This window comes from Mya arenaria, chromosome 8, assembly GCF_026914265.1.
Source record: "Mya arenaria isolate MELC-2E11 chromosome 8, ASM2691426v1".
Taxonomy (NCBI): domain Eukaryota; kingdom Metazoa; phylum Mollusca; class Bivalvia; order Myida; family Myidae; genus Mya; species Mya arenaria.
The window spans coordinates 72002814-72074902 of NC_069129.1; the positions used below are offsets into that span (position 1 = coordinate 72002814).

A 72089-nucleotide genomic window follows, 5' to 3' on the forward strand; every position below is an offset into this window, starting at 1 on the left:
ATTCCTGCAATTGACCTCGAAAGTGTTTCTTCATAACATATGTATCTAGCACTTTACAATTTTGGATATATTAGCGGAATAAACTGTGATATAAACCAATAAAACGGAGTTTACAATATGAAAGCGTTGGTACCTGAGAAACAAAACAATTGATGGCTTTATATTAACTAAAAAACTTGAGCGTCCCCTAAATGGAAAAATTGGTCCCAGCCTGGTCAGGTGTAGGGACGTTTTGTGTACGAAATGTCTCGAATCTGCGCATACTTTGACGCCCTTGAAACGGTGACCAAATATCATCCCGCACACCCCGAACTTCAAATATCATCCCGCACACCCCGAACTTCAAATATCATCCCGCACACCCCGAACTTCAAATATCATCCCGCACACCCCGAACTTATTTAATGACATTTGGAACTCCTGGGCCATTGTCCACAGAAATCAACCTAAGCTGTATGCAGGTTTCAAAACAAACCTACCCTCTAGATATTCCCTAAGGACGGCTCTTGGCGGAAAGGAGGGTATGGGACACCGGAAGTGGTCATCAAACGTGTAGTCTGGAAACTCGAGACACTCCTTTGGGCCGTTGGACCACAGGTGCTTGTATTGACCCCCGTGACACGGCTCACCGTACTCGTCTGTCCCTGGAATGTGACACAACTTGCTGAATTCTAGCATTCAAACCGTTATAAACCGTTTAAAGCGTGTATATATGAAACTTGTCGATTTTGAGTTTTTTTTTCTGTTAAATTTATGGGAAGGCATGGGGGTTATCATGAAATAAAGAACTTTGCACAATTTAATGTAAATCGTGTGTTTTGTGCGTGTGTGTGTGGGGGGGGGGAGGTAACCTCAGCCATTAAATGGCCAAATTCTGTTAAGACTCACAACTATATAAATGTGATTTCAAGTGCCAATATGTAAAAAATAACATATTTTAATTTTCGCAAAAACACGATTTAAATTCTGGGGCAGGCTTTTTTCAGAACACTTAAATTTTCAGTCCTTGCAATAGAGCTTCCAATCAACATTGCTTGGGTTTACACATGTGAATGATAAAGTGTTATAACACGAAAAAATAAAGGATTGTCTTGAAGGGCAAATTACACCAATTCGGAAGATACTTATCATTGTTTTAAGCATTTTTTTCTTCATTTTATGAACAAATGACAATCAATCAAAGCGTGGTTAAACAATATGTTAAGGCTATGAAGCTGAATGGTTTGTGATTTAAATAGGCTGAACATGCTTAATCTACTTGGTCTACATTTTAATGTTTACATTTGCATCACACTGTTTGTACTCCTACGCATAATTGTGAAATTGTATCAAATACACAGTGGTTATCACGGCGGGGAATCCACGTGACCAAATGGTAGGTTTCAGTGCAAGATGGCGTCACCAAAACGCTCGACTCGAGCCGAAAATCAAGGTAATACATATAATTATAATAGTTTCTTTAATTTTTAACATAGCCTATCATATGCCCACCTACCTAGTGTGTATAAGCATATCCATGTTTTCCTTGAAACTTTAACCGTTCTCGAGAACACTACGGCAATGTTTCCAAAATGTACGAAATCCGACTGGTAGGTTACAGATCCATTTATCATTTTGGCTCGGATTTAGCGGAAAATGAGGTTATAATTTGGGAAAATCGCATAAAACACTTAAGTTTTGTTTAAACATAACAGGCACATGCATTTGGGAACGAATATTTTAATGATTTTAAAAGATATGAGAACGAAAAGAAAATGATAGGTTGCAGCTCCCATTATTGAAGAGATAGGTTGCAGTTCCATATTTAGGTTGCCGTCTGGACTGCAGATGCTTTGACTTAGTTTTAGTGTTCAAGCCAAACGTATAGGTTCCCATAAAACTCAACTGATATTTTTCTATACCATTGTTCTTTTTACATAGTTATAACATCATCTAAAATTATAAAATCACATCGAGGCTGCTGTTTTTATACTTTTGATTTTTCTGCTTACAAATTTATAAGGTTACCATCATTAATGATTTGTTTTCTGTGACAAATTGATGGATTACACGTTTAGAGTTGAATTGTTAAACCATTATCTGTGATAAAATCTGCACACCAGTATACTTTTATTGTATGACGTGTCAATTGATGTTTTGCAATTTTCGATATATCATATGGAATGCCCTTCATCAACCTAAACGAAATGAATGCAGGATATCTAAACAGCCAACAAAAACAAATGGCAGCGATACGACAAAACAAAAGAAGTGTTCAGTGAGCATTCGTTTGATCACAAGGTGAGGTCAAGACTGGCCTCACGCAGAAAGAAAGCGACAGCACCCACAGACAGAAATGCAATACAAATGGAAACTTAAGGTGTACGTTGGGAAAAGGCTAGATGAAATTTTTCGAAACAGCTTCCAACAAAGATCATCGGAAAAGACTCATGTGCCATTCTCATAACAAAAAAAAAACACGACAAATATATCCATTTTCACTGTAAACATCATAATAAAAAGTTCATGTTATGCTGATGCCGTTCTTACATTTGATATTTTAGCTTTAATATATATGTGTTTGTGTGTGTTATAATATTAATCAATCAACATTTTGTGTTAATTGTTGTAGAATGCCGATTGGTGCATGCCAAAAGCAACTTCCTATATGAGCTTGTATATTTATTACCCATTTACGTTTGAACTTTTAAATCGCTCCTTACATATTACATGTAATACATATTTGGTCACCAGTTCATGTAAGCAGAACTCTTGAAAGGCAGTGTTTGTCATTTAAGTTAAGTATAACGTTTAACTTTGTTACTTGCGTTTGAACAAGATCAACGAATTAAACTCGACTGGTTTTCAATGTCAATATGCATTTTATATGTAAAAATAATGTTTAATCGCAGGATGATGTGGTTTAAACCTAGCTTATTCCTCCATTGTTTAATTATAAAACTACATTCGTCGCTGTTATAATCCTTCCGTGTCATGAACATGCATTACCTGACTTAATATCAGTACTAGAAAAAATATGATGTAAGATATTGAAGAGTTAGCTTTCGATTAATGCGCCGTGTTGAACAACTTCGGACCAATTGAGACCACCTTTGTTTAAATGAACAAATACCAAACAAGTGATTGGTATTTTTTATTTATTAAACCTTGTGTTAACCTAAAGGTAACTACAACTAAAGAAATCTTTAACACTTGATCAGGATAAAGATTATAAGTTTCTTCCATGGCCGAGAGTGTAAGATAGGTTCATTCCGACCCGCGCATAGGGTGTTTTGCGGAAACGAGGTTTACCCTTTCTTACGCGAGCGGCTATGGTAGATTATAAGTATCTTCCATGGCCGAGAGTGTAAGATAGGTTCATTCCGACCCGAGCGTAGGGTGTTTTGCGGAAACGAGGTTTACCGAGTTTCCGCAAAACACCCTGCGCGAAGGTCGGGATGAACCTATCTTACACGAGCGGCTATGGTAGATGCTTTTTCTCCCACCTCAGTTAAACAAAATTAAGTAAAAATGTATTTTTTGCTGGAACTCTTTTGTGTTTATTGAAAATAATTGCGTATGGATATGCGATAGCACGTGGTTGTCATGGATATGCGCGCAATGATCCAGTAAATGTTAATAGTCAAATCGGTCTTTTTAAATAGTTCTAAGGAGAATGAAGCATTATTTCTTGAATGGTGCTTGAAAACTGTTTTATGGTGACATTTGAAGCGAGAAATAATTAATTAGCGTTCTAAATATTACCATAAGACAAGATTTCCTTGATGCTACTGACGACAGTCTTCAACAAGGGAGGTAATTACAATGGTGTGACCATTAAAAAAGGAGTTCCATACGGGCATTTAATCTTCGCCTGTGGGCAAGATAAGTATATCTAGCATGGTTAAATTATTGGATCTACTTATCTGAGGTGGGAGAAGCTTTTTCTCCCACCTCAGTTAAAAATAATTAAGTAAAAATGAGTTTTTTTTGCTGGAACTCTTTTGTGCATAGTGAAAATAATTGCGTATGGATATGAGATAATTCGTGGTTGTCATGGATATGCGCGCAGTGATTCCGATTAAATCAATAGTAAAATCGGTCTTTAAATAGTCCTAAGGAGAGTGAACCATTATTTCTTGAATGGAGCGTGAAAACTGTTTTATGGTGACATTCGAAGCGAGAAATAATTAACTAGCATTCTAAATATTGCCACAAGACAAGGTTTCCATGATGCTACAGACGACAGTCTTCAACAAGGGAGGTAATTACAATGTGGTGACCATTAAAAAGGAGTTCCATACGGGCATTTTATCTTTGCCCGTGGGCAAGATAAGAATATCTAGCATGGTTAAATTATTGGATGTACTTATCTGAGGTGGGAGAAAAGTTGTATCCATAATACTTCACATAATAATATATCGGCAGTAAATAAATAAAAATGTTAAACATCCTGATATTATATACACGACGTGTATATAATATCAGGATGTTTAACATTTGTATTTATTTATATATTAAACGTGATATTATTCAATAATCCTATATATATATATATATATATATATATATATATATATATATATATATATATATATATATATATATATATATCTTTAATTCATAAAAATGAAAACAGTTTGTCATATTTCAATTCCTCCATGCTTGTATACAATATCAGTGATACAATCACATTACATAATTTGCAGTCCAGACGACAACCTTAATATGGAACTGCAACCTATCTCTTCAAAAATCGGAGCTGCAACCTATCATTTTCTTTTCGTTCTCATATATTCGTTGCCAAATGCATATGCCTGTTATGTTTAAACAAAACGTAAGTGTTTTTTGCGTTTTCCCAAATTATAACCTCATTTTCCGCTAAATCCGAGCCAAAATGATAAATGGATCTGTAACCTACCAGTCGGATTTCGTACATTTTGGAAACATTGCCGTAGTGTTCTCGAGAACGGTTAAAGTTTCAAGGAAAACATGGATATGCTTATACACACTAGGTAGGTGGGCATATGATAGGCTATGTTAAAAATTAAAGAAACTATTATAATTATATGTATTACCTTGATTTTCGGCTCGAGTCGAGCGTTTTGGTGACGCCATCTTGCACTGAAACCTACCATTTGGTCACGTGGATTCCCCGCCGTGGGTTATGTTCAACCAATTTTATTTTTCTTATAAGAACCTTATATGTTCTAACGTTGTGTAATGTTTAGTACACAAGTGGAACTTTCTCCCAATAAATTGTGTTGATGGGTCGTGAAGTACTAGAAATCAGTCTTATTCCGTGTTCAAATTGGTCTATTGTCTATGAAATATATAGGAAATGGATTAAGTAGTTTGTGACCTATAATACAATATACTTCTTCAGTCAAAGGAATGGCGGAAACAATGACACATGCAAAAGTAAACGATTGCGACTAATCACGCTTCTGCTTTCACATAACACGCATTCTGAGTGGACTGGATATAACATTACTTGACAAATACACGAAAAAACACAAAACAGTAAACGACTAAAATTATACCCTGTGATATTCTCCCCTGTTTCTTAAATGTATATTCATGAAAACATGTTGTTTATGTTCCCAAAATAAAAGATTTGCAGGGGAGGTCGCATATTGACAAATCAAAGGGATAGCAGTTATGCGGCTTAATGCTTTGAATCGGCTATATGGCCGATGTTTATTTATTATTGACAATTTCTGACCTTTTTTTATAGACCTTTAACATTATTGCAAACTTATGGTTTTAACACAAATGTAATATTGTATATTTTAATGTTATTCCCTACCCGTGAGCCACGTGAAGTTCCAGAGGCCACCCCAGGTATTCTGCTTCTCGTAACATACCACTTCCGGTCGAACGTCGAGCGCCGACTGAGAGAAGTTGCGAAGTGCCGCCATGCCGCACGGACCGGCGCCGATAATACATACGCGCTTCCTATCCGACATGTTTAGTGCAGAGTTAGTTTTTCAGCCAGTTTTAATTACGCCAATTAAGTGATGGAGTTTGTATCAAAGTTGTATGAAAGTCCGACAAGAACGAGATACACAGCAAATGTGCAGTATCAAAGTCATAAACTTTGGTTAAGTAAGATAAGGTCATTACCCGGGCTTAAGGTCGTAAAGGTTATAAAGAGTAGCTGTATTAAAGGGACGATCTCAAGTAGGCATACAAAGTTTAATTTCTTTTGTAATATGAACAAATAGTTTGTCGTCATGATGATGATGACGTTATACATGTTCAGCAGATGTTAAGAACTATTATATAGTTTGATTTTTATGGTTAGTTTTAACTTTGCATAAAAGCCCAAACTAGTCAAACAAGTAGTTGCTTACACAGCAGGCTTTCCTTTCAAACTGTTTATTAAATAACAAATTAGATAATAAAACGATAGATTTCCTGAGTTTTGTAAACTAGACAGTAAGGTGTACTTTTATTCCATGCGTTTTAATCGCAGTATTATACAATTCATTCCCCAGACCTTGATTAGATTGCATTGAAGTTCACAAAAAGATGCATTGTAACCTCATTTCCCTCTCAGATACATTTAATAATAACTTCATATTGTGTTCCGAATTGTTTGAAAACTTAAGTATTGAAGATAAAATTTCCAAAAATGTACGCCTTTACATCCTCAAATTGAGTCTTACATAGTTCAGAGAAGGCTATTGCAACTTTGTTTAGATGTTTTATAAATCAAAGTTCGAGGTAGTGCCGTTACCTTGGTGCCATCGTCGTCAAAGTACGGATGTATTTACCTTGCTAAAACTCAGAGACCGTTCAAGATATTCACATGCCACAAACTTGGTACACATGTTACCAGGGACGATACGCACATGGCACAAACTTGGTACACATGTTACCAGGGACGATACGCACATGGCACAAACTTGGTACACATGTTACCAGGGACGATACGCACATGGCACAAACTTGGTACACATGTTACCAGGGACGATACGCACATGGCACAAACTTGGTACACATGTTACCAGGGACGATACGCACATGGCACAAACTTGGTACACATGTTACCAGGGACGATACGCACATGCCACAAACTTGGTACACATGTTACCAGGGACGATACGCACATGGCACAAACTTGGTACACATGTTACCAGGGACGATACGCACATGCCACAAACTTGGTACACATGTTACCAGGGACGATACGCACATGCCACAAACTTGGTACACATGTTACCAGGGACGATACGCACATGCCACAAACTTGGTACACATGTTACCAGGGACGATACGCACATGTATGGCAGGGTCCTTTAATTATACCTTCTTTCGTCGGGAGTGGGGATACTAACTATTACTTAAGCATGATTACAAATGCATTCATATTGTCATGTACACACTTGGAGTGGTCATTAGAATATAACCCACCAGTGAAATTGCAGATAGGCAATCATTAAGTACTAGGCTTAAACATTTAGAATTTCAACTTTCGCTAAGGGTCCACTAGCATTCGCCGCCCATTCTGAAGTATTAAGATTTTTCTTCGTGTCATCTTATTATATGAAATAAAGCCTGTATCAGCTGTAACATTCCCGCTTTAAAACTAGATAGTCAGGTACTTTTAAAGTAATGTATCTTCTAGATAAGTCTCTTCACTGTTGAGTAAGCTATGAGGTGATATTTACGGTATGCCATAAACAAGCATGAGGTCAAGGTGGATTTCTGTTTTGTTCTACATTGTAATGGAGGTTAAATGACAAGTGCTTTGTCCTTTATCTGGTAGTAAAGAGGTCAATCCTATCTAATTTGACGTTTTCGCGTGATTATTTTTTTAAATGGAAGTTATCATCGTTGCTTTTAGCGCTGTTGTTTAAAGTGTTATTCAAGTCCAGAGTTAAGCTATCAAACTAAAAAACAGCAAAAACAAAACAACTATTAATTATGTGTATTAAATGACGTTAAATGGTCCTGTCACATATTCTCCATAGTTCTGTTCCCGCTGCACATGCACGAAGTAATACTGATTTACAGCTAAGGGTTCCATTGTCACTAACTTTTTTATATTTCTACTTCAGCAAAAGGTTGTTGTTAACCTTGACTAAACTACGTGCATATTTGTTCTAAACTGCCTTAATTGTACAAAAGCATTGTAGTGCCCCTTTGTTCGAGATCATATATTTCACAGAAGTGAAGGATCTCTGTTCTCACACAACACAGCCATATATTTAACATGTGTAATCGATGCATGACATCTAATCGAATTGTTCACATTTCAATACCAATATTTAGCTAACCAAAAAGGACAGCGGCACTTTTATATCCGGGAGCCTTTTTTATAGATCTTAGTCGAGTTAGTTTTAGTAAGTATGAAAGCATGGCTTCTGCCATTTAGGTCAGTTTTGTAATATACTTTCTAGACTCGAGTTCCATTGAGCTATTATTTCACTGACGTTCCATTGCGATAATCCCATCATTTAACGAAGAAGCAATTTTGATGAGAGTATGGTTTGTTTGAGATGTTGTATTTGTGCATGTGGTGTTAGATTGTCTTTGGTGTTTGTATTTGTGCATGTTGTGTAAGATTGTTTGTGGTGTTTGTATTTGTGCATGTGGTGTAAGATTGTTTTTGGTGTTTGTATTTGTGCATGTGGTGTAAGATTGTTTCTGGTGTTTGTATTTGTGCATGTGGTGTAAGATTGTTTTGGTGTTTGTATTTGTGTCTATAGTTCATTGTCGTTTGGGCCTTGCTTAATGTCCCTAAACAATGTTTATTTTTTAATGTTCGACTACTGGGCTTGTCTCTGTAATTTGCATTGCATTTATTGTAGGTCTGCAAGCGATTGCGATCGAGTGTCTACTGTGCGATTTTCAAACTTACACATGTACATGATTCGATTTTCTAAATGACATCTTCAAATTGTAAAACGCTCGAATTGTCAGTGAGCTTATGCAATGTAAATATGGCAGATATACATTAGGAGAACGATAATGACAAATTAAAATAAATACGTTAAAACTAAAAGGTACAAATAGCGAGTCGACTTTGACCAATGTGAGAGATGTTTAGTACGATCACGAAACAGATTGTGAAAATTAACACATGACTTTTGGCAACAAATAGCCTCCATAGAGAGCAAAACCCGAATCCGAATATGATTTCCTGTGCCCCGAATATCCGATATTGGGTCATCTACTAGCCCCGTAACGTATCACATCGACAAGCTGTTTACATTGATCAAGACGCTAACAATTTCTGAATAATACAAGCCCAGAAGTCGAAAATAATAAACCAGTAGGACAAAATATTCATGTGCTCAATACGGAAGACATAATACATTTGCCGTTCTCACATCCCATAAAATAGTTCATTGTTCGTATCGTCGCCCTATATTTGTACGTCCTGCCGGTGTGTTATAGGGTACCATCATGTCATATACCCTATACTTGTACATCCTGCCGGTGTGTACAGGGTACCATCATGTCATATACGTTGTTAACTTTAACAAAGTTCTTAACAATCAGCTCATTTACTTTTTACAGTTGCAAGACAGTCAATTAAAATAAGGGGGTCAATACGACATTTTCGTATGCGCCAGTTGGTGTTCTTATTAGGTCGATATTGATATTAATGAAAGTGTTGATAACTTTTTAACGTTAATTATATTATGGTGTGTTCATATATTTAAAATGAGCAAATACAGCTAAAACAGTTGTCTCATATCTAGTTGGAAATACTGCAGAGCACCTGTGTATCCATTTATCCTCTAGAGCAGTAAGATTTAAAGTTAACAACGATGAGGATTACAATGTTGTTATCTTTAACAAAGTTCTGAACAATCGGCCAAATTATCAACTGAATGATAATTTCCATGTATATTTTAGAGTTCATCTTAGTGTTCTACAGTAGAGACAATGAAAGAAAACGCAGAGCGATTAAGGGTGGCCTTGGATAACTATTCCGACCCGTTACACTAGCGGACTGAGAGGTTCGGGGTGCATCCGGTGCGTATATCTTTCAAAATTTGCGCTAGTGAAAGTTATGTGTCAATAACTGAGAAAAAAATGAAAATAATACACCAGAAAGCGCATTTCAGAATTAAAGTTGCCAAAAAATGCTTAGATGTAAGACCACTCTGCCGCTCCTCGACACGTTTGAACCATTCCATTTCGGTTCAGTGGGAGAGAGCGTACGGAACTCTCGGAACCGCATTTCAATAGCCGTTTTGACTTAAAGAGATTTCGTCCTAAGCGATTCGTAAAAATCCTGTCTGCTGAGGCTAGCATTTATTTCGCGGAAGATTTGAAGAACATTGGAAATGGGACCCAAAAGGAAAGGTGCTACATGTTAGTAATGATTGACAGCGTATGGAAGATATACTGCGTACTCCCTTTATTTTAAATTACTTGTTTCTTACATTCTTTTAACATTTTAATAAAAAAACATTGATATTTGTTTACCTTGTTCAGTTGGCAGTTGTTGAGCGTTACCTTCATGACCTTTGACAATGGCTTTGTTCAATTTAAGACTGTTTCTTACCTGATCTTCTCGCAAAAATTAACATGGGACGTGTTAGCAGGATTCAATTAAGTTGTACATGACTGTAGAAATGTAAATATTTGTTTGATAGTGAAGTTATCTATATTATTTGGAAATACATTATGTAGTTTCTAACAGTATAAGCTTTTAACAAGTGGAGGGCAAAAGTCATATGAGAGAAGAGTTGATATTTGTCTGTATCAATTTGCTTTATTGTTCGCCTTCTTTAACAAGAGAGCGTTACTCTGAAGCCATCAAATCCTGATGACATCTATTCCAAATAATTGTACATTGACAGGGTTTTTTTTACGATTTTTGATATGGCAAATCCTTCACATACAAATTGTTTTGTACCAAAAGTGGGTAGTTACTCCAATTGGGATTCTGGGTTAAGGCATATTGCTACAATAAAATATCATAAAAACAAGAAATATTACCAGATAATGTTATTTTATATTAGTTCCGTACACAAAAAATAAATATCCAACGATTAATTATCAGTTTGATGTGTTTTTCGTTTCATACTGTCAAAAAATAACGATATATATACATGAAGGGCACCTGCAAGGCTGCAGTTCACAGTTTTACAACAATCAGTACACCTCGGAGATGGCCGAGTTGTAATTTACGAGGTCTATGTCGAAGTTTGTCGGAGATCGAGTTGTTATGATTGGCATAATTGTTGTCTGTGAGAGTCAAGTTTCGTTTTATTAGAAAGGTACATCCTGTGATTTAATGCATTTAAAGCTTGTTTTGTGCAAAATATCTGTGAACTTACATATAGTAAAATATGAATGTATAAGCCTTTATTATCTATTTCAAACATAAAATACTTCTCTTATTCGAGTCTTAATACTATTTCAATATTTTTCAAAACCCATTTAGACGATTTGATGAATCCAGTATAACATGTCTATTATTTTAGACTAGATGACATCACTATCTCAGCAACTGGTGATCAATACTCGCCATAGATTGAGATCAAGTCTAATCGGCCACTAACCAAATAAGCCATCCACCCAATCGGTCCCTGAGACATTTTGACCCTGTTATTTTGGCCAAGCCCCTTAAAAATATTGGCACCTTCCTGATATTTAAAAGAAACTTTTTTGGCCCCTTATTTTATTTTTTATTTAAATATAATAAACACAGCAGAAATAGAAGTTGTAATGAAATTCAACAAGAACATATATGCATGAAAATATTGATGAAATATCTGAAGAAAAAAGTTCTGCATTGAATTTCTTTAGCTTAAAAACAAATATACATTACTATAATGAAAATACATATTTCAAGACAAGTAATTACCAGTAAAAAATTCTACATGTAGAAAATAAAGACACTTATTCACAGTGATGATAAAATTCCGGAATAATCCCGAATTCCGGATTTAAGGCCTCACGGATCGATTTTGAGATTAATGTAAATCTGTTGAGTTTTTTTTCTAGGGGGAGGGGTACAGGGAGCGAATCGAGCTCAGTTCGAACAATATGGGTACAAAAGATGAGTTTTCCGGAAGTGTAAAGCCGGAAATTAACGAACTTATTTACGTCTTGGCAATCGAGCTATATGATTGGTTAAGATAGCATCCGGTGATTACGGAAATTACCGATGGGACTAGAAGACTGTATCCGGATATAACAGACGACGAAGACGAATAAACGGGTATTGGAAAATTGGAAAAAAACCGACCACCACCAAAACATCGATTCGTCGATTTAAGGGTATATTTGCCTTTTATTTTTAAGAAAAATTCTCGAAACGTTTCTTTTTAAGTTAATAGAAAGTGATCAAACTAATAATGAATTTTGCGCATCTAGCATTATTTCGGACATCCCGATTCGGATTGTGTCATGATAATCGATTTTTATTTTACAAATTTTATTTGGCCATTGAAGTTTACGCTGTAAACCGTTTCTTAATTACTCTCATAATGTTTGGAGCATTGTTCTCAATAAGAAGTGGCTGTTGACCACAATGGGAGGTTTAAATGAAAGTTGGTTTAGTTCAAATTTAAAAAAAAAAAGAATAAATATTTTGTAGTAGTAATACATATTACGTAGAGGCAGTCATTTTATTTTCTATTTGAGACAGTTGAACAAAACTTCTTGAGGACCCAGTTTGAGTGAGATTTAAATTCTATAGTTGTAATTTGTATTTCCAGGTATGATGATGGTTACAATAGTCGGGGATGAACAGACACCTCAGCAGTGCATCCAGTTGTTCCTGTCAATGACATACAATTTAATCCAGAGGCCATGATACTTGGATTTATGACTGAACATGCTCCCTGGCACCACAGTAGTGTGTCTTACTTAAGACACTTGCCAAAGATACAAAAGCTCTCAGCGAATTAAAACTTCAAAGGTTTACAGCATCATACAAGATGACTTACGTAGTGGCTAGCCATTTCAATGATGAACATGTGGAGAAGTTAATGGATCTCGGTTTTGTTTCAACTAAGATAAGTCAACAAACACAATGAGAAAACTGTTGCAGCTATTTTTCTGCTATAGAGAAAGAAATAGTGTTGAGACATTTGGCCTCCTTAAAAATCACAAGGGCTGATTCTGAATCAATTTTCATAGAATTTGAAAGCCAGTTTGAGAGACTTGAACTGCCGTGGGACAATCTAGTTTGTGTGCTACTGGACTCATGTAACACCATGAGGCCAAAAAAAAAAATAGGTCTGTTTCCGGTCGCCCGACCGACCCTCTTATTTCGGCGCCGACCCTATACTTTTTATTGGTGTAAAAGTTAACTGCGCGCATATTTAGTACTTTTCGGTACTTTCTTTCCGTTAATTTTCTTATCTTTGGTCTCATTTCGAATTCGGTAATTTGATAAGCAGCAGGGTTCGACACTAACGGTAGTCCGGTAGTCCGAGACTACCAGTTTTGTGCTCGGACTACAAGAAATTTTAAGTCAATAGTCCGTCGGACTACTAGAAAAAGTAAATATGACATCGGGTAATTGAGCATAAAATATTTATTACGTTTAAACTTGCGTAAAACGTGTTGTTAAAATTTTAAAAAAGCCGAGTATCACCGGTAAATACTCATGCTAAAGTTTGCCGAAGATGGCCGAGCAGTTCCGGACAACCTGGACCGTTAAGCGAGTTTCGCGCACAATTCATATAGCCTTTCGATCAATATTTAAACCAGTCTGTAGAATTTATTTATTTAGAGAGGGAAAAACCATTTTGCACTGTATGGTGTGTTTTAATCGTCAGACACTTGAAAGTCTGCCAGTGTCAGCGAGGTAGATTTGGGTTTAAAATAAGGTAGAATTTCTAGATCCCTTGCATTTTCAGTCAGAAACAATGATAGATACGATGTTAGCAAAAACTTGATGGTTGTTATTACTTTTAGATTTTCTGAAAATACGTTATGGTTATTTATTTATCGTTTAGAGTATTGTCAAATGTCGGTGTTTTGATAAAGCAGACAGAAGGAACATTATGTGTGGCTTGTGAAATATTTTAACTGGCTTTTAGAAGAGCAGCTTAAAAAATAATCATACTGCTTAAAAATGTCTAATTCAGTGTAAGTGCAGACGACGGCAGAAATTGTGTGCGGCAGAAATTGTGTGCGTTAATTTTCGCGCCAAAATGTTGTAACATTTTATACATTGAAGTTAGGGCCAATAACAATTCTTATCTAACTCCCAATTAATTAATAACATTTTGGGAATTAATTTCATTATATTTTTAAAGCATTATTGTATGTCGTTTTAATAGATTAACAAAGACTACTGAATAGTAGGATGCCAATATCAATTATCAAATAGTGCTGACCAGTAGGATGTCTGTCATTTGTGCCGTAACTTAGCAACGATCTCGGTCGAGGTGTCAATTGATTTATTGCACCATTTTCCTGAAAGTGACAGATTATGGGGTATTTTAGCATGGTTTTTAGATTTTTATTCTGGGGTAATTTAGCATGGTTTTTAGACTTTTTAAGTTTTTAAAATTGAAGGCCAAACATTGTTTTGAAGAATGTGGAAATTTTAAGATTGAGACAGATAAGAAACATGATCAATCAAAGTGTTATTCTGACAATGCTTTTAAGGAAAAGTCTAACAAAACACTGAAGGAATCCGTTGCAGGCTTGCATTTTTTTTGGACTATCAGAATTTTTGCTGGACTACCTGGATTTTAGATCCAGTAGTCCGAGGGACTACCTTGTGAAAAATGTTAGTGTCTAACCCTGAGCAGTCTATTAAAATGGCGGCACCCATGTCGAGTTCGTCAACTATTTGTTCAACATATGTCTCTGGTCTCTTTTTTACTTAAATTTGCAAAATGTTGTTAAATATATTAAATTCCATTGATTTGTTATGAATTTCATGTTTTGAATTATAAATATAAAAACACCATTTTCACTTTGTAGTCTTCTGTGAGAACTTGAAGTGATATAGTATTACTATATTCTGTCATATCACAGCAGGTCATACCATTCCATGAACATTTTTTGAGAAAAATGTTGATTTTTCTCAGCATAAAGTGAAGTAGCCAGCTTGTGGATGTGTAATTAGAACTGGCATGTGTTCACAAAACATTTATGGATCTCAATTGAGTTTGAGTATGAAATTTTGATATCAGTGTTACCAAACCTCAGGTTTAAACTCCAAATAAGTCAGATAACCAGTACCTAATTATCACTTTCAAATAGTTAGTGTCTTAAATTTAGTACTAAACATATTTTTGAGATTTAAATAAGAAATTAAGTTTCATACTCTTAATTCAGTTGAGAATGGAAACGCTTTGTGAACACGGGTCAGGTGTACTTCGGAGATCATTGAAGTGACAAAAACAGCTTCTGACAATGTTTGGAATTTTAATATTCTATCAAATATAAGAATAACATTATAGCACAAATGTGAAATTGGTAAATATGAAAAATTGACAAATCTGAGGCACTCTTTTTCGACATCTGTCATACAGACAAACATGTTCAACAATACATGCATTTATATTCTAGAAAATGTATATCTATACATTATAATTAATACACATTGTACAGTTCTTAATAAATGAATGGACTTGTATTTACATTTTATGCTTTAGTACCTTTTAAAATTGTCTCATACGCAGTTAATATGGTTGTTTTTGACTAAAAGTCAGCCGCCTTCTATTCTAGATCACTTCCCCCCCCCCCCCAAAAAAAAAAAAAAAAAAAAAAAAATACCTACCTACCCTCTTTTTTTTGGGAAGGAGACCGGAAACGAACCTATTTTTTTTTTGGCCTGAGGGGAAAGAATCTGGCTTAGGGACCAAAATACTTCAAAGTCCACCATGTCCACAACGGCTATGCTGCCAAAGCATTAAGTCCCGTTTGGATATTACTTGGAATAATATATATAATAATTAATAACATTATATTCTCATCAAATGTGCAGAAAATGGAATAAATAAGAACTTTATATGATACATGAAAATTGAATAATTAACACTTTTACAATAAACATTTGCAAGCATGATAATTGATATGTTGTTCATTATTATAAATCAAACATCCCACAGTGTAGACTGTTCATACACAGGCATTTGATCATAGCCAGTTGAGATTTATGGGAAGTGGACAACTGAACCAAAATGTCAGGTACATGTCTAATGCCTGTGACTTCAGGTAAAAAAAGGTATTTAACTTTGTTTAAAGACAAAGGTGTTAAACGTAACTGCTAAGATTCCTGATAATTGTTCTGATTGTGGATGTCTCGTGTTGAACATAGTTATATCTACCAAACCGAAAGGTATACTCCTTGAACACTATTCTAAGGCAAAAAAGGGTATTAGAATCCCTGAAATACGGAAAGCTTCGTGGGGCTTCGCCCCCCTTGTCCCCCCACCAGGGCTTTGCCCTGGACCCATCGGGGGCCTTAAGCGGCCCCCTGAACCCCACACAGACATTTTCAGGATTGGCAATTTGGCTCTGTTATCATCCCTGTATACATTCACATGTCTTTGAATGTCTTTTTCACACCACACAAAGTTTGCCTAGCAAAGGATGCATTGATCAAAATCTATTTCTATATATTTACATTCGCCTAGTCCTTTGTACAGGTTCAACCTTATGTTCATATTGTAAGAAGTTAATGACATCCGTTTTGCATTAGCATGACATCGTTAAGTCAATGATATACGACATTTCAAAATAAGCTATTCTTTTCTTACAAACGTATCTTTTCGGTTACATGTCTACACGTCAAATACTCAATTGCAGAAGATACTGCTAATGTTTCGTCAAAATTAACATTTTAAAAAAAATGTAAATAGAAGTGTTGATCTAAAATTTTCTTGCGTTTATGCAGTATGAACACAGTAGACCAAGCAGGCAAATGACCAAGAAGCGCAAGCGTGTTTTAAAAGACCTCGTCTTATAAACGAGTCTAGACAAAAACACCACATTTCATGGGCAAAGTTAGGGGGGTGTCTAATAAGCTGATCGCCTTATAGTCGGTGGAAATATGGTATGCACATAGATACAATTGGTTGTTGGAGTATGCATTGTTTGTCTAAATAGCATTTTGCCAAACATAGTTACCTGACCCTCTAAAATTTACCAGACATAGCTGATGGGTCGGACAGTTGTTATGAACTCTGGTAAAATACACAGATAAATGCATTATCTTGAGCCCTGTTATTTAAATTGAAAAAAAATAATGGTTGATTTTCTTTTGGTATTAAGTCTGCATTCATCCAGCAGTCAAATTGATAGAGTTTTTTATTAGAGTATACACATAGATATTGTTCTTAAACTAGTATGTGGATATTATACTATTCCAATTATCAAATACGAATGGATCTTTTCAGCGGCACAGTCAAACAGCACTCCATCGAAAAAAGCAAAAGTGGAGAAACCTGACTATGAATTCCGGTGGGAGTTTGAAGGTGACAAGCGAACATGGACACAGTACGGAACCAAACTAAACACTTCTTTGGTTGAAGCACTCAATGCAGGAAAAACTCAGGTTAAACTTGAATTTATATTATAATGATTGGAATCATATATATTTATTTGAACGTTGCAGAAAAAATTCAATAAATAAATAAACTGTTTTTAAAGTTAAAGACCTGCAATATGCTGAAATATTTCTTTTATAAAATGAATAAGCTTTGTTCATTATTGGTAAATTATATTTAGAATGTACATGTAATTTGTAAAGACAAATTCAAGCATGTTTACAGGGGTCGACACTAACCATTTTTCCAAGGGATCCCGAAGGGACACCAACATTTGAAATCAGGTGTCCCTTCATGAAATTAGGAGTCCCTTCCATTTTTTTCATTACTTAACCTGTTTTAATATTAAATTTAACAGGCAAATACAGTGCCTTTTACTTTTCAATTTGTAATTCAAGTAAACACCATATTATACATGTTTTCAACAGCATGTAATGACAAGTTTGTAGCACAATGTCAGACATATGAACCTCTGGCAATGGCAGAGAGGAAGATTTGGGTCTCCAAGTCAATAGATTGGGTTCAAAAGCGGTAGAATGTCTAAGTCTTGTTTGTTTTCAGTCAAAAACAAAGATGGATACAATGTAAACAAAAACTTGATGTTGTTACTGTTTTTAGATTTTCGGAAAATACGCATAAAATACACCATGGTTCAGGGTCTTGTCATATGTCAGTGCTTTTTGTTGAGAAACAGTAGGAATATTACATCTGGCTTGTGAAAAGTTTATGTTTAGTAGAGCTGCTGATCAATCAATCAATCAGCATGCCCAACAGATGTAGTGCACACTGTAAGAGCAGATGACCAAAAATGTTTATGCATTGATTGCATTTTATAAAACTCAAGTTGGTAATTTTATTTCTATATTGTTTTGATTGAAGCATATTTACAACAAAGAATTTTGAATAGTAGGATTCCAGTATTTGTGCCGTAAATATTACTGTACCAACTCGAAGGTCGTATCATTAAAGCATCAAAGTCAGTAGTGTTGGCTTCTTTTTGGGGCGGTTCTGACACATAAGCAACCGATAATAAAAGTCTGTCACCTCTGACCTTGTTGATTATGTAAACAACTAAACGGAAGCGTTAACCCGCATCTGGGAGTAAGTTTTGCATGCGCACTGTGAAATGACCTGTTTATTTATAGATACATGACGTATCTATAGTAAAAAAGTCAGCCATACTTTCGCTTTAGTGTGTTCGACGTATTAATAATAATATCATTTTCACATGCACTTTTAAGAAATTTAGGGGACCCAAATTTAGGTAATAAATAAATGAAACGCTATTTATTTATTAATATTAAGCTTTTATCATTCAAAATTTAAGTGTCCAGACGGAATACCGGACTTAAAAGTTCAGGTGTCCCTCCCGAAAAATTGGTGTCCTCGGGATCCCGGGACCCCGTTAGTGTCGAACACTGATGTTTATCCTTTATATATATATATATATATAAATATATATATATATATATATATATATATATATATATATATATATATATATATATATATATATATATATATATATATATATATGGTATTGAGAGGATAAATAGTCCTATTAGTCTTATTATTATATGATTTTAGGTTGATTTCAAGCTTGATAATGGGCATGAGATGTTGGTGAACTTAGAGAAAGGTGTGCAGAAAAATAAGAAGACTGGCTGGGAGCGTCCAGTGCGCATAGCTATCAAGGAGGCTGATAGCAATGGTATTCCTAAATATAATAGTTATCATTTTCATAGTTATACCTCAATTACCTAAAATTTCAAAACTATTTTGTTTGTTGTTTTTTTAAGAAAGGAAGTATTTTCATAGCCTTGGCTTTGTTTCTGGTGATTTTTGAAGTCATAACATTTAAGGTATTCAAATGAAACTTGGTATACCTGTTGTCAGAGACAATATGATATATATAGCAAGGCCCATATCTTTGACATTAATACTTAATACCCAGTCTTAAAAAGAAAAACACCAGGAGACTTAAGTGTTGGCTTTTGCTATGCGGTGCTGAGCTCTTGTTTTGTTTTATGTAACATTGTTGTTTCTTCATACCATATGTGTGTTTATGGTCATGTGACCAGTGCTGGTTTAAATAAATTTGTGATTTACCACTATATCAAATTTAGTATATCTTGGTTGGATGTGTCCTACTGAAATAAATTAAAAAAAGGAAGCTAAATATCACCACCAAAAAAACAATATTTCAATTTATTTTCAACTTCTCCATAATCTCAAATTTTTAGTCTTCATCTAGTTTGTGCAACCCTGGCTAGATCCAACTCTTTTAATGAATCTTGAAATTCAAGATCAGGTTAAAAAATATATAGTGCAAGTCAAAATCAAACACAGCAGTAAATGCAAAAAGAAAAGTTCTTGTTATTGACAAGGCTACACAGAGCGGAAGCTCATGGTATTCATGGTATTCATCATCTTATTCAAACTAATACAATTGCCAAAAACCTCCTCACAGAAAAATATATAAATGGAATTTTGTAATTTCTGAATAAAATTCCATCTATCACTTAGGATGAAGGTATGAGATGAAATCAAAATCTTACGAGTATTTTCAGATTCTTTTTATGATACGCAACAGTAACATGTGCAAAAAGGGAATTACTAGTCTAATAGTGGTAAACGGATTAACACTCTGAATAATTATGATATAATAGTTAAAATAACAATAATTTTTTTTATTGAAAACTATAAAAAAAGAAACTGAACGTAATTTTTCCAAAAATTAAACAGTGATGACTGTAATTTTTCATTGGAGATTATGACCTACCAAAATAAAAGTTTGGTTGATCAAAATGGAAATAAACCACACATGTTCGACACTCTGCTGGACATTCGCATTGACTGCATTCCTGTGTCCAGGCTTTTTAGGGGATATTGTTGTTATGGGTTTCCAAATGATATAATTAATGGTGTTCTGCCTCCCCTGTTTCCAGACTACCAAGTGTGGGAGTGGGAGGATGAGAAGGGGAACCAGAACCCGTACAATCCAGCCTGCACCCTTCTGCTGGAGACTGGGAAACAGGACGGCTCTGGCAGTGTTGACATTACAGCGTATGGCAGGAAGTACCGCGTTGACATCAACAAGATGGAGCAGACCAACATTGACACTGATGTCTGTAGAAATATCTCCCGCTCAAAGTCAAGTAAGATTTTAATGTAAACCAGTTGTTATTGTACTGTCCATTAAAAAATAAATAAACTAAATTAAATAAATATATAGCGCATATTTGAGATGATGCTAAGATTTGATCATGTCTGCTGTTGTTTGTAGTTATCAAATAATGTATAAAATCAAAGTGAATATGCAAATGGTTGATCTCAAGAGCTTCTCCATATTTGTACACAAAACATGGCAGCATGGTTACCGTAATGTTTTAATTGCTTGGCATTCTATCTTTATTTTTTTGAAGAATATAGGCTTTCATTTTAATAAAACAACAACTTAGTACTCATTGAAAAGTTTCCAATTCAATCACTTCATCATTTAACATACACTTTGTTACATATTTGTGTCTCTGAGGGTATCACAGACGTGAATTTGCAATGTTTCTTTCTTAATAGAAGCAGTGAAGGCCGACCCCGGTGCACCAGAGCCAGTTGCTTCCAGTTCCAGTGCTGAGCCGGCCCCAAAGGCAGGAAGGTCAGGAGGCAGGGCCAAGTCTGGCAAGGTGAAAGTGGAACCGGAAGAAGAGGAGGAGGAGATTAAACCCAAAGCAAAATCTGGGGGAAAGGGAAAATCAGGGGCTAAAGAAAGACCAGCAGGTAGGCTAGTTCAGATAGAGAGTGAACATAAATAATGCCATTCTTATTTGTGTAAGAATAAAACAATTTTAAAAGGAAGCATTGACAAACCTAGAAAGGCTTCAGGACAATAATGTCCTGATATTTATACACACCACTGATTTCAGGCCATTTCAAGGAATTCTATTGGTCAGACCCATAACCAGGAATTTTTTTGTGAACTTACCTAAAGATGTTTCATACATTTTTCATTACTAGTTCAGTTTAGTGATAATTTCCCCCATATTTAACACAAAAGCTTTATCCCATTTAGTTTCTAGAAAAAGGCTCCAACTTAAAGTGATTTAAAGATTTTATTTTCTGCTTCCACATAAACTATGACAGCAGGGATAATTCTAGTAAGTGATTTCCGTGATTTCTCGCATAAAAATTGCTAAAATCGCATCCAAATCACATAAATGCGAGAGATTCTAGCGCTTGATCGCAGTTTGTGTATTTTGAGCCTTTTCCCTTTTGTGGTTTTACAAAATAAAGCATCGTAGTCGTCGATGGCTTCTTTTTTATATTAATATAATTACTGACGAATGGCCTCCCCTACATTGAACGCATTTGTGTTGTTGAATGTTTTGATCGATATAGTCCACACACTTGTTTTCGAGCATTTTTGCGACCCAGAATAATTTTGTTTACGCGGGTTACCACTGCATTTTAAAGTCGTCGACAATATCGAAAGCGTCAAAATGTCAAATCAATAAACGTTATTTGCATTCCTTGAAAAAAAAAGCCTCTGGACCAAAATAAAATACCAGCTTCAGATGAAAACAACAATGGAAAGCCTACATTTCCCCAAAAAAGTCAATGCACCTTTCAGCAAAAATGGCTAAATCCCAATTTTTGCTCAAGTTAGTATGATGGCTATGAATGTTCATGATGTCTGATCTGCTAACAAGTGTTTCCTTCTAGTCAAACAAGTATATATATTATATTTATATACCTATATATTGCAAATTTGTAAATGTATTGATATTCATGATTAAAAGTACTGTTATGCATTGTTTTATCGCTGCGTTATCCATGTATTATAAAAATCTCACTGAAATTAAAATTCTCTCACCAATTTTGGACAAATGGGAGCAATTCTCTCATTGAAAATCTGACATAGAATTATTTTTGCCAAAATAGACATGAAAATTCCCAATCTCGCGGGTATAGGTCATATTCCCAAAATACCGAAAAAAACCCTGCCTGATTGAGGCTAAACCTGTTTATTGCAGAATCCTTTCTTGGTGTGTAATTGACCTTACGACAGGATTTGATTGACAGGTCCTATCAGCCAATCAGAATGTAGGGCTGATAAGCCGTGTTGCTATCCGCCATTTTGTCCGTCAAACTGACCAGAGTCCGTCATATACATGCGCTGGCAATTCCTCGCCTTTTTAAGTATTATGGTAAAAAGGTGTTGTCATGGCACTTGTAATTCGGATACAAGGTAGCCAGGCCGACTAAAGATGGCTTCCAATTCGTTCCGTATTCGAAACCAGCGAGTTATTTAGAAAAATGTAAGTGCTGTATCAGACTCTGTGGAAGACCTCATCAACAGCTGATCTTGGAAATTTTGAAACATCGTTCAAAGGCGAAACATCTATACGTCTGTACAAAAGTATTTTTTGAACAAAACTACTTATTTCAATCCACTCAAAATTTATTTAATACTGAAATTGTCCGTGCATGACCTAAATAAGTGTTACTATTTTTAAACTATAAACATCGTACATTTATGCTTTGGCTTGTGTTGTCAAATCGGCATTAATGGCCATTTAATATCCGGTTCAACATGGACACGATTGATTTCATTCAAGATAGAGGTATTTTTGTTGATACCGTTATGTAGTTTTTATAAACTGCTTTGCTTTCAAAGTAAATCAGGAAATATCGTACAACTAAATTTTTGTCCGAACCATCGCATGCTTCCGAATCTCATCTACTCGTATGGTTCCTATGTAAACAATGGCTTTTCTAGCTGTCATTCCGACACATTTCATAGATTTCTTATTTTCATATCAGCACTTTGTCGACGGGAAATCCAATCAAGAAAACCCTGACCCTCAAGCAGCTACTGTATTTGACCAGCTCACACCAGCTAGGCCTCCTCCAAAACTCAGATAAATATTTGAGCCACCAAAACAAAACGAGAACAGATCGGTCAGAATCGTTAAGGTATTATTTTCTGTATACCAGTAAAACAATTTATTTCCCTGTACATTTAAATCAATTATTATGTTCATCATTAGAACTTGATTCTGCCAAACATGTGCTGTAAAGACTTAGACTTATTATGAATAAAGAACAAGTCAAACATGTACATATTTTCATTGTTATTCTTATATTTTGGGCCATTTACGTTAATCTACAATATTTAATGATAGTTCATCCAATGTTCAGAGTCCGGATCACATGCACACTCGATTAACAGTATTCTTAAAGTTGCACTCTCACAGAATTCTAGTTTGACACTTTTTGTCTCAGAATCGGCTTATTTTGGCATTCTTTAAATTAAGACCTAATATATAAATCACAAAGCAAACTTCTCCGAGCCAAAATATGATAAATGCAATCAAATCCTGTGTAAGTTGTCAAAGTGATCAATCTGTGAAAGTGCAGCTTTAACAGTGAAAAATAACTTCTGCTAATGCTATATATTTAAAATATATTTGCCATTGCAATAAAGAGATATTCACCTACAATATCATACATAAACACCACAGAAATATCAAAATTTAAGTAATGTTTGTAAAACAACAATGTATTTAATAAATCTGTTATCAAATATGCAACAACTGGTGTTATACTCCAGAACTGAAGCTAACATCATAGAGGTACATCCTTCCAAGAATCCATCAAAACAACATGCTGAACAACTTCAAGAACTCTCTTCAAAAGACCACACTTTCCTGAAATAAATAAAAGATGCCAATATTAAAATAAATCAGTTACATGTATTGTTAAATATTTTAATACTAGCTGTAAATGCTACTGCCTTTGATGTTTGCTTTCTACATGTACTGTATATCATAATGAAATATTGACAAGATAATAGCTAATGTTTTGTGGTTGTTGTTTTTCTCTGAACAAATAGTCCATTACTTTTGTACAGCAAAGTAAAACCAAATGTTATAAAAAGCTTTAAAATAGGTCCTACCGATTATTTGTAAAACTTATCATCACTGGTTTTCTCTTGTGGTTGACATTGCCTGGACTGGCAAATATCATGTGTGTGTGTGGGGGGGGGGGGGGGGCGGTTTCCGGTCTTATGCTAGGTCCCCTGTGGCGGTACGCTTGTTGAAGACCATAATAAGGGGACTTCCTTATCTCCATCAATCAGAATACAAAATGGGGGGGGGGGGAGGGTAGTGTGTGTGGGTTAGAACCAGCTGCCCGGTCAGCTTAGTTGGTTAAGGCGGTTCTGGTGGTTGTGAGTTCGAGCCCCACACCGGGGGCACTTTTCCTCCCAGGTCTACTTTTACAGCCAGAGTGTGTGAATATGTTCCACAATTTCTGTAAGAACAAAAATCAAAGCATGTGAATGTTTGAGCAATGCAAAAGTTACAGATTGGTATCACCCACGATTGTCACTTGTCAACTATTACATTATTATTCATAAGGGAGAGTGTTCAATCGCTTAGAACTGAAACTTTTTATGCATAACCCCAATAAACCATTTCTGCTCATACTATAGAATACAAGGTTATACTGTATAGCTGGCATGTAACTGTTATTTAATGTCACTTCCGGGTTCCCCATTCGGGCCATTTATGATTTACTCATATTGTGCGATAATTTAATCTGTGTTTCAACAATACTGTAAGAAGGACCGGTGTTATTAAAAGTTAAACTTACCCTTGTTTGCATTTACAGTATGCGTCACACACACGCTTTTCCTTTGTATCGATATCAATATTGACAATATGGCGGCTATCCGATTTTCTCTGACTTGGATAGATTTCACTCCGTAAATGTTAGATATCGTCATTTTCTAAAGATATATCGAGCCTTCCGATGTAGCAGCCAGTTACAAATTCCTTTGACTTCTATTTTTTTCGCATTGTAATTTCACATTTATGATAATTTGTCAGGAATATCGGAAAGCGAAACGTCACGAGACGCCATTACTTCCTCGTTTGTTTGACGGACATAGACAGAGTTCGCTCCCTTGATATCAGGGGGCGTGGCTTAGAAGCCGCTGTCGTAAGGTCAATTGGACCTGTGTTGATTTTTGAACATTTTTATTTTTACAGTGAAGACGATGGTGATGTCTGGTAAGGCGCCTGTTGATGCTGAATGTCCACTGCTGGGAAAGGCTCATGTTTACTACGAAGGCAAAGACATCTATGACTGCATGCTTAACCAGGTAAAAACTGCAAGCCACAAAAATTGACCCTTCATAAATAGAGGTAGGGAATATTGCTTAAGAAAAACATTGTTATATTAAAATTAATTCCAAAACCAATTTCTGAAATATTTTGAATCTTTAACTTGAATCATTTTCATAATTTAAGGAAGTGGCATAAAATGTAGGCATGCTTTTTTGATAAAATAAAAAGAAGTATTTTATATCTCTGTGTTATCTTTTTCCAGACAAACGTGGCCAACAACAACAACAAGTATTTCCTGATCCAGTTGTTGGAGGATGATAAGGGCAAGACTTACTACACATGGCTACGCTGGGGTCGAGTTGGCTACTCTGGACAAAACAACCTTATCCGCTGTGGACCCAGCCTTGAGGCTGCAAAGAAACAATTCCTTAAAAAGTAGGCATTGTGTGTGACATTTTTGGCGTTTCCTGACAGACTTTCAAAAAATATCCCCAACCTAAAAAAATTAGCCTCTGGTGCCACCATGGTCATATTTTTTTTCATTTCTCATTACGGAACTAAGGGGTTAGAAAGTAAAAATGAAACAAAGTACCCAGTCTTGCACACACCTTCAAATGTGGGGAAACACCGACTATTTCCTTATTGTGGTATTATTTCTGGTCTAGTACTCCAAATAAATCAATTAAACTTCAGGTTTCAAGATAAGACAAAGAATGACTGGGCGAATCGTAGCAAGTTTGTGAAGGTCCCTGGGAAGTATGACCTACTACAAATGGACTACAGTTCTAAGGTAAGTAAATAATCTTGTCTGTTTTTCAAAGATAAGAAGTTGAGGTATTGTGATAGCATTAGTGTCATCATCATGTAAAATCTTAAACTGTTGCCTAAGCTTAAAGACTGTTCAAGGGAAACTAGAGAGTACTTGCTGTCACAGACAATACATATATGTAAAGGAAGGCCCATATTTCTGGCTTTGAGTTGTTGAGTTATTTCTCTTTTTCAGAAAAAAGACAAGACTTGGCTTGTGCTCCCCAGTGCTCTTTTGTAACCTTATACATGCCACATTAGTATTCAGACATAAATAATAAAAACGCCAAAAATGATGAATCTTTCAATTTGTTTTTACATCTTCTTAACTTCTTTCTTTAAAAGGATTGTCATTGGGTTTTCTTGACAAATTATGTATTATTGAAATGTCTCTTAAGTGGTATAAGGGTAGTTCTAAATGATATAGCTCAGTTCTTTACGGAGGCAAATAGGCGTTTCTTTTGCTGGAAGTGAAGATTATAATCTAAATATTGTTTTTGTTTGTTTAAGGGCATGGATGAAACAGATGCTCCAGAACTAAAGAAGAAAAACAGCATTACCAAGTACCCTGACTCAAAACTGGACAAAAGACTTCAGGTTAGTAGCTTTTATTAACTTTTTGGCCCATATTACAGACAAATTTTGACTCAGTCCTTCTGACTGACAGTTTTCACGGCCAGACGTAAAAAAGTAATGAAGATTTAATCTTTATCAATTATCTTAAAAGTAAGATTACTTTTTTTTGTTAATCAGGACTCGCGTTTTTAACAATGATATATTGTAAAATAACTATTTGTTTACGAATCCGATGTCATTTTTTGGTAGTATAGATGTCGGAATGAGTACAGCACTAAGTCAAACACCATGCAGTATTTGCCTCCCTTTGCAAAACATTACCAAATAATGTTTACTTTTGTGTATATACTGTTCGTTAGAAAATTTGCAATGAAATTAAGTTTTTCAGTTTTGAGCTGTGAGTTGCAAACTTGGAGCCAATATCAAAGTAAATATGTGCCCAGGCCTGAAGTTTTAAATCAATGCTGCCTTGTTAGTTTCAGTTTTGTAAAAAAAAACAACTTGAAAATGACATTAATGAAATTGATAGATAAGATTAAAATATTTCACACTAAGTCACAGTTCAGTTTGCTGTTTTAATTAAGTTAGTTTTTAACATACAAAGAAATCTGATTTGTTGTTCCCAAAATCATGAAAATATTAAAGGGACTGTGTCACAGATTGGCACCAAAAAAAAGTTTTTTTTCTGTAACGAATCTCAGGACAATTATCTAATAGAATGTGTTACGCTTTGATATCATAATTGTAAAAAAAGTACCAAAATGTAAAAAAAAAATTGTCTGGGAGACCGGGTTCGAACCCGCGTCGCCAATATTGTAGTCCAGCGTCTAACTTACTGAGCTATTAAGGCTAACTCTAATCAGGTGACATAATTAAGCTATACACCTACCTCGGTAATATCACGTGATAACAACGACTAGCCAATCATGCATAAGGAATGAATTCTACCTGGTAGACATACCCAGTAAAAAAAATTAATGGAAAAATACGAAATAACTGCTGAACTTAAATAAATTGTAAACTATGTGGTACTTCAGATAGTAAGTTTCAATGCATTGTACACATAGATGCCAAGTTTATGGCAGTTTTCGACTATTTTTTTTTTCCGCTATTTTATCATCTGTGAGACAGCCCCTTTAAATACATTTCTTGATAAATCAGAACAACTTATAATTGAAAAAGACAGGTGCTTGTTTCTACCCTGATAGTAACATTATTAGCTTAATGTACATTGAAAAAGGTGAATAGATAACATGGAAATGAAAAATAGATAACATGGAAATGAAAATCAAAGAAAAATGTAAATTGTTAAAGTTGCACAATATAGGTTTACACTTGATGAATTGACAATTTTTTTTTATTTATTTAAATACATTTGAATTTAATGATCAAAACAAAAAATGGCATATAGTTTATGTATAGATAAACTTAAAAAAATACCCTTCATTTTCAATTAGTAGGTACGTGGCCACAAATTCCCTAGTAAAAAAAACAAGCCAAAATATCGCTACTTTTTTGTGCCCCATTAGGACTCAATTTGATTTCAGTACTAACCGAACATTGCTTTAAAACAATTTATATTAGCTCAGTTAGTAAGATAGCTGAAAGCTGATATCACTGTCAAGTCCTTGTCCTGAGTAGAAACCAATACTGTGTCATTTTTGAGAGGCCAGAGAACGTACTCTAGGTGAGGATCGAACCAACAACCTCTATTGTGAGAGGTGGACACCTGTACTAATCCCACCCTTAAATATATATGTATTAGGATGAATATACTATTAAATATCATTGTCTACCTTACAGTCGGTGATAGACCTGATCTGTGATGTAAAGAATATGGAGGAGGCTGTCATGGAGATGCAGTATGATGCCAAGAAGGCCCCCCTGGGCAAACTCACCAAGGACCAGATTAAGGCTGGATATGCTGCACTCAAGAAAATAGATGCCTGTGTTGATGCCAAAGACTTTGGTTCAAAACTGACTCAAGCTTGTGATGAGTTTTATACACGCATTCCTCATGACTTTGGGTAAATATTTTATGCATATAGGGACCATCCTATCATCAAGTGTTTGATAAAATATTGTTGGATCAGAAATTTCAGTTAAAGGTATAGCAAGTGGCACACAATAAACTGAAAGTTTTACTCTCAAAAAAACCCAATGCCTTGAATGACCAATAAAATGCTTCAAAATAGATATTCTTGCTTCTCAGCAATATCAATTGGATAGTTTGATCATATGATTTGTGTGTTAATAATATGGCTTTATACAGACTCTCTAAGTAACATTTCAACTAATTTTGGTTGTGCTTCATGCACAGTTCTATTCTTGGTGGTATTTTTATACCCATGCTAAAATTGCTTTACAAAGTATAATGGTGGTCTATATAGGAATCAGTGACATTGGCATGTCTGTCCATCCATCTTGTCTTACTCATTCATGGTTGGATTTTAAAATGGTATGGAGGAGTGAACACCATAGCATAAGGACTTGTCGCACACAAGCCATTTGTCCCTGCTTTCAAGGTTATGGTCACAGCAACCTTCTAAATTTAGAATGTTTTGCTATCATTATAAGCCTTACTAATAATAGTTTTTCACAATATTTTCCAATCTTCCTCATGTCTCTACATTATTGAAAATTCAATGGCACGTTTACCTTCTGGTGAACTCATTCCTCTTGTTTTCTTTAGTTGTTTTATCCGGGGCATTTCCTGGCAGTATTTCTAACAGTAGGGTGTGCGGGAAATCAATCACATTCTGTGATAACTTTATTAATGTTTTGGTTATAAATTATTAGTTGTATTATACTGTTGTTCTTTTTACATGCTCATTGCACCAAGGTTAAGAATCTTTATGGGCCACAAGTAATCAATCGTTTGTTTGGCGTTTCCCTTCACATTTTTGGTTTAGACTTTTTTTACTCTTCCTTATAGCTCATTAATTCCAAAATAATTATGATCACCAAAAAGGCTAAAAAAGTCCTCGCATCATAATATTTTTTTATATCAGTTGGGAAACACCAAAAAACAACAACTTTTAACTCATTCAGTTTTGAAAAGACTAGTGATAAGTGTGATAGCCTTAGTGTTGGAAGCTTTTTTTCTGTAAACAGACAAAAAGCACTGAGGGCCTTACAGTAATTTCTTTTCATTCTCACCTTTAGAAAGTTACCTTGTACATTTCTCTGAAAGAGTATTGATGTGATATTCTTTGAGTATTATTTTATATGCCTTGTTTCTTTCAGAATGCGGCCTCCTACAAAGATATCGACCAAGCAGGAGGTGAAAAATAAGATAGCTTTATTGGAGGTATGTACATGAGTGATGAGTACGTGAAAGTTATCCTCTATTGCAGTGTTCTCAGTAAAACTTTCTGTCGACCAAAAAACACTCTAAAGTGAAATTTTGGCATGTTCAAGTTACTAAAAGTCGTTATTTTGGTAAATAAACTTAACATATTTCTTTGTAATATAGCTTTCTTTCCATGTTTCTTGTTTGTGTTTTTTTGTGTGTTCTATGTCTTTGGCATTTTCCCAATGCCATTTAACCTGGTTTATGTTACAACTTTTTGCTACTGAGCTTCTTATGCCCCCCGAAGGTGGGCATATTAAAATCGCACCGTCCGTCCGTCTGTCCGTCCGTCCGTCCGTCCGGCTCTGTAACTTTCTCTTGTATGGACAGATTTTAAAATAACTTGCCACATGTGTTCCACATACCAAGACGACGTGTGGCGTGCAAGACTCGTGTCCCTACCTCAAAGGTCAAGGTCACACTTAGTGTTTATTCACAATGGAGTGCTGCATATAAGGACATAGAGTATAGGTTGTCGTGACTCCGGGCTGTAACTTTCTCTTGTATGGACAGATTTTAAAATAACTTGCCACATGTGTACCACATACCAAGACGACGTGTCGCATGCAAGACCCGTGTCCCTACCTCAAAGGTCAAGGTCACACTTAGTGTTTATTCACAATGGAGTGTTGCATATAAGGACATAGAGTATAGGTTGTCGTGTCCGGGCTGTAACTTTCTCTTGTATGGACAGATTTTAAAATAACTTGCCACATGTGTTCCACCTACCAAGACGACGTGTCGCGTGCAAGACCCGTGTCCCTACCTCAAAGGTCAAGGTCACACTTAGTGTTTATTTACAATGGAGTGCTGCATATGAGGACATAGAGTATAGGTTGTCGTGTCCGGGCTGTAACTTTCCCTTGTATGGACAGATTTTAAAATAACTTGCCAAATGTGTTCCACATACCAAGACGACGTGTCGCGTTCAAAACCCGTGTCCCTACCTCAAAGGTCAAGGTCACACTTAGAGTTTATTTACAATGGAGTGCTGCATATAACGACATAGAGTATAGGTTGTTGTGTCCGGGCTGTAACTTTCCCTTGTATGGACAGATTTTAAAATAACTTGCCACATGTGTTCCATATACCAAGACGATGTGTCGTCTGCAAGACCCGTGTCCCTACCTCAAAGGTCAAGGTCACACTTAGTGTTTATTCACAATGGAGTGCTGCATATAAGGACATAGAGTATAGGTTGTTGTGTCCGGGCTGTAACTTTCTCTTATATGGACAGATTTTAAAATAACTTGCCACATGTGTTCCACCTACCAAGACGACGTGTTGTGTGCAAGACCCGTGTCCCTGCCTCAAAGGTCAAGGTCACACATAGTGTTTATTCACAATGGAGTGCTGCATATAAGGACATAGAGTATAGGTTGTCGTGTCCGGGCTGTAACTTTCCCTTGTATGGACAGATTTTAAAAAAACTTGACACATGTGTTCCACATACCAAGACGACGTGTCGCGTGCAAGACCCGTGTCCCTACCTCAAAGGTCAAGGTCACACTTAGTGTTTATTCACAATGGAGTGCTGCATATAAGGACATAGAGTATAGGTTGTCGTGTCAGGGCTGTAACTTTCCCTTGATGGACAGATTTTAAAATCACTTGCTACATGTGTTCCACATACGAAGACAACGTGTCGTGTGCTAGACCCATGTCCCTACCTCTTAGGTGAAAGATACACTAAGTGTTTATTCACAAGGGAATTCTGAATATAAGGACATAACAGTGTAGGTTGTCAAGTATGGGTGGTATTTTTTTATGTTCAGAGGCAATTTAAAATAACTTGCCATATGTATTTGACACGTAAAGGCAAGATCAACTTTTCATGTACTGACCTTGTTCGTAGGTCAATGTCACATTCGGGGGCATTCGTCACATACTGTGACAGCTCTTGTTTCTGTAGTTTTTCACATAAGTTTAGATAGTCCCATTATTTTTAGGATCAGGCCCCACAAGTTTGGTATTTTTATTGAAAGTACTTATGACATTGTATACAAGTATAATTAAAATAGGTCACTAATCTAGCTATTGGAATACAAGTTCACTTATTCTTGAATTCAGTATTTTGGAAAATAATTATTTTATAATTATAATGTATTGTTAAAATGAAACATCATATTTTCATAATTTCTGAATTTTCATTTTTTTTACATGTACATATTACTACTCAATTTTTTTTTTACATCTAAATGAAACTGGTATAATCATTGGTCAGAGAAGTATAGTGATTAAGATTTTGAGGTGTTGAGGTGAGTCAAGAGGTCGTAGATACACCAGATATCCGTTTTCTTGGCATCTCGGTTTCTACCAGGGAAACAGAACTAATCTTCGCAAAGAAACTAGAAAAAACATAAAACATTCTTATTTTGTTCTTTAAATACTGAACAAATATATTAAACTATGTAATTTTTTCCCATGCCAGGCACTGGATGACATAGAAATAGCCATCAAAATGCTGAAGGAAGGTGACATGTCAGAGAACCCTGTAGATCGCCACTACCACGCCCTCAAATGTGACATGAGCCCTGTTGAGAAAACTACTGAGGAATTTAAGGTGAGATTGGTCTGAAGAGGCACTGTTGCTTTGACATGAACATTTAAATGTATAAATTCAAGGTAAATATTGATATATGATGATAAAGTGACCTTTCTCACATTTTCTTGATATATCCCTGAGTTTGAAGGGGATATATTGGAGTCCCGGTCAGTCGGTTGGTCTTTCGTTTGGTCGATCTCTCTGTTGCAATGTTTCTTGTCTCGAGCATAACTTGAAAACCACTGGATGGAATTTAATTAAATTTCATACAACAATATAAGACAATGGGAGTAAGTGCTGTGTACAAGAACCATAACTCTTATTAGAAATTGCCCTTTGTTTCTTTTTCTTGTCCAGAACATAACTTGATAACTACTGGATTGAATCGAATAAAACCACATGCAAGAGTAAAGCACTATGATAGGTAGTGCAGTGTTCAAACACAATACCTCTTTTTTAGCCAATTACAGAATTGTCTCTCTTTTTCTTTTCTGGAGCATAACTTGAAAACTTCTTGATGGAATTTAATTAAGCGTCATACAATGGTAAAGCATCAGAGAAAATGCACTGTTTTAGAACCATTACTCTATTTTAACCAAATACAGAGTTATTTCCCATTGATAATTCTTTGCTAGAGCATAATTTCTAAACTTTTGAGTGAAATTTATGTTTATTTCACACAATGAGCGGATGTGCAGTGTACAAGAACTATAAAATCTAACCACACCAATGAGGGCGTAGGAGGTATTGATCAAATTCAAACATAGCTCCAGTGACAGAATTTCTTTATCCTGCCTTAGAATTTATAACAAGATAATATTAAAATGGTGAACATTGCCTTGAGGGTCAAAACTGGGGACAATTTTTATACCCAGGAGTTTTTTCAGCATTCAAACAGCAAACATATCTTTCTAGCTTCTCTTCTTTCTAACATGACTGTTCCCAAATGGATGTTTTCAGATGGTTGAGACATACCTGAAGAACACTCATGCCTCAACCCACAACCAGTACAAGATGAAGGTCATTGACTTGTTTGACCTTGCTAAACATGGGGAGGCTGAACAGTTTACTGACGTCGGTAACAGGTGGGCCACTGTTCTTGTAACAGTTTCTATATTCTTTAAAGTTACGTTTTATAAAGAATGTTTTTTTTAATGTCCTAGAAATGTTTAGCATCTGTTGGGAAAGGGGGGCATCATTTATGTTAAACATGTTCGAAAGGATTTGCTGATATATATAGATACAGTTTCTCAAGACATAATTCTTGAATTCAATAAATAAATGCACTTAATCTTACCTTTCCTTCAAATTATCATTGTTAAGTCAAAATTCTGTGCAGATTAACATGTATATAGAAAAATTATCTCCATTGTTTACACACAATACATAAACCCTTCCTGATTTACTGGTTGTATTTCAGAATGTTGCTGTGGCATGGATCTAGGCTTACCAACTGGGTGGGGATTATCAGCCAGGGTCTGCGCATTGCCCCACCAGAGGCCCCTGTTACTGGCTACATGGTAAGTATAAAGGCTACATGGTATTCTCATGTATGTTCAGAGTGGGGATTCCAAGTTAGGGTGTGCGTTTTGCGCCACCAGAGGCCCCGGTCACTGGCCATATGGTATGTATAAAGGCTACATTCTCATGTATGTTCAGGATGGGGATTCTTAGTTAGGATGTGCATTTTGCACCACCAGAGGCCCCCGTCACTGGCCACATTGTGCATTTAAGAGCTACATGGTGTGTATACAGGCCACATGGTATGTATACAGGCCACATGGTGTGTATACAGGCCACATGGTGTGTATACAGGCTACATGGTATGTATACAGGCCACATGGTGTGTATACAGGCCACATGGTGTGTATACAGGCCACATGGTATGTATACAGGCCACATGGTATGTATACAGGCCACATGGTGTGTATACAGGCCACATGGTGTGTATACAGGCTACATGGTGTGTATACAGGCAACATGGTGTGTATACAGGCCACATGGTGTGTATACAGGCCACATGGTGTGTATACAGGCTACATGGTATGTATACAGGCAACATGGGCTACATGGTATGTATACAGGCTACATGGTATCAACAAGTATGTTCAGGGTGGGGATTATTAGCCAGCTTCTGCCTATCAAACTGCGAGAGGCCCTAGTCACTGGCTATATGGTATGTATACAGGCTACATGGTGTGTATACAGGCTACATGGTATGCATACAGGCTACATGGTGTGTATACAGGCTACATGGTGTGTATACAGGCTACATGGTATGTATACAGGCTACATGGTGTGTATACAGGCTACTTGGTGTGTATACAGGCTACATGGTGTGTATACAGGCTACTTGGTGTGTATACAGGCTACATGGTATGTATACAGGCTACATGGTGTGTATACAGGCTACATGGTGTGTATACAGGCTACCTGGTGTGTATACAGGCTACATGGTGTGTATACAGGCTACCTGGTGTGTAAACAGGCTACATGGTGTGTATACAGGCTACCTGGTGTGTATACAGGCTACATTGTATGTATACAGGCTACATGGTATGTATACAGGCTACATTGTATGTATACAGGCTACATGGTATGTATACAGGCTACATGGTATGTATACAGGCTACATGGTGTGCATACAGGCTACATGGTGTGTATACAGGCTACATGGTGTGTATACAGGCTACATGGTGTGTATACAGGCTACATGGTGTGTATACAGGCTACTTGGTGTGTATACAGGCTACATGGTGTGCATACAGGCTACATGGTGTGTATACAGGCTACATGGTGTGCATACAGGCTACATGGTGTGTATACAGGCTACCCGGTGTGTATACAGGCTACATTGAATGTATACAGGCTACATAGTATGTATACTGGTATGTATACAGGCTACATGGTATGTATACAGGCTACATGGTATGCATACAGGCTACTTGGTGTGTATACAGGCTACATGTTGTGTATACAGGCTACATGGTGTGTATATAGGCTACATGGTATGTATACAGGCCAGTTTAGGGTCTACCTATTGGCCTGCCAGAGGCTCCTGTCACTTGCTACATCGAGTTTATATAGGCAACATGGTATCCTAATGAATGGTCAGGGTGGGGAATACTGGGGATTATCAGCCAGGGTCCACATATTACTCCACCAGAGGCACCAGTCACTTGCTACATGGTATTTATACAGGGAGCATGGTATCAACATGTATGTACTAAATGGGGATTTTAAGTCAGGTTCTGTGTTAAGTTGGTCATTATAAATATTAACCAAAGGAATTCAGTGCATAAAAAAATGATATTAAAGTACAAATGAATATGTTCAGGGACCTGTTCTTGTATCCCAGAAGAGAGACTTAGAAAAGCATTTATGCTAACTTCACAATTCCATGTGAACTTGAATTGCTAGTACAGTAAAAACCCTACATGCGACCACGACCAACCCGCTAATAAGACGTGGTTTCTTTTTCAAACTTGATCTTTTTCCTCTATAATTCAATGGTCGTAAACCCCCCAAAAATGGGCATCCTGTTATTCAGCAATACGACCACTTAATCCAGTCCCTTTCCTCAAAGTCCCATTGGTGGTCTAAATAGAAGGGTTTTACTGTAGCACTTTTTCGTGCTAATTTTTACTTACTACTCAACCATCATGGTGTTTTTATGGTGATCTGTGTATTTGCTAATATACATGTACTTAGAATTTGTTATATTTTCAAAATAAATGCTAGTTATCCTAGAATCCTAGGAGCAATTTCATAGTATATTTTTGACAGTGCAGTAAAACAGTTAAAAAATCTCTTAGTCCTTAGTTTTTTGCTGTGATTTTAATGCCTGCATATTCATTGTTTTTCAGTTTGGGAAAGGAGTATATTTTGCAGACATGTCCAGTAAGAGTGCAAACTATTGCTTTGCTACACGGACCAAGAATGTTGGATTTCTCCTTCTTTGTGATGTAAGACTCACCTCTCTAGTTTACATTTTGAGAAATTAATAATACCAAATACTAGTTCACTTCATACAATTACCTTTTTCTGTGTAATGATGCTGAGGTATGAAGCAAAACTTTGACTTAAATATTGTGATAACAGATAAAACTTTGGAGATCGAACCTTGACTTTTTCAGCTTTTCTTAGAATGATACAAAATTAATTTATTTTTCAGAGAATTATGGTTGATAGCAAGTAGCATTGATTACTTGAAATTCAATTAGTTTGCTCTTCAATGATAGCATCAGTTAAGAAATTCATATTCATGTAAAAATGAGTATACCTCAACCTTCAGGTAGCCCTAGGGACCACCAATGACCTGTTGGCAGCAGATTACAGTGCCCACAAGCTGCCCTCAGGCAAACACAGTGTGAAGGGAGCAGGCAGTATAGGCCCTGACCCTGCACACACAACCACCACGTATGTTTTTCTACCGGCCTCTAATTTTCTGCCCATCTTCACATTGCTTATTATTTAGGCAGGGAAGCTATTGTTTATCCTAGTTCAGCTCAGTTTTCTAATTTTTAAAGTAAAGAGGAGATATATTTTGTATTGTCATAGTGCTGTGGTTGTAATCCATGTATGGGTTATGAAAAACATACCACTTGGACAAACTAAGTTTGTTCAATAAATTTAATTGACTTTATTACACATGTTTCCTTTGTAATAGATGTGACCAGGAATTCACATAACTGAGTTTTCACATGGTTGTATATAGGGCAGGCTATTGAGGTTCATGTAACAGATAAATGTTTTTATGTAATGTGTGTTTATTAAAACGTAACAATTTTGTTTGTTCTGGAGAATTAGATGGGGGAAAAACCTTATTGTTTATAATTCCTGGCTGCAACTACTGAGCATGGAAAATAATCAGTCTAAAGACTCCCACTTTGCCGCAGACCTGTGGTGTCCTCTTGTGGTGCTCCTGTTTTGGTCATAAGTTTGTTTTTAAAACTAGTATATAGTTGATTAGACTGGCCTAAATGTTGAGAAATATGCAAAGCGTAACTGGTTTAAATATCACTTAAACTTTATTTTATACACCAAAGTTCACCTAAGACCCATCTATATACCGGTTTTCAGTAGAAAGACTGGTTACAGTGTCACATTTGTGTATGTTTATATTTATCTTACACATATGTACTTTTTTTTTTTCAGATCTGATGGAGTTCTCGTCCCATTTGGAAAGCCGAAGAACACCGGTGTGAAAAACCCTAGTGGCTACACTCTGAACTATAATGAGTTCATTGTGTATGATACTAAACAAATTAAGATGAAATACCTACTCAAGGTCGAGTTTGACTTCAAATAACATTGGTTTTACTGTAAATTAAGGGACTTTTTATTGTTTGGTGTGTGATATTAGCTCAGAATTGTGGATGTAGATATGAATCTAGCATTTACGGTATTACGCAATATGAGGGTTGAGAACCTTGCCTTTTTGGTGATGTTCTTGCAGAAGTGGGAAATCCTTGTGAACTTTTTACCTGTGCTGAGAAGAGCATAGGTTTGGTATTTAAATTTTTATTCATAGTTTTATGTTAGATTGTCTTGAGTGAAATTATTGAAGTGCAATGTTCTAAGCTTAAACCTTTTAGTACTACAGAAATCCAAATATTAAGTGTATACATTTACATTCATCGAGTTATCAAGATATTAATTTTGTTGAACAAGTCTAAATACTATAAGTTCATATATAATAATGAGAAGTTATAACCTGCAAGCCCGAATACCTAAACAAATGACAAAAACCTTCTTTTAAGCCGGCCTACTTGCTTGTGCTTACTTTTCACTGTACATTGTTCTGAATGTAACCTTTCACAACCTCTCCAGCCGTTCTTAGGTTTTCCTATTTTTTTAATGTGCTCCTAGCTTTTCCTAATTTTCTGAAATGCTCCTAGTTTTCCTAGTGTTTTGCTTGCAGAATTATGTCTGAAAGTTTCAATTTTGTGTTTTCATTGTGTTTTGAAGAGATGTTAAGCTGACTTGCCTATGCTACTGGCTGTAGTGGTTTCATGTCACTGATACATAGTTTGGCCTTCACCCTTGGTGATTTGAGGTTGGACTATCCTGAAGTGAAGACAAACAAAAGCGAATTTACAGTCAGATGAACACTTATATGTAAGGTAATTGGACAGTAAAGCAATAGTAAGGTAATACTTCATCTGATTATGCCTCCTAGATTTTGTCTCAGTATTCTTAGTTTTTTTTCTCATTGTATGTTTGAAAAATTCCTAGTTTTCTCCTAGTTTTTTTCAGATGTATATACTATAGCTGGAGAGCCTGCTTTCACCTATATTTTAAAATAATACCTTGAATTTTTGTATATTAATTTTCTCTGACAGCTGAATAAATAACGTCTTACTTTGCTTATTATTTTAATGTTATTGCCAAGCAAATGAGTTCGAGGACCAATTACAAATCATATCACATAATGTATTTTGTCACATGCATGTAGAGTTTGTTATAATTCTTAAGAACACACACACACACACACACATACTATTTCGAACAATGGATAATTAGTATTTAAGTTGGTAGTATTTTTTAAAAACTTTTTTGTCTTTTAAATTTGTTAGGTATGAAGTTTTTGCATTAGCATTGTTTATGTATTTGTTCGCTTCATTGAATGGTGTATAACTGTTATTGTGGTGTGATAAATGAAGCATTAGATTATAGTTCTTTTGAAATCAATGTAGTACACACTTGGCTTTTTGTAACAGTTTCTGTTACTTAATACCTAGTTTCGTAGTACAATCATTTGTTATGTCTCTGACTTGATGATGATAAACCTATAATAGTAATGTCTTCTTTTTCGTTACGAATTGTATCCATTCTTTTGTGACGAGATGGATATATTTTGATGGAATTTGGTATGTATGATGCTCTGATAAGGACGCAGCATTGGAAGCTTTTAGGTTGTTGGAGTCGTTAAGACGCCGAGAAATTCACTCAGATGACCCCTATTGATTTTGAGATCTAAAAGTCAAAAGTCAAGGTCACGGTGATCTTGAGGTGAAAACCGGTTTCCGCTCAATAATTGAAGTTCTTTAAGGTCCAGGAACTTCATACTTGATATGTGAGTTGATCCTGACTAGTACATAACCCCTAATGATTTTGAGATGAGTAGGTGGAAGGTCACGGCTGTGATGACCTTCAGTGCGATAAACGATATATATCGTTGGCGGTGACCTAAAGCTGAGAAATGTTTTCCGTTCAATGCAGAAAGAACGCTTACACTAAGGAACGTCATACTTCGTATTCGAGTTGGTCATGACTAGTTGATGACCCCTATTGATTTGATATCAAAAGATCATTGTCAAGGTTTTTCACCTTTTGGTGAAAACAATGGTTGGTCATGACTAATCGATAATCCTTAATTTTGGGATCAGAAGATGATAGGTCAAGGTCGAGCTGACCGCTCAAGAACCAAAGAATGCGTGTACCCACGAACTTCTTACTTGATATGCCAATTGAGCATGACTTGCTGATGACCCCTATATATATATAACAAAATTTTCACAGGAATTGGGTATGCCAGTCAGTCATGACTAGTTGATAACACCTATTGTTTCAGGCCATTATATCCAAGGATATTATTCCGCTGAACAACTTAGAACGCTTGGGACCAGTAATTTCATAGTATAGAATAGTTTGCTAGTTTGTCGTGTTTAGTATATGACCCGTATTGATATTGTGGTCAGCAGGTCAAGGTAACAGTGATCTTTTGGTGAAAACAATTTGATGGCACCAGTCCGTACGTCACATTTCTTTCCGCTCAAAAAAGAACGCTTGGACCTAGGAACTTCATATCTGGACCGAGGAACTTCATAGTTGATATATAAGCAGGTTGGTCATCAGGCACATAGCTGGGCCCTAACTGGGATTACGCACCATTCTGGGGGGGGGGGGGCATCCCCCTTTCCCGATTTTTGTCTTTCGTCTATATGGTCTTAGGTGACTTTTGGCGTATATTTCTCAATATCTAAATGAGTCTACGTCATGTGCCGCATATAAACAAACAAAAACTTAAAACTTTTGCAGCATTTGGAATTTATTTTTTAACATTGACCGTCACTTCAACAAATACAATATATTTATAATATATACTATGAGTTACTAGAAAATTTTAAGATTTGTCCGTAATGCAATACGAAACCTGTGAATGAATATCAAGAAAATGGTCAGCCATATGTTGTCTTCACCGACACACAGTTGTTCTACAGACTATTACATTTTAAAATCATAGAAGCGTACATGTGGGCATCGTCACGGAGTCGGTGGTCTTGCAACCCAGCATACTTGGAAAAATTGTCGTATAAGTTTGCGTGCAACCGATCAGGTCAATAATGTTTTTTCCGACTGTCAGAGGATTCATACTAAGTTTTTCCTTTTAAGCCTACACGCGAAATAGAAGGGCTAGCCGTCGCTCCTTTCTTCTTGCAAACAATAATCTACCGGTGGTCATGGTTGACCGTAGATATGTCTTCACCCTTCTCATGGTGCTAAACGAACGTTCCGCAGTGGCGGTCGAAGCTGGCATTGACAGTAAAATGTGGCGGCATGTTGATACGTTTGGGTATAAACATGTGTTTATTTGTGCTAATGTATCACCTATAGTGTCATACACTAGGCCATCGCTACCACGCCTATTTCTTCAACGACGCATTTTACGCTGGAACTATTCCAGAGATTCCGCCGGTAGATCACGCTCAAACGTGACATATATTGACTGCACTATGACACCATTCAGGTGACCGATTTCACTTGGAATCAGATACTGTGCATTGAACCTGTCGCCATCTTCAATTAGCCAGTTTGATAATTCCATCGAAAGGTGATCAACAGGTATATATAGGTTTCATCGCCAGTACGCTGATATACTGTCTGCAGGAGAATTCTGTCGATGCTGCTGACGACGATTGTTGTATGTCCTTGGGCGTGATGGTTCAACAGTAACTATATGGACCATGTCGACGGATTTGTTATACAGGGAATCCCATACTGCTGGGTCGTTCCGTTCGACTGCAACCTGTCGGGTTACCGTTCGCGCTTCCCTCACGGCTTCAACCAGGGGCCGTATTCAATATACATCTTAGATCTGTCCTTACAATTTGATAAAATCCTTATTTCTTAATCTTACGGAAGGTTAGAGTCGATCTTATTTATTAGTTGTATTCAAAACTAATCTTGTTCTAAATCTTCCGAAAGGATAACCTCATATCTAAGATCGAATCTAAGAAATCGTTGTCAAGCATAGGCAAGTGCGCGCCGGAATTTCTTTCTATTAATAGCCCCGGAAGTGACGAAAGGTTTCCCCTGTATGTTTAAAATAGCACGTTTAACATTATTACGTCATAAATGACTGTATTATGACGTAATTGTATGTCGCGTGACTACTACGCGAACCTTATCGAAGACTGCAGACGATCGAAATGGCCGCTCCGATCGCTCTTTCGGAGAAGAAGGATCGTAATCCTAATTTTTCGCCGGCCGATTGCATTCTGCTGTGCGAGGTAATGGGTGCACGGTCAAGTGTTGATAAGAAACTAACCAACTACGCCGTGTATAAGGCTAAATCTGTTCCTTGTAAGTATTTTTTTAGGTTTGAAACATTTGTTTACATTCTGTTTGACTTTAAACGGTACTTCACATTTTATTAAACATTTTACATTTTAACATTAGACATGTTGTGTTGTACGAAGGGACGTTTTATTGTGTATTTTTGGTCACTAAACATGGTTTGTTTGCATCCCCACATTGAGAATTCGGGGAGGGGGCACCCATCTGTTTTCGTATACAGTACGGCTGTCAGACTTTTCAACCCATTTGTCATTTGTGAAATCAAAGACTTTTCAACCCCTTTGTCATTTCAATCCCTAAAAGTGCTAAGACTTTTCAACCCCACCTAAAACAACGACTTTTCAACCCCTTAATTTCTCACCTTTATAAGAAAATAACTACAACAGTAAACAATTAATTTTGAAAATTCTTCTAAAATCAAGAAAATATTAAGACTTAATATATAACAGACTGAAAATATATAAAACATACCAAATATACATACTAGAAACACATGATAATACAATAATTCATGAAATATTTACATTGAAATAAATATAAGAAATGCTCGACTGTCTATTCAGCTATTTAGTCGCTTAGCCAAAAATCTTGCCTATCTCCTTGAGGAAATCCTCACACAATGTATCATGTGGATTGTTCTGCTCTCCCACTTAAATGAAACAGCATTAGTTCTTCTTTTAGTTTTTTAAACACTTTTTAAATATTTTGTCATCAATAAAAAGGACAATAATATAGAACTTCAAATAAAATTATTCATAACATTTCAAAATGTTTAGATTTAGCAGACAAAGTTTAAGAAATACAAAAGTATACATTGAGTTCAAAGTTATGTATTATAGATTGAGTTTCTAAAGCTTTCAAATTACGAACAGAATAACTAAAAATTATAATTTAATATGTCAAGCCAAGATGAAACATTTTAACACAGAGAATAAATAACATTATGCCAATCATCAAAATTCTCGGGAAGAGAATAAACGTTTTTTATCACTAAGTGCTAAATCCTTTTAAAATGTGCTGATAAAATGTTACATAATTGAAACATATGATTTTATTAATGTTTTTTATTTTTTATTTTTCAGATAAAAAAAATCAGAACATTCTATTATAAAGTGGTATATATGTATAAAAACGGCTTAACGCTATAAGCATTATATTGTCTTTTCATAAATGAAATGAAGGATGCACAATGGGCAACATGTGTGACATGGTAAAACATTCCTAAGGGATTAAGGGGCTTCATACCACCTTTAATTGAGGTTATAGTAACTTGAAAGTGACAGTTAATTATGGTTGTAATACCCTGGGGACCATCATTTCAAACTATGAGCTACTTGATAAATTTTGTGTATGATTTTCCAAATTTAAAACCAAACAAAAATATATTTATTCATTTATACCCCGAAATCTCAGAATCTTTAAATTAAACATTATCAAGAACTGAAATAAAACTGTACTGAAATAGCAATGTGGTACTACAAAAAATGTTTCGACTGTTGACCTTTTTTTAAAAGCAATGAAAGTTTAATAAATGTTCAAGTTGAGGTTTTTATTGGCGTTCTATAGTCAAAATAAGGAGAATGTTCCGTAAATCCTTCTTTGCATTCATTTTCTTTCGCAATTATTCAAATTTGTTATTTAAAGAACAAAAGTATATTCATAACTTTGTACATAATAAATGTGATTTGCTGAAATATGTAATATCTTTTAGAATAATACAACAATTGTGAGGCATCAAAGTCTTACTTTACTGTACCATTGTTAATGTTCGGAATATTATAGCATATTGAAAAACACTAAACTAAGTGCTTAGTAAATCGAGGCAAAGCCCTTGGTAATTTCATCCAATACTTTGCAGAAAAGTGTAACAAATGAGACAAACAAATCTTTAATTGTATTTCAATAACAATTTGTAAAGTTCTTGCAAAAAAAATGAAAAAGACAACACCTGGCAGACAAATATGTAGGGGTTGAAAAGTCTTCAATATGGCTATTAAAATATTTCAACTAGGGGTTGAAAAGTCTTTGATTTAGGGGTTGAAAAGTTCAAACAGGTAGGGGTTGAAAAGTCTTTAAAATAGGGGTTGAAAAGTCTAAGGGTTGAAAAGTCTTCGTTCTGAGTAGGGGTTGAAAAGTGTTGGGGCTGAAAAGTCCTGCTCCCTACAGTACATGTATATTTTTATAAGTTATTATATTGAGAATGCTATTTTCTTGACAGCCCACAAAGGCACACGTGAAACTATGTATATAAGTGATGAGCATTTTATCAATAAATATAAACTATCCTAAAGAATACTTCTCTCTACCCACATGTCCTTTTATATTGTTTTGTTATATCAGGCGATGTGTATTTATTTAATGTTAATCATGTAATTATTTAAATGCATCATTAAAATTTGCAGGGATAACATCAACAGTGAAAAAAGAGCTTTGGCAAAACATAAAAGATGATTTTAATGCACAGTCGCATTACCCACGGTCAACTGCAGACCTGTCAAAGAAGTGGGATAACTTGGCCCAAACACACCGGGCCAAGTATAGTGACTACATAAGAGATGCCACCAAGACAGGATATTACATAATGATAATATCATTGCGTACCATAAAATGAGTTTCATAAACATTTTCAAATTCTGTCTTCATTTCTGTCTTAAAATCTCAAAAACTTGCTTTCTTTCCTGTGTGTTCCATACCAATATTAAATGTTTTGATCAATATGAGGGTAAACATTAAATCATAATATTAAGTCAAAAATATATATCTCATAATATTATTAAATCAAGACAATGTGATATTGGTGATTGTATTCATTAAGAACATAATGTTGTGTTTTTGAACCTTTTACAAATAAAATGTCTTAACAGGAGTAGCAGGTGGACGAAAGAACCCACTGAACCCTGTGACCGAGACCGTAATGTATGTTGTTGGTCGTCAGACTGTTAACATTCATGGCATATTGCCAGCTGCGACAGGGTTCGACACTACATGGATGCAGTGTACAAGGTTGTTATCATGTTATATATTATTAGTACATGTTTTATTAGTATAACAAAAACAAATTAGTTATTCTCTGTATTGCATGCTATGTATGTAAAATTGAAGCTATTATAGTGATTTTATCAATGCTTATTTTCCATATTATATATCTGAATGAAAAAAAAAATGGTACTAACTTAACAACATATATTTTAATGTGATATGCTTATATATCAAAAAGTGCTGACTGGATAAATGTACTAAAAGACAATGTGTGGCACTGCAATTCACCAAACATTGTCAGAAAATTGAAAAATTCTGCCAAGAAAGATTGAATAGTTAAAAGAAGTAATATCTTTATTATATGGCATTATATTTCAGTGTTGGGTCATCACTTACCAGTGTAAGCGTACCAGCAAGTCAACCAACATCTGCTTTCCATATAAATCGGTAAGAATTACAACAGAAAACATTTCATTTTTGTTATACAATTACTACCGAGAAGCTCAGCCCAAAAATCGTTATATAATCAATCCGTTCTCGACAGTTTCACCATTTCACAGAAATGACAGGAAACAACACACATTAAGTTTCATTTTTATCAAAACATGTGGCAAAAGAAGATCAAAATCATCTATAAAAAAACTTGAAACATTGTAATGAGTGGTGATATGTAAACAAAGTTTTGAAACACTTGCATGCAATTTAATGAAGTACAAGTTTCAGGTAAAAATGCACATACATGCTACATTTCAGACTGCCCCAAATAACAGATGTGAGCGAAGATGCAGTTATTCCAAATAGTTCTGAAGCACAGAAGTTTCCAGAATTCCAGCCAGTCTTTAATGTGGACACTATCTTTTCCTCAAATTACATTTCATGCTCTAATCAATGTTCACACTGTAAGTGATCAAACTGAAAAAAAAGTTGGAGTTAGAGGTGACACTGCTTGAAAATATTGTAAGAGTATTCAGTTTACCCCGTTTATGAAATGCAAGATATTATTTCGCTAGAGTGACCCCTTTTTAGTCGTTAGTCTGTGAAGGTTAATTATTGTTGAACGAGAATAAAAAGACGAAAATATGTTTAAATGTTACTTATTTTATTTGTTATAATTAATCAACAATGAAGCAATAAAGTTACATTTGCGACGCCATCCGTAGTAGTCTTAAGTTGTGTAAGTTACTGTTAGTTATGTTAGTGTAAATTTTGATGTTGTCAGGCCTAAAGAAATGCAAAAAGAGATCCCTGTTCTTCTGCGCGTTCCCTTTTATACCCAGCTCCTTGATACATCTTCAGCAACCACCGTAGTAGTACTTCGTCAGCTCCCGCCAATGAAAATTTCCCTCTTCTCAGCCAATCGAAAAGACGCGACAAAAGTCTTCTACCTTGTGTCAGTCCGCGGTCCAAGAAATAGTTATAGGCCGAACATGCTAATTTCAATAACTAATATACTGAAACTGTTCTGCTATATTAATACATCCATATAGAATCATAGTGTAAATTAACCTTACATGATTTGCTGTGTTACTTCGCAAATCTCACGAACCAATATTTCGTAAACAGACAAGTTCAGATGGCGCCACATATACATGTGATACAAAAGTTACTTTCCAATGGAATTATGACGTTACCAATGAGATACGAATAGTGTAAGATATACTCTTTCACAAGTGACAATATATTTTATAGTGATATATGCATGAAACCTTCTTCAATGGTTATTTACATGCAAATGTCATATATTTCCGCGACCTGTCAAAACTGTCAGAAACTTGGCACATTGATATCTATAGAAATCGTGGTAAATATGTAAGTATGGTTAAAGTTATTGTTCATCGTTGTTGCCAATCCATGTCAAGAAGCAAACCCAGTCCCTCACATTATACTTCCCCTCTCTTTATTAAAATAATCCTCCTGGATTATACAACAGTTTGAACAAATAATTGATAAGACAATTTAAATATCTAACTTTATATGCTTTTTAAGAACACATCAAACATTTTAAAACACATACTAACAGGAACGTATTAACTGAGCATTACTTAGTATGAATATAAACCGTCCTAAACACACTGTTTAATCGCACACAATTTAAAGTCTAATCTTAATGCTCTTAGTGTCCATCCCTTCAAAAATCATGTCACAGTCAGTCCACCTTTCGACACGCTCAAGGCTTCCTAATATACCCTGAGATACTCGACTTTCAGTCCCCCTTTGCTATTCCCTCCTGATATGCAAAGTTATAGAACCGAATCTTTGAGTCTATCTTATCGCAGTCTCTCGTGCTTCCCTTCCGCCTCAATAGCCATGAACTGGTACTTGTCAAGTAGCGTCCTTCTGGTCAAGGTTGGGAAGGAAGTCACTGTCATGGACTGTTCCAGGAAGATGGCAGCATACTCATGGGCCATAAGTCTTTGGTCAGCTGTCATGGAGCGCCAGTTTGCTGGAGGCCAGCAAAACTTCTGATGACCTCGCTGGAACGAAAAGTCCGTGACATTTGACCAATCCCTCTTAGCCGGCGGGCACATAGGCATACAGCCCTTCATCAGGAGACGGACAGCCCTGTCCTTAAATCCACCCTGGCTCTGTACACTGCTTTCTGATGATGAGGAAGATGAATTTGCCGCAATGCTCCTTGGTGTACTATGTCCAACATCTCCAAATGGCCCGACTGCTTCTTTCTGTGGAGCCGCCTCCTCCCCCAATACAATATCATCTACATATTCCAACTCCCGATCTTCTTCCGCCCTCTTTCTTTTCTGCCCTCTTTCCTCCACATTGGTCTTCTCCCCCCCCCTCTCTTTCCTTCGCCTGTCCGCTGGTCACTAACTCTTTGCCACATTCCGTCCTCCTTTCGTGACTTCTTCGACTGGTGTTACCATGTTCATGTTCTGTTCTTCTGTCCACTACCTTTCGCTGGTCCTTGCTTGGTGTTGTCTCCCGCGATGTACCTTTGGAGTTCTTCCGCAGCTCTTTGCTTATTCCTACACCTGATCTCCATCCCGCAATCATCCGTTCTGTACGCTCCTTTCTGTCAGGAAATGAATCAGCCCATTCCCTCATTGCCTTCCTGGCTTCTTACGCCGCACGCGAATCATACTCTGTGACATAGTCAGCTACCCTGGCATAATCCTCTGGATGCTGCGCGAAGTAGAACGCATTAGCCCTGTAAAATCTGTCCTTAGCGAGTTTCACCTCCGGGTGTACAGCCTTCACATGGACCTCACAGTCTCCGATCCTGTTGTAAATCCGCTCCGATGCCTTGCACCATGGACAGTATACCGATAATCGACGGTGGGCTGATATGACGTGGGCACGCAGAATCTTCTGGCTTTGAAGGTAGACCTCACACAACCAGCATTTTACCCTGAAATATCCAACCATAGAATAGCAAATTCAGGAATAAACTGATTTTTAATCTTCTTTAGTTTGATACAATGATATGTACTATTACAATTTTAATATTATTTAAACAAACCTCCACAGACTAACACAAATTATTTATTGTCAAATATAATTGTATGTTCATATTTATGTGCATTTTGACTGGATTTTGTAATCCAACGTGGAATGTTTGCCCCCACCCCTCCCCTGTATGGAAAGAGTCTGTCCACGTGGTACGCCTTTGGACATGCTCTAGATGACAATTTCACCTTGCATACCATGTCATCTATTAACCTAGTGATTAGAAATGGACCCTTCCACTTAACGGCTAATTAAGAGCTGACTCCGACTTTTCTTGAGGGATCGTGCAACCAAACTACTTGTCCCGCCAAGAATTTTTCTCTTTTTACAGCGTTCGACACTAACGGGAGTCCGGTAGTCCGAGACTCCTAAAATTCGGCTCGGACTACCGGATTTTCCGTCTAGGCAGTCCGTCGGACTCCTTCATTTCAACATCCAATTGTACACAAATCGTATCCGAAAGTTAAAAGTATCCGAAAGCTCGTATGTAATTATTTTGCGACTCATCAAATCGTTATCATTTAGACGCTCTTTAAAGTAGTAAGTGACGTCATAGACTGGTATTGATGTATCTTTTAATGTTTGTATAATGTTTGTAATATGGTAACTAAATTGTTAAAACCCGTCAAATGGTGTTTACAAAATAAATTCCTCGTTGATTTTAGATGTAAACAATGTTTTTGTCAACGGTAAAATGGATTTCGCAACCGGCACCGTAAAATTAAAGAACTGAAAAAGGAATAAAAAACATAAAGAGTTTGTAATTTATAGAGAAAGGAAATTCAGCAAGCATGGTTAAACAATTGTCTTGGCTGATGTTTGAACTGACATCTGTATTAGAATACCTGACTGTAGGGAGCTTTGTCACTGTGCGCTCTAACGTGGGATTGAAAGCCATCAAAAAACTTTTAAGGGCCATGATAATATTATAAGCTAAGAAAATGCCAAAAAAAGGAAAAATAATTATATTAAACACCAGCTAGCTGCTTGTTAATTCAGCTGAACAAAGCTATCTTTGACAGGTAGTGCATTCTGTTTATGGATGCTGAACATTATTCAGAAATAAGGACAGTCCTACACAGACTATGTCACCATGTACCAAGCTTATATTGCAAAGTCTGTTAGCATTGGCACAACATATAAGGCATGTCAGTGTCTCATTGTACTGATTGCAGATGAATGTTCCAATTAAACAAAATTCAGTATTTGATAATGCCCCGTTTAATTCCCTTATATATCTGATGGCTCCACAGCCGCTTCACAAAAGGCCAAGGTTCTATACGCTAGATCATCAGTTCATGGCATTTTTTTTCAAGTCATATTATAATCTATTAGATAAATGGTTTCAGTCATGTTCATGTTATTTGAATAAAACAATTAAAATATAACTTAAATGTGCTCTCAGAATACAAATCTCTAGTTTGCCCTTCAGAAATGAAATAACAAAGGCTCTGTGAAATCATTAAATAAATAGTCATCAGTGCTCCAGCCAGGGGGTAGGTCAGAAATGATACTTTTGATGTGAATTAAATTGGCCTTTATGGGACACTTGCAAGGGCCAGTACAGTACTCAACTTTTTATTTAATGTGATGTTACTTCTTTCAATACTTACAGTTTATTACCTCACCTGTTAACTTTAAGTAAGTGTCAAAAGTATGTATTTTTATAACTCTTTTCTCGACATTGACTGGCAAACAAAAGGGCACAGCAGGGTGTAGTAAAATGGCAGCCGGGTACTTGAAAAGGGCAGCAGGTGTCCCAACCTGTTATTTAGGGCTAGCTGGAGCATTGAGTCAATAAACTTGAATAAATGTTCTAATCGTCCTGGACTCCTTAATTTTATGCCGGACTCCTTGATTTTGGAATTAAGGAGTCCAGTGGACTCCTTCTCTAAAAGTCTTAGTGTCAAACACTGTTTTTAGCGCTGCAGTCATAGTGTTTCTTTTGATACATGGCTGCAGACTTCAGATGCTTTCGCGCCACCTCATGACAAAGTGTCAATTTTCTTTGTAGTCCAGCAACATAGCTTTCTGGTGTTGTGTCTGTTAAGTTATTTTCAGGGCACCCAACTACTGCCTGTAATGGAAGACGAATATCGTGTCCAAACATGCAAATTATTGTGATGAACACTAAAATGTTATAAATTGTTCCAAGTTAGGTAACCGCAAACAGTTATTTTTATCATTTTCAAAATCACAAAATCTTCTTTATTTTTCTGAAAGCCGATGTATATGCATTTGCAGGTGCACGCGCGGTGGGTGCCACGCATCCTGGCCGACATCGAGAGAGACAGGCGCGTGAAGGAGTCGGGGAAGTTTTTACGTCGCGTCAGAAAGAGCAATGACGTTCTGAATTACGTCATCACGACTGATGAGACCTGGCTATATCTCAGAGACCTAGAGACCAAGGCACAGTCGGCTGTATGGAAGAGAGCTGGGTCACCGCCACCTGAGAAAGCCCGAGTTTCACGTTCCGCCGGTAAACATATGTGCATGATGCTTGCGGATTGTCGGGGAATGATCCTGTGTCACGCGGTGCCTGTTGGGAGGACAGTAAACGTGGAGTATTATTCAAAGGTAATATTCATTTAAAGTAAATACCAATAATATACATTCAGAAGAAGTTCAATTAATTTTACTTTGTATATTACATATTGTATAACATGATTATTCAATATATCAACAATTGGGGTAAATCCATTTTGCGCAAAAAGATAAATCATAATAGAGATAATCATATTGATCTTGTAGTAGCCAAACACCTGTCGAGAATATAAACGCAAAGTAATTATCACACTTCTAACGATAATGTGACAGTATGACTCATAAAACGTTTTTAACATTGTGAACAGGTACTCGGCCGTGATCTCATCCGGGCGCTTAGAAAGAAGAGGAGTGACATCCCGGTTGATCATTTCATCCTCCATCAGGATAATGCCCCACCTCATACTGCGGCGACCACTCAGCTTGAGATAAGCGTCCTAGGACTGGAGGTTCTTCCACATCCGCCGTACTCATCTTCCTGGCCCGTTCGACTTTGCAATTTTCCCGGAGTTGATGTCCCACCTCAAACGTCGCCGATTTGAAAGTTTACGGGAGCTACAGACGGCTGCAAACGCATTGATACACCAGTACCCGGCAGAGTATTATCGGGATATCATCTTCAACAAATGGCCAAAGAGACACGAACGCCGTTGTCCGGTGCCGACTTTGAGAAGAAGTGAGATAACACCAGACGTATCTCGAGCACCTACAGGATATGCGACGTCGTCGAACCGATCACGACGCGGGCAGACGGCGCGAAAGTGTACGTCTTCAAGTCGCCATGATTTGATGTAGGAGAGACAGACATTTCTAATATTTACATCCGCAGTTGAGGAGAGAACGACGTTTTTGTTGATATGTTTTTTTTATTAATGCATGTGTTATACTATTAGTGATATAGAGGCAGTCTACGTAATTATTGATCATCCTTCGTATAATATACAAAATTACCCATTCTATCGGAATTGTATCATACAGTATACTTTTTTTTTTAATTTTCGTCGATGTAGTTTCTGGCAGCATGTAATATTAACTAATGTAAGGATACATTGAAACTAATACTTATGTAAGGATACATTGAAACTAATACTAATGTAAGAATGCATTGAAACTAATACTAATGTAAGGATACATTGAAACTAATACTAATGTAACGATACATTAAAACTAATACTAATGTAAGGATACATTGAAACTAATACTAATGTTAGGATACATTGAAACTAATACTTATGTAAGGATACATTCAAACTAATACTAATGTAAGGATACATTGAAACTAATACTAATGTAAGGATACATTGAAACTAATACTAATGTAAGAATGCATTGAAACTAATACTAATGTAAGGATACATTGAAACTAATACTAATGTAAGGATACATTGAAACTAATACTAATGTAAGGATACATTGAAACTAATACTTATGTAAGGATACATTGAAACTAATACTAATGTAAGGATACATTGAAACTAATACTAATGTAAGGATACATTGAAACTAATACTAATGTAAGGATACATTGAAACATTGAAACTAATACTTATGTAAGTATACAATGAAACTAATACTAATGTAAGGATACATTGAAACTAATACTTATGTAAGTATACATTGAAACTAATACTAATGTAAGCATACATTGAAACTAATACTTATGTAAGGATACATTGAAACTAATACTAATGTAAGGATACATTGAAACTAATACTAATGTAAGGATACATTGAAACTAATACTAATGTAAGGAAACTAATACTAATGTAAGGATACATTGAAACTAATACTAATGTAAGGATGCATTGAAACTAATACTAATGTAAGGATACATTGAAACTAATACTAATGTAAGGATGCATTGAAACTAATACTTATGTAAGGATACATTGAAACTAATACTTATGTAAGGATACATTGAAACTAATACTAATGTAAGGATACATTGAAACTAATACTTATGTAAGGATACATTGAAACTAATACTTATGTAAGTATACATTGAAACTAATACTAATGTAAGGATACATTGAAACTAATACTAATGTAAGGATACATTGAAACTAATACTAATGTAAGGATACATTGAAACTAATACTAATGTAAGGATGCATTGAAACTAATACTAATGTAAGGATACATTGAAACTAATACTTATGTAAGGATACATTGAAACTAATACTAATGTAAGGATACATTGAAACTAATTCTAATGTAAGGATACATTGAAACTAATACTAATGTAAGGATACATTGAAACTAATTCTAATGTAAGGATACATTGAAACTAATACTAATGTAAGGATACATTGAAACTAATACTTGTGTAAGGATACATTGAAACTAATACTATTGTAAGGATACATTGAAAATAATACTAATGAAAGGATACATTGAAACTAATACTAATGTAAGGATACATTGAAACTAATACTATTGTAAGGATACATTGAAACTTATACTAATGTAAGGATACATTGAAACTAATACTAATGTAAGGATACATTGAGACTAATACTAATGTAAGGATACATTGAAACTAATACTAATGTAAGGATACATTGAAACTAATACTATTGTAAGGATACATTGAAACTTATACTAATGTAAGGATACATTGAAACTAATACTTATGTAAGGATACATTGAAACTTATACTAATGAAAGGATACATTGAAACTAATACTAATGTAAGGATACATTGAAACTAATACTAATGTAAGGATACATTGAAACTAATACTAATGTAAGGATGCATTGAAACTAATACTAATGTAATGATACATTGAAACTTATACTAATGAAAGGATACATTAAAACTTATACTAATGAAAGGATACATTGAAACTAAAACTAATGTAAGGATACATTGAAACTAATACTTATGAAAGGATACATTGAAACTAATACTAATGTAAGGATGCATTGAAACTAATACTAATGTAAGGATACATTGAAAATAATACTAATGAAAGGATACATTGAAACTAATACTAATGCAAGGATACATTGAAACTCATACTAATGTAAGGATACATTGAAACTAATAATTTATTAAAAACAGCATGTCGCTAGCATACTGATCTCGGAACGAACGTCTGTAATGAAATTTCAATTTAGATTTATTTTCTTGCTAAGGAAAAAATTGCTGCACAGTATCCCATTTACTCGTTAAGAGACACATTCTGTCATCTTCCCATGAAAAACATCTTGATATGGTGGATCGTGATTGTTGAAAGGAGACGCCATTTTTTTGAAAATTTCCCGCAACGTAAGGCCTAAAAAAAATGTCTGTCTCCTGTAAAATGCTGAATAAAATATGGGTCGATAGGTAGGAATTTTTTTTTTTATTCTTGTATTTAAATGTCAGAATGATCCAATTTTTATGTTTATTGCAGGTGAGTTATTTTAAAAAGAAACCAGTGTGATATATAAATGTATATTCCAAATTTCTGCATTAAATAAGCTAAAACTGTTAGCTTGACAGCCATTGTACATGTATTTCAGTTGTAGAATGCATCCTTTTAAAGGGCAAGAATCCCAGCGGTGGCAACATTATGTGCAATTTTGAGCATTGCCAGTATGTTCACCAGGGAAGCAGTTTATCTTTACACTTTAAATATAACCCAGTTAAAAAGTGAATCAAATAACATTTAGACAATTTATTTTTGCATCAAAACTTTCAAATGCATATATTTTGTAGTAATTAGGGATGGCAACGAGTAGTAAAATTAATACTCGAGTACTCGGACGATCGTTCGATCGAGTACTCGGGTACTCGATTACTCGGAAAAATTGAATATGTGTTCGCGAAGACATGATTGTGTATACATGTATCGTTAATGACGTATTCTGTGCGTTGGTCGTATTTTTGTTCATTTTCACCTTTAAGTAAAATTTCATTACCTATTTTAACAAAAAATGATATAAAAAGAAAACAAATGTTGTTTCAGGCTTTTAATTTGTCTTATTCGTTTCATTTTATACAAGTATATATCACTGCAGAAATCAGAATTACAATGAACGAAAATTAATAGCATACATAACAATAGTGAACGAAATTCAATATGAAGTTCAGTTGTTCAGTTGTTTACTCTTCGTTAGCGTCCATTGTTTGGTGAAAGGTCTCTAATTGGTATACAATAGAATTGTGTAGGTGAAAGTACCGCTATCAAAACTTCGCTAATTGATATAAGTGCTAATTTGAAATAGGGGTCCTTTGGTGACAGTTTGCAACTATCACAACAACTGTCAACTAATTTATTGAGGTCAATTGTGTACACAGCGGGGATGAGAGGGACCATAAATTGTCCTCTTGGCAACTAACCAGATCTGATATTTTATTTGTAAGTCGTGTATTTGGTGATTTTTATAGATTTTTTTCCGAGTACTCGAGTAGTGATTTGGTACTTGAGTACTCGGACGTTCGATCGAGTACTCGGGTACTCGTTGCCATCCATAGTAGTAATAAAACATTACATAATATAACAGTGTATTACATTAAATGTACATAGCAACTATTATAAAATCAACAGTTTGCTAGACATGGTAAGAATCATAACTAGACTATAACATCTGACTAGCAAGAAACCGCTGTTACAACATGGCAAGAATCTCCACAAAACATATATAATCAATACTTCGAACAATAAATGACTAGAATCAATGACTAATATTTATGCATAAACCATTTAACTCTTTGAGCGCTGTCAGAATTTAACAGCTCTTTGGGACAAGTGTAGACCCATGGTCCACTGCTTAAACACTTAAACCTTACCTACTGACTCGAGTAATGATATAAAATGATAGATTGGACTAGAATAGGTTCATATAGACTAGAATAAGTATACAAAAAGCTAAGTCTAATTATTTAATAGAAGACTAATCAAAAATTAATACCATTTCTTTTATAAACAGTAAAACAGCAAAACTAGTTCACGTACAGTATCTACAATGAACAAGTTTTTAAACTTTGTATTTTTGGAAGAAGTGTACCATTTACTTATCCTTAGGCTTATCAAGTCCATTCTTGTATGGCCGCTGACATATTGGTTTCTTTCCTGCAGCCACACACTCGGGGAATATAGGTAAAACAGTTTTGAACGGTTTCTTTAATTCAACACTGATTTCTGCTTGTGGGGTGGCACAGAAGCAACACAAGTCTTTCCTGCCAACTTCATAACTGTAATATGCTTCGATTGGGTCCCTTCATGAAAGCTGTGTTCTCACATGGACGACTCCGTGAAGTTTGTTTGCTGGTGTGGTGATGTATGATCCACAGGTGTAGTCAAATTCAGAGAGCTGTAGCGAAACCTGAACCAATTGCCTTTCAGTGAGTTTATGCTTGGTATAAATGACACGAGGTTTGCGGCACTCACAACACTCGGTGATGGAACGTGCATTCTGTGCAGTGAAGATACTAGCATCATGTGTTGGTTCATCAGCATTTCTTTGCACGGACAATGGAGCACTCCTCAAGTTGCCCTTAGGTTTTTGTATGTTTTTCCTTTCCGTACTTTCAACCTTCTGATATGTCGGACGATCCTCTTCTGTTGCGTCTTGATTTTTTACATCAGAGTATGATTTGTAATGTTCTCCATCAGGGATGGGATTGGGTAACCAAGTGAAGTTTTGGCAATCAACTGTGGGTGGAATACAACAACCTTTATCCTCACACTTTCTGATTTGGAATGTGTAGTGACGCTGTCTGCAATGCTTTTCAAGGTAAGAGTGGTAAGACATGATCTTCTTTGTGTAGATTTTCTGCAGTTTAGTGAGATCCATTTCTGGAAAGAGTGACCTCAAATGGCACTGCAGTAAGCTGATATTCTCATCCGAGATAGGATCAAAAGGTCTCAAAGGAACATCTTTCAATTTCAGCCTCTGAAATCGCCCCTCTACCTTTTTCTGCACTGGACCAATGGATGCTTCCCATACTGGCTTCAGTTCCGGGTGTTTTTCAGTGCGTTCCCTAATCTGTGCCATTCTGTTGCAGGGCTTAAACATGCCATCATCGTATGCTCTTTCGAGCGCGCAGTTCTGTAGACCCAAGTTAAGGATACTCATGATCCGCTCGGCTGGGTTTACCCAACTATGTCCTGGTGTGCAACGTCCAAGAATCAACATGTCTAAGTTCATCTCTTTAAAGATGCAGATTGCAGCACATTTAACAGACTCCAAAGTGTTGCGTTGATCTGTGCCACCGTCTGAAAAACGCAAAAAATACTCTCGGTAACGGGTCACGCTTTGCAAGGATGGTACACATAATGGCTGCATGCCGAAATGGCCCAGAGGTTTGGAAAACACTATCATTAACCACCACATTGACCTGTCCACGCACAAATGACTTCTCAATATCAAGTGGAATTTCATATTCAATGTATACTGAAGAACATAAACTAGATTTCGTCATATCGTGGTCCAGTGCTTACAAACGTTCAGAAACCGGAGCTAACGTCTTGGAGCCACGAACACCGGTGGACACCAACACACCTGGATCTCCGACTGGGACTTTCGCTTTGTCGTCACAACACAGCATGATGGCATCTGGTCCCAGTTCAATAGCTTTAGACTTGAAATATTTGAACTGCGCAGCACAGTAGTGTTGATTTTGATGCTGAACTCGTAGCTGTCGCATCTGAATCTTATACTGGACAGGTATATGGCTTGTGAAATTCAATGCTGAATGAGTATATGGATTGCGCGGTGTGAATCGGAGACGTACTAGACTTTTAGAGGGTACCAGGGTGCCTTCTGGGCATTTTTCAGCAGCTTGGCTAATTAAATCACCGAGGGATATCCAATGGTTAAAATGTGCTACCCCATGCCGCCTTTCATATGCTACAGTTACGTTCTCCACTACATCCTCTAGTTTTTCATAGAAAACATCAAAGTTGTCAGATGGTCGGCCAGTGTTTAGTTCTCGCAGATCAGGAACGAGACCTGTTTCACCCAATGAAATCATTTTAATTCGTTGTTGCATTTCTGGGTTCGAAGCAACAGATGCGTCAAGGGCCAATTCTTTGTACACAAAATCTAGAATTCCTGGCTGAATTTTAGCAATGAGACCAATTTTTTGTCTCAACTCCCTTTTCATTGCCCTTGTATGGTACTCTGGTAATTTGTTATGAATTTGAGCTATGACTCTGATAGGCTGAATATGGGCATCATTAGCAGACCTATTAGATGGAACCTTAGCTACAAACATAATAGTAGATACACCTCCTCCTGGACAATATCTATACAGGTCAACATCAACAGATAGACTGAGTTCGTCAAAGAACCTTTTCATCTGCATTCTGTTTTCAAAGGGTGAGGCAAGATGTACACTTTCATCAAACAGTATGGGCTTCAGAAAATCACAGGTTTTGACCTCCTCATCAAACAACTTCTATTTCTCATACACAAAAGGAGTTTTGGCCCGAAATTCTACAGAGATGTCATTTCCAACAGTTCTAGGAGGTTTAGCTGATCGTGTCTGTGTGTTTGACTTGTTAGTTTGTTTTCCTAATTTCATTTTATAGTGAACAAGACACTTTGCCAGACACTCAATCTCTTCCTTGAACTGCTGCCAATGTACATCGCTGTGACATATCGGTTATGTAATAATATTCACTAAAGCATTTGCATGACTGTCTCACTCTGCTTGCTGAAGTGGTTGACTTTTCAGTTTTTTCCTTTTTAAATCATTAAAGCCTTGGAATTGCGCAAACAGTTCTGGCACTGGTATGGTATCTCTAGATGTTTAGGCTGCGTCATTTATGGTGAGATGGTGATTTGTCAGACACCAAAGGGCATTGGTGATCACCTGAAATAGACAAAATAAATACTATACACAAGAAATACTGAGGAAATCTTAATAGTATAAACAAAGTGTCACTTTTGACAAATGCCCCCCCCCCCCCCAAAAAAAAAAAGTGGCGCCTTGAATAGCATACTATAAAAGTGACCTTGCCCAAGACCCTGTAGGCACAGCCTGACTCTTCATCGTGCCTAACATTTCTGTAAAGTTCCATTGATATCCAATTTATACTTTAGTTTATTATGCCTGAAACACAAAATAGCATGTATGAAAATTCATGCAAAACTATTAAGGAGCTTGCCTGTGACCTTGAACTTGGAGTCAAGGGTCCTACTCTTGTAACTGGCATACCTTCACATCATACCCAATATTTGTGTGAAGTTTCATTGAATTCCTTTGAATAGTTATGACTCAGACTGGGACAAAAAGTGTTTTGCACGGATAAAACTATTAACTAACATACGGACGGACTGATAGCGAGTGGGGCTTAAAAATGTCTCACCACTCACCTGAACTATGCATTCTCCTTCGTCTGCAACACTGCTTTTGTGCATTTTTAGATTTCTCTGCACCATGCGCTTGACGACATCATTGTACAGGTCATCCTTTCTGTTGTGACTGAAAAGAGAAATTTGGACACATATTTTATACAAATGACTATCTACATCTGCAGAAATTCATACATACATTTTCTGCTATGCTTTTTGTACTCCGAAAAACAGTTAAATGGGGGTTTACTGCACTTTAAACTATATTTTAGTCGTATGATGCGTCTGACATGCAGTTGCCTCACTAGCGAAACACTGTTCTGTATTAGGTTAAAAATTAAAATACATTTCAAATGATCAAGACTGTCTGAATTCATACCAGGTAGATTTCATTTTAATCTTGACCTTTTCACGATCCATGAGGATTTGAAAGGCATTTACAACAGCAGCTGCAGGATGTTTTCCAGACTCATAGGTCGAAGTAATTTTCCCAGGCTCCATTGCACAATGAAATGCCACTGCCCGCATGTCGGCCACAGCCTTTAGGTCTGCAAATGTTATCTCCTTGGAGACTTGGAACCCATCTGCTTCGATAGCAGTTAAAAATGCTATAGATTTTTAATATAGTGGCTTGAATTCATGAATTTAACACTGGCTACTGTGACAAACATGTGACAAAAATTGTTTTAATGGATGCAAAGTGATCCGATCATTCTGAATGTTTTCAACCAGCTGTTTTCTGTACTATATTCAGACTTCTGCAGTATCTTTACATCTAAAATTTGGTATTAAAAGTGAAAGGAGGTTTACATTTATTAATAACTAAATTACGGACCGTATTTTCTGAAAACAGAAAAACGAAAGTACACGTCGTTTTCTGAAAATGAACTTAGAAAACGAATGATTTTGTAAAAATAAAATAATGTCATAGACCTCCGTGTCTTAATACATGCACGAAGGATCGTTAATTGGATAATTTCGGCACCAGCTATAACCATTTTCATGTGATGAATCGGCAGTTTCACCGAAGTATCGAAACTTCTAGATATACGCTGTGTATCGTCTGGGTGTGTTTTATTGGCAATATGACTTCAGTGACGTTGCTATTATTGAGCTTTGGACAAGTTAATGTCACAGCCAATAAGCTCTTCGCCATTGCTAACTTGCCAAACAGGAACCATGCGACGAGTTTGGACACGACTAAATTATCGTTGTCATCACAGGCCAGAGATCACTAAAAAAAAAATTGTCTCGAATTTTGGGGCATAAAAAATTGCGGTCGGTGGTAAAAAAATCCGGTCGGTAACAGGAAACAGACATATTTGTTTTAAAATATCAAAATATTGATATGCTTTATATGACAATTTTGTTCATGTCTTATTTGTCCTGAACAATGCTCATTTTCACCCTTACCCACCTTGGGGTCCGGTTTTTATTGCATATTTCGCTTTTGTTCCATTTTCATTTTTTGGAACTCTCAAAATATATTTTACGCACGTGCGTGCGTGCATAAGCTTAGCTACGCGCCTGAACTCATGACCAGTAGATGAACCCTGCCTATGTTGGTTCGTCACCAATCCGAAAGTTGATATTTCATGGCAATCATTGATTATTTCTCACCCACGACCACACAATGGAGGAGACATTGGCTTTTTAAAAAAAAAAAAAACAATCTCTAGTTTCAGCTTCCTAAAAAAAGAAAACATTCATACAGAGCTTAAAAAATTGTCTCGATTTATGAGTCTATTTATGAGTCTTCATAAAGTTTAATTGCTAACATTTTATCTGCGAAGGGTTTGATGCATCGCTAATGAAACTTACAAATGTACGGTACATCAACTCCTCTGTTATAGTTTACATATATTGTGGTAGCGTGTACTATACTTTATTCCCTTAAAAGTGCTGAAGCACTGCAGTTGCAATGAAATTACCAGAAATACTGTATTTAATAGATAAAATATAGAGCATATGTGTTTATTTCAGTGTAAGATCGTATTTTATTTCAAGAGTGGTCACTGAAAAATACTCTCTTGACATATTATTTTTCTACGACCACAAGTGAAATAAAATACGATCTTACACTGAAATCAACAAATTTTCTTTTTATTATAATTTTGTTTAACGACCGTCTCTTTTATGTGGCCTCTTTGCGAAGGGAAGTTAATGCGGCATACCCACGATGTCAAGGTTACCTCCTTTTCGCAAAGACAGTCCGTCCATTAAAAAAAGTAACAAACTTTTTGGAAATGGTTGTTGCAATTGAAATTATTTTTAGATAAAACCCTACTTCCATCAACGAAACCTATCATTTTAACATTTGTAGTTTATTTTTATTGAGGCACAAAACAAGTATTTAATCAAAAGCATATCGAAGATAAAAAAAATATATATCGCGTGGAAATACAATTGAATGAAACTGGAGAATGTGGCCTTTTTGTACATTCAAAAGAATTTCAACAGATTTAAATTAACAAATATGGACTTATTATAGTGTGTATGAGTAAAATCAACGGATTTTTCGTAGTGTGGATCTAACGGTATTGTTTTGGGGTGAATTCATGCTGTGCAGCCGAAGGACAGACAGATAATTAGTTTAATATCTATTAACGTCGAATGTGACGTTTCCGTTAATTTTGGGTTTACGAAAACCCCAAAGGAAATGTCGAGGATGTACCCAAAGATGCTTTTGAGAAGGATGGAGCGCAGAAGTTTTCTCGACTAGATGTCGGAAATCACCATAGACTGGTTGGTTTTCAATCTGCTTTAATTGTTCAGGTTTTTATGGTCGATGAACTGAAATGTTTCATAAGGCGTCACTCCTTTATCGTTCAGCTTTTGGACTAGCCTTTTCTGAGCATTGTTTGTTTTTAAAATAAAAATGGAATTGTTGAACTGATGAAGGTAAACAGTTGAAGGAAATTGGTAAATTTCATAATGCTGGTGCATACATGTATGCGCTTAGAGTTTGTAGGTAAAATGATTTATCAACTCTATTACTAGCACATTTGGCCAAGTATATATTCAACCGATACCTACCAAGCGTAATTGTAACAGTATTTTCAATGAAATAGTTCATACATAAAATGGTAAGTTTATTCTTTTTTAATAGTTATAATCAATCGCAAAAATGTTTGTTTTATTAAAACTATTTCATAATTTGATATTGATAATTCTATACGATTTGGCAAATGTGTCTATTACTTCACTGCAGACGACAACAAACATGTACTCTACTTGTTTCATACATATACTCTTTCAAGTCAAGGGAAGCAAATCTTGTAAAATTACTCGCAAGTTGTCTGCAGAGTGAAATGATCAAATGTAACTTGGTAGCATTTAAATTGAGTCAGAGTAAAAGGATAAATTACTCAATATATAATCTACCGGTGTATACCGTCTATCGATATAATCCGAAACATGCCGATTAACGATAACGTGAACGGGAAGCTGCACATTGGATGGTTCATATTCAATCGCGATAACTGTCAGCTACAAACATATTAAGATAATGGCGTTTCTACGCGTAAGTATTCCCATAAAAGTAAAACAGACGCAATTTCATTTTTTTCTATATTCTAATTCAATTTCCTAAAAATAAGCAATTGCAATTGCTGGAATCTCGCAAAAACCAGATCGGATTTTCCGATTTTATCTATTTATCTATGCTGATGACTTCACTGACGGGTGCTTCTTAAAAACGGGCATTTTCGCGGTTACGTTACCTCCATGTCTGGTATTGTTATCTACTGAATAGTTTAAAAAAGAAGATGGATATGGACTCACCTCTTGCTCCGTCCTAGTTTAATGGTTTTAGAAAAAGAAATCCAAAAGTGACAATGACAAAACCACAGAAATTGTCAGTTATTCGGGCGAAATGCACATGTGAAGATTGAAGAAGTTCTGAACAACTATTTCAAGGAGCTTGACAAGGTGTTTAAGGCCTACAACCTTCATGAAGGGATTGACTATTTTTGGAACATTGATGAAACAGGGTTGCAAATGGAGCATTCCCCAAGGAAGATCCTCTGCATGCAGGGGAAAAAAACAAACACAGTAACTTCCATCAACGTTCAGGCGGTTACTATAATAGAATGTGGAAGTGCTGCAGGCACGCATTTTCCCCCATACTATGTTTTAATATATATTCTATATTCATGAGAAAGAATCCTGGGAAGTAGCTGAACCGTTACAGTGTTGCAGCAATATCAGGAAAGGAATGCAAGGGAGTTACGGCACAGAATTTGGTATCTTCGTTAAAAAGGCTAATATTAATCCCATGAATCGGTAACATCAACAGCACCATCTGAAATTTACAAAGAAAAAAAACCCTCCTCAATCAGAAAGTTTCTTGGATAAAAAAGACCACGTTCATTACTCAAGCTTAACCTTAAAAAAGAAAATCGCCTCCTACTTTTTATCCCCTACAAAACAAGCACTGCTGTCTGAGGCCCCACATTTGGTTACTCATGCCCAAGCACCAAAAAAAGGAGAGGATTATTTTTGAACCAATCACAAGTACGTCTGGTGAAAACTGTCCACAAACATCTGATTGTGAAGATTCAGAGGAGATGCCATCAGAGGACCTTTGCTGCGTATGTAAAAGGTTAAGCCCTGTCACCAGTGCCTATCAGCTGGTCATAACTGGAGCAAACAAGACAAATGTAGTCATTTAAAATACTGCACGCCAGTAAGGTGTTTGAGGAGGGATAGTTAGTTTCTCTGCTCTCATTGCTCCCGATGAACATATGATTACAACAGTAAACGTGATATAAGTGGCGTTTATATTGTAATGTTCCATATTTAACCACATGTTCAACAGTTTTAGTGTTTGCAGTCTATAGCTAGTTAAACTGTTGTTATATTTTAATATTTTTACTGCATGCTTTTATGATTTGCTGTCTAAACAAAACAGCACTCAAATATACTACCAAGCCTTATATAAAAAATAATAAAGTAGTTGCTATTTATTCTGTTTGTGTCAGAGTTTTGAAAGAAGTTCGGTTCAGTACTTGATCACGTGACATGGGTCAAAATGTCATATACACCGGATGATAGTACAAACCGACCCTAATGTCAACAAATAGGTCAGATGGCGGACAAATAGTATAGAAATACCTTTTATTGCCACATAATTTGCAAGGTAATTAATTTCTCAACATTTATATATTTAAAATATACATTTATATCAATTTTGATTTAAGAGTATGCAAAGGAAGCCTGAGTACACCGACAGATGGTACACACAGGCTACTTCGACTGCTCAACACTAGAATTAGACCTACATTATTGACATTCTGACAAGGTTTGATCTGACCAATGCTTACCACGTTATGGTTCCCGTCCGAAAAATTGTGACAGACATACGTAACCCCCCTTCCTAAACCTTTTATTCGATGGGGGTGGAGGAATAAACTATAGTGAAATGTATTAATGGAACATAAATCCTTAAGATTTATTTTGAGTATTAAACAGCTTAACAAGTTTAAACAGAAGATTGACGAGATTGACAGAAGTCATCGTGTTGGCCCGCATAAATTCAACCAAACTGCACCAAGGGACATTATTGTAAAATTAATTTCATACCGCTCAAGGCAGAAACTTTACAAAAAGCGACCAGCTCTCAAGTCAAGCGGGCATCCAAAGGTGTTCATAAATGAGGATCTAACGAAAAAAACGAAGTGCTCTTCTTTTTGAAGCTAAGCAATGTCTTAAACGTCAATCCCTACTTGGCGCATGGTCTTTTGATGGTAGCGTTTTGATAAAGGACACTTTGGGCAACGTTCATGTAATAAGCTCCTACGATGAACTATCTGCACGTTTATCTACTCGTTCTTACGCCGAAGTCGCCCAAGCATCTGCGACAGACTCTTCAACAAAGTGACCCAGACTTTAGTTAACCAGTGTACTTCACTTTCAAGTGATTTATTTTTTTCACTCACGAGTGCACGGTCTTTTCTCCTATTGATACTGATTTATATTGTAAAACAGAAATTGTACCATGTCTGTCATTCAATGAACACAAATATTAGGACAATATAGAAATTCTGGAGTGCTACCAATCTTTACTATCAAAAACTCTGGATAACTCAAACAAGGACAAAGACACCAAATTGATGATTAGTGGCGATCAATTGACCAAGGAAAGGCTGTAAGAGGCTCTTCTTTTAATATTAAAAATTGATGACTCTAAAGACGTGTTCAACAACATTAGCCCTTTAAGGTTTTCCACTTGGAAATGAATTATTTAAAAAGTGTTATCTTTGATCGCCTCTGGAATGAATATGGGAAGATTTAAGTTTGAACAATGCGAGGAAAGTGTGAACGCATCTTCAGAAAAAATGTTGATCCTAATGTGATCAAAAGTTATGAATAAGACACATTCACAATTTCTCATGTCATAAATCACTATTTTGCTACTTTGATTTCTTTTTTAAGTTCAATCAAACAAGAACGTTCAGTTTACGCTTTCACCAGGAAGGATTGATAGTACCATTATACAATCGAAAAAAAACCCCATATTGTGACCTAAAATACCTGAAAAAAAATCGACAATATCTTTTAGGAGAAGAGATGACCTTTACCTAATTCCTAAATCTTGCAAAACAACCCAGTCGAGAAAAAATAATCCTTAATCGCTTAAGATGATAAGGATCCAATCAAGAGGTTCAAATAATAAATCCAAATGTGCCCGAGAAATATCAAAAATGCTATTACAGCAATATTCTGTCATGGGAAGTAGAATGGAATACCAAATTTTCCAGGCATGTTAAAATATCAGCAGCTCTCGCCTGCCTGACCTACATTCTCCAGCCGATCTTGTTCAAGGGTGTAATGAATAAACCTCCAAAACACATAAAGACATGTTGGTAGACAAAACAGAGAAGAATATCACATACAGAACTGTAGCTTTGCCAGGCAGTTACAAGATTGGTATAAACTTAGACCTACAGTTTGGAACTCTTAAAAGAGCTAACAACACAAGGAAAAATGATAAGTAAAGACTTTCTAACGGTCATAAATGATCTCAGGAAAATCCGACCGTTTCATCATACAGAACAAAAAAAAGTAGGAGGCCTCTTCGTAAAGAAAATGTCACCAACCGAGGAAGTTGACATAAAGAAGCTTAAAGAATGGTTTGAATGCAAGATTTGGTCATATCAACATTAATGTTGCAAATGACCTGAAGTTGACCACTTGCTTTTGAAGATTTTGCAGTGAAATGTCAGGTTCACTGCCTGGTTACCCCGTGATGTCTTGGTAGCAGTGAAAGGTTTTATGTGTAGACAACGAGAATGAAAGCATTATATATATCTTACTGCCATGTAACTGCAAAGAATGCACACATACCTTGCTCTGCAATTGCTATAACAATGTTTTAATATCCTATTATGACCTGGTGCCACCCACTTCAAAAATGTTTAATTTCATCTTTATAATTTTTCATTCTGTGCATTGATCTTTACATCTTAAGTACAATAAAAATTCTCAGAATGCATTAGAAATTGTCATTTTTCATTATTTTTTATACTCACGATTGCAAAGAAAAACAAAGTTATAGTTGTTGGCACGATGTTTCGCGACAGCGTGGTTTATATTTTTGCAAAATCAGTGTTCGAAGCTATACGTTTTGCTCAATATTGAACGCTCATTTAAATGTATTCGATATTTTTGATTCCTTCAGACCAGACTGCAGGTTTCGTCGATTTTTTTACTTTGTCAACCGGATGTTTATCCATCATTGTACACCGAAACAGAACGAGACACTCGTAGCCACCAGAGGGCGCACCGCCATGATACAGTTCATCCCTTCCAAGGCGGCAAATTCGGCGTAAATTTCTGGGTCCTAGCTGAGAGCACCACGGGTTATGTTATAAGCTATACTGTATCGAGATATGATTGTAAAACTATTACGTATGGGCAATAATATCATAATCATCCGGTAGGCTTATTAAATTGATGTCAATACGTGTGCAAATAACAGTTTTCAAGTTGTGTTGATACTCATGCTGGATACACACTTCACATGAAGACGTATCTCGGTAAAACCTTTGATAACCCGCAGGCCCGTCTACAGGGTACACATACATGTTGTGAAATCTCTGATGTCCGCGTGTCACTTCCTGGGTCGTGGCTACCATGTGGTCGTGGTAAGCTTTTTCTGTAGCCTTGACCTAGCTAAGCATCTCATGCAGCGCAATACGTATGTGGCAGGTTAGATATCTCATTTAAGTGTTTCATCCAAGATATAAAACAATGCAGCGAAAACGGCTGATGTTCAAATAGCTGCATATGCCTGATGTATGCTTACATTAAAATATTTATTATTTACATTATGTATTGTTAATCAAGGCGTTGTTAGCATTGATATGCGCTTATGAGGGGTTTTTTTCAAACGCAAAAATATATCTTTGATCATGACTTTTCCCCAATAAGTCATTTATTACTCAATAACTCATTAATGTGTGTATTAACTACAGTCCGGTTGTCAAAAAGTATTGCATGTACTTGTTCTTATATCAGAAACTCTGAGAAGCAATAGACTAATGATGTTCGTGTCATGATTTATCTAAATAATTGTTGTATTGTTTATCATGCATAGTATTATTAATTTTTGTTTTAGAAAATCGTCGTTAACGTCTTTCACGTCATGAATAATTGAGAGAAATGATCAGACGCATACAGTGATACTCAATTCATCGTTAGTCCAGACGCCTGTAAAATAATATTTATGTGACTGAAAATATGTTGCATTGTATTAATGTCTTCAACCAGAACGTGTTATTCAGAATATGTAGATTTCTGAAAGCTTTGGTACAGGCAGTCAACTGCATTGAAAATTGCAGATCCCAAAAACAGAGGCGATATTTGGAAATTTCTGAAATTTGCGATATCCATTTACCTCGTGCTATAGTCCAATATCGCAGATTATCGGTCAACCAGACCAGTTACCCCCTTTTTCTTTTACAATGTATCGTTTTTGTTGTTAATGTCCTTTTCACATGAACAATAATGATTTCAAGAGAAAGTCCTGGACATGATCCATTGTTTAAGCTTGGTGATGTTTACTTTTCCATCCCAATAGTTTTGCAACAACATAAAAGCCCACCCAGTTCCTTTCAGCAGAATAGGGTATAGTGGCTAGAGGGGTTACCTTGCTTTCAGTGTATATGGTACCAACAAATCCATAAAGAATGGCTTAAAGGCTTACTCGTTGACTATGGCTATTGTTTTCCGCACAACCAGTACACTGTAAGGAGGAGTTCCCTACCATCTGCGCACGGAAAAATATCTTGTGATGGACCTGCAGCGTGGCAGGTTCGGACAGATCATTATAATTCTGTGACAATTGGTGTGACCACAGCTGGGACAGGAAAGATTTTCCCAACAAGTTAAACTCGAGCAATTAAGAAATCATGGTGACACATACAGGAAGAGGACTGGTCCACTACCAGGTATGAAATATAATGATCCTAGTATTATGTAGTTCCTAACCACTGTTGATACATGCGAAATAAGCAGAACATCAGACCCAAATGTGTTTTGATGTACGGTAAATACATGGGCGGTGTGTTGATCGTTCACATCAGGGCCCCGTTTCATTAATGGTCGCACCGCATATCCAGCAAAGTTGCAAGAACTGCGAGTTTGCGACAAAGCGAAATTTGCGTTTCATTTGCTCTATCGATAATTTGCGATACTGCCACGTCAATTAATGATTCTGGCACTGAACACCACAGTTTCCATAAGCATTTGTGTAAAAGTAGTAAGCAACTAAGTATGCAATGGCAATGCTATGAATGATAAGTTTAATGTTTATGTATATTGTTGAAAAAATAGCATATTTGTCAGCCATAAATAATAAATATATGAGCAGATCGCCAGATGGCAAGAACTTAATGAGATTTTAGTTCTGTTATTAATGATTTTAATATAGCAATAAAATAAAAAGAAATAGCGTTGAATATCTTTATAAATCTTGGTAATAATTTCAATGCAATTCTAACATCAGTTAGTTTGTCATTGAGACATATACCGCATGTTCTACGTATGTATTTTATATCATAACGCATAAATTGTATCTGATCAGTGTATCACTGTACAGTATATTCAACTTGACAACATTTTCATCTCGATGTGAACGGTGTTGGTGGGAATGAGGGTATAAGTATATTATATGTATCTATCATGTGTTTCCGGTACGGATCGAAAAATTCGACCCAAGAGCACGCGCGTAAGCCGGTAACGAGGCTTGCCGAGCTACCGGCTACACAGCGTGCCCGAAGTACAACAAATGACAATTGGAAGAGTTACACAATAAACAGTATGTACATTATTGAGCTGAAGGGAAATACTTACTGTTGTTTTTTGGTTATTAAATCTTTTGAATGTGTGCGCATTTTGCAAAGCTTTGCATTATTCGTGAGAAATTCTAATACAGTTTACAAAACGTTGGAAGACATGTCCAGGAATTGGAAGGATTTAAAGGTATTATTTATTATATGCAGAAATATCTTAGTAGTTGCAAATTTATATACCAGTCTGTGATCTACAAACTACAATCATAAATGTTTATTATTAACTGCTCAATAGTTCTTGTCAAACATATACATTCAAATTACTCACACTTTTCGAGATGCAACTCATGATTTTTTTTTCATATTAAGTTATAGAATTGTACTTCTCATCACAGAGTCGAACAAAGAAAAATGAACACGCCAGGTTGAAGGCACGTAGGGAGTTCGGGACTTGGGGAGATCCCTAAAACCTCACTCAACTAGAAGAAAAAGTTGGTTAACAAACTCCTTATCTTAGAACTGTTTCTGAAATTTATATACACTTGTAGGAATTACGTGTTATTTGGCTATGGTTAAAATAGAACAGAAAGACTTACGCATTCTCTTTTTGTAATATTTCTAAAGTTGTTTTGGTAAATTTGACTGTTATCATTAAAGCCTAGGTGCAGTGAATGATGTTTCTTTGATTAGTTTAATTGCTGTTAGAGATCCTATCATGATTACCATCAGCGTCTGTTGTCGGCATTGAGGATGGAGCAGATACGAACAATTCATGTTGAATTGCTAACAAAACATTTTCACAAGCAATGTTAAATAAAGCTTTGTGTATTTCCCCATCTTTTGCTGTGACATAAATATTATTAATATTATATGTATTATTAATTCTGTTTGAACGACACCAACATATTGTGTCCAAAGATGTGTTGCAAACATCAACTGAACACATGGAATTTAAAGATGGAATATGTATCTCTATAGATTGACAGTGCTCTGTAGAGCTCATAGACCTGCAAAAGGAGCTTTGAGCCCAGAGCAGGACCCGAAATGAACCGCTCCGAGAAATAATTAATTCATTGAACTCACTTGTCGCTCTCCACGAGATCAGGTTTTAGGTTGATGCAAAAAACTTTAAACATGATTATGTTTAAAAAAATAAATAGCCTTCATAAATTAGCGCTTTGTATTAACAGCCCCATGGCCATATATTTACAAGTTAAAATAGCACACCTTTCCTTAGATTTAACTCTCTGTACCCTTTAAATCATAACAAATATCACTAAAGCCTAATGTTTTAACAAAATTGGGATGAACACATTTTTTTTTGCATCGACCTATATTGTACCGCTTTAATAACTGTATTTGTGTCCAAAGTTTATTAGACTAGAACAGCAAAATGAGAACTACATATTTATTTTAGTAGGTGATAGAGGCCTTTAACCAAGAGCTGAAACATTCAGGTATGGTTATAAAGTGTACATTAGAACTTAACCAGTAGCATTTTAAAGCTCTCCGGTGGAGATTAATCAGTGTAATAGAAATGATCACTTTCTCAAACAACAGTGAAACATTTTGATAATTTTTATCGTTTAAAATTTTAGCCCGTTTTTTTTTAATCAAACGTCGGCACGCATAGGGCTAAATCACTCATTTAAAATCCTTGTAAGCCATATCATAATAAGAAAAATGATTTCAGTTAAAAGACGCAAAATATTTCACCTCGTGAACCCCAACAGGTTAATATTTCATTCGTGGCTATGCAACTCGTGAAATATAGCTTTTGGTGAGCTATCAGTGAAACATATATTTGTACTAAAACAGGGACCAAATAAAGAAAACATTATTTAAAATGTAAGCGACATATATTAGCTAATCTTTGCTTCCAGATTACCTGTGTAAAATATTTGAAGAAACAGACGTCACATGCCAAAACACTCCGAGTCAGCCAAAAACGGTTTTAAAGATAACATTAATCAGCAAACTTTTTTTAAAACCAAAGGACTAAAAGCTTAGTTATATGTAAGGATGCTAATTCAACTCTATATGTTGTTTCAGGAA

General features: G+C 35.9%; 2 protein-coding genes and 1 long non-coding RNA gene across 5 annotated transcripts in view; 1 reads left to right on the forward strand and 2 right to left on the reverse strand.

Annotated features, from left to right (window-relative positions):
* The window catches only part of LOC128244542 (senecionine N-oxygenase-like), a 7725-nt gene extending 1699 nt beyond the window's left edge, over positions 1–6026 (reverse strand). Inside the window, exons 1-2 of the mRNA XM_052962541.1 lie at positions 5789–6026; positions 480–644 (exon numbers count right to left, since the gene is read on the reverse strand). Of these exons, the coding sequence (XP_052818501.1) occupies positions 480–644; positions 5789–5948 (325 nt within the window). The 5' untranslated portion in view covers positions 5949–6026. The remainder of the gene's footprint in view (positions 1–479; positions 645–5788) is intronic.
* Positions 6027–10226: 4200 nt separating this feature from the next.
* On the forward strand, positions 10227–39665 carry LOC128244901 (poly [ADP-ribose] polymerase 2-like). Of its 3 annotated transcripts, none has more exons than XM_052963022.1 (17): positions 10227–10314; positions 17322–17479; positions 19059–19182; positions 20420–20629; positions 21048–21248; positions 25523–25635; positions 25863–26035; positions 26294–26390; positions 26918–27004; positions 28787–29010; positions 30230–30293; positions 32767–32898; positions 33841–33965; positions 34301–34400; positions 36747–36845; positions 37175–37299; positions 38038–39665. In XM_052963022.1, exons 1-17 carry the CDS (start codon positions 10287–10289, stop codon positions 38189–38191), a joined length of 2214 nt encoding a protein of 737 aa, XP_052818982.1. In that variant the 5' UTR covers positions 10227–10286; the 3' UTR covers positions 38192–39665. The 3 variants fall into 3 exon arrangements, with proteins under 3 accessions (XP_052818982.1, XP_052818983.1, XP_052818984.1); XM_052963023.1 differs by having other exon boundaries at positions 10227–10305; XM_052963024.1 differs by lacking the exon at positions 10227–10314 and adding an exon at positions 10484–10579.
* LOC128244903 (uncharacterized) lies at positions 23588–24522 on the reverse strand. Its single transcript, XR_008263009.1, has 2 exons — positions 24427–24522; positions 23588–24178 (listed from the first exon to the last, which is right to left on the reverse strand). It is a non-coding gene; the product is annotated as an uncharacterized LOC128244903 (long non-coding RNA).
* Positions 39666–72089: the final 32424 nt, after the last annotated feature.

Coding starts and splice junctions, on each gene's coding strand:
- LOC128244901 (XM_052963022.1), top strand. CDS start 10,287: ATGGGACCCAAAAGGAAAGGTGCTACAT. Junction 26,391..26,917: donor AAATGGACTACAGTTCTAAG/GTAAGTAAATAA, acceptor TGTTTGTTTAAG/GGCATGGATGAAACAGATGC. Junction 27,005..28,786: donor AACTGGACAAAAGACTTCAG/GTTAGTAGCTTT, acceptor TCTACCTTACAG/TCGGTGATAGACCTGATCTG.